This window comes from Sinohyriopsis cumingii, chromosome 4 (genome assembly GCF_028554795.1).
Source record: "Sinohyriopsis cumingii isolate HCF-2022 chromosome 4, ASM2855479v2, whole genome shotgun sequence".
NCBI classification, from domain to species: Eukaryota; Metazoa; Mollusca; class Bivalvia; order Unionida; family Unionidae; genus Sinohyriopsis; species Sinohyriopsis cumingii.
Window position 1 is genome coordinate 60,964,916 of NC_142964.1, and position 72,089 is coordinate 61,037,004.

The 72,089-nt window shown below is 36.0% G+C and overlaps 3 protein-coding genes and 1 long non-coding RNA gene across 4 annotated transcripts; all 4 read right to left on the bottom strand.

Moving 5' to 3' along the window:
* Window positions 1–263: 263 nt before the first annotated feature.
* LOC149801271 (uncharacterized) lies at window positions 264–2,821 on the bottom strand. Its single transcript, XR_016420625.1, has 2 exons — window positions 2,633–2,821; window positions 264–1,176 (listed from the first exon to the last, which is right to left on the bottom strand). It is a non-coding gene; the product is annotated as an uncharacterized LOC149801271 (long non-coding RNA).
* A 1,137-nt stretch (window positions 2,822–3,958) lies between these two features.
* LOC149801272 (carboxylesterase 1C-like) lies at window positions 3,959–19,969 on the bottom strand. The gene is made up of 2 exons (XM_089955331.1): window positions 18,147–19,969; window positions 3,959–9,284 (listed from the first exon to the last, which is right to left on the bottom strand). The coding sequence occupies exons 1-2, from the start codon at window positions 19,673–19,675 to the stop codon at window positions 8,879–8,881; spliced, it is 1,935 nt and encodes a 644-aa protein (XP_089811457.1). The 5' UTR covers window positions 19,676–19,969; the 3' UTR covers window positions 3,959–8,878.
* Window positions 19,970–27,373: 7,404 nt separating this feature from the next.
* Window positions 27,374–39,256, bottom strand: LOC149801273 (acetylcholinesterase-like). The gene is made up of 2 exons (XM_089955332.1): window positions 37,639–39,256; window positions 27,374–36,350 (listed from the first exon to the last, which is right to left on the bottom strand). The coding sequence occupies exons 1-2, from the start codon at window positions 39,189–39,191 to the stop codon at window positions 35,984–35,986; spliced, it is 1,920 nt and encodes a 639-aa protein (XP_089811458.1). The 5' UTR covers window positions 39,192–39,256; the 3' UTR covers window positions 27,374–35,983.
* An 11,168-nt stretch (window positions 39,257–50,424) lies between these two features.
* On the bottom strand, window positions 50,425–57,641 carry LOC149801274 (cystatin-A1-like). Its single transcript, XM_089955333.1, has 3 exons — window positions 57,459–57,641; window positions 54,475–54,576; window positions 50,425–52,142 (listed from the first exon to the last, which is right to left on the bottom strand). The coding sequence occupies exons 1-3, from the start codon at window positions 57,528–57,530 to the stop codon at window positions 52,014–52,016; spliced, it is 303 nt and encodes a 100-aa protein (XP_089811459.1). The 5' UTR covers window positions 57,531–57,641; the 3' UTR covers window positions 50,425–52,013.
* Window positions 57,642–72,089: the final 14,448 nt, after the last annotated feature.

Here is a 72,089-nt window from a genome sequence, read left to right on the forward strand (position 1 = left end):
AGTGGGAAACATGTTCCAAGGTCAGGATGGAAGCTACAGTAACTGAATCGATTTATGGTTTATTAATTCAAACGGATAATGGTATTATTCCTACCCCCTAACCAGCAAAAATAAAAATAAAACAAAACAAGAATGTTCAATCTATTTATCTAAATACTGCATATTTATTGCAATGGCATATTTTCTTTATTTCATTAAATGTTAACCTCATAACTTTATGCGCTTACTGATTATCACCACAAAAAAATCATAATATAATAACATTTACAGATGAAAATCTTTTATTCAAAGGACATCCTGCTTGAATATAAGTACCACTACTATGATTACTACTACTACTACTACTAATGTCAAAAATACTACTACTACTACTAACAATAATAATAATAATAATAATAATAATAATAATAATAATAATAACAGCATTATTAATAATAATAATACTTAAAGAATGTCCACCTATGGGGGGGGGGGAGTCGCACTAACGATAAAATATATCAAGCATACAATATATTCAGAACAAAACAATTCTGAAATTTAAAAAAAGTTTGGTATGTAACATGGCATAATGGATGACACAAGAATTTATGATATAAAACAAGAATTATGATAATTAATACACAATAAGCTGAGTTATTTCTTTTTAGATACTGTTCATAAAACCAGTTTCTGGCTCCATCCCTACAATAACTCATCAAATGGAAGTCGGAAGCCCTGTGTATCATTATAGACTAAATATTACAGCTTGAAAATGAATCAATTCCTGTAACGGAATAAGGTTTTAATCCTGGTTCAAGAAAACAACTTGCTCAACAAGCACAAATTGTACTTCAAGCTGGATGCATCTACTTGGAAACTGAATGAATTCCCTAGGTTAGCAGTTGATTACCTGCGTGACATCACTATGGGCATTTATCAAGTCAAACAGGCTCCGAAGTATACAAACGAGCATCTCACAGAGGGGCAATATGCGGTTATGGCATGCATGGATTTTCCAGGTCTGTTACATGTAAACATCCAGTCTCACCACTCCAAAAATAAAATCCATTCACTGTGGATCCAATATCAGCTGAAATATTCCATGGACTCCATCAAAGGATGGTATTGTACCTGCAAGGTTGGTGCTTGGGTTGTTGGGTGTTGTGCCCATGCATCTAGTTTCCTATGGTTTATTGGCTGAAAAAGATGGGTAACTGATGAGTTGACAAAGAAAGCATCACTAACTAGTCATCTTAAGGATGCATCATCTATTCCAGAATGTGAATACGACAATGGGGAATCAAATGAGTTGTTTTTCTACAGTGACCACTACTTCCGTCAGTAGTCATCTGGCTCCTTTTATGTTTATATGATCAATGATAATTTTGTATAATTTGAATTGTCATCTATATCATGATATTTCCATTAGTACGTCATCTTATATGTGTGATACTGATGAAGAGAGAATGATAATATATAATAATTGCCAGATTATCGCATTCCTGGGCCCTCATCACTGAAAATATAGTACCCCACCCCCACTCATAAATGTGAAAATTTTATATAAAAAATCGGAAGCTAAAAAAAGCTGGAAAATACCAGTGTTGCCACCATTCCAAATCAAAATACTCGTACATACAGCTCCAAATGGTCATAAATAATTCATTCAATTATATCATCAACAATCAAGTATAATATGTTTCTGGCGCCCCTGTCGGGCTGGCGCCATGAGCATGTTCTTGGTATGCTTAATGGGTACTCTGGCAATGTACATACCACGTTCAAATGAATACAAAAAGGTATATTTTAAGGCATACTCATTAATAATTTAACTTTTTATATCCATGTTGGCCTGAATAGTTTATTTTTAATGCTTTTTATTCTCTCTTTGACACTGTGCAGTCATTGCAAGTTTTGTCTTGTCAGCTCCCAGTGTCTCTAAGAGGGGTCGAAGGTTAAATACACAACAAATTGCAATTACAGTAACAAAAGGGCGCCGTAGCTGACGAAAGCTGGTCTAATGAGAACGTTGCAATTGAAATTTCGATGACGTATGTCGAGAAATCCAATATCACATGACCATGGATCAAATTGCATGTCCTTAAAATTCCATTTTCAAGATCGAGATTTTAGATTTCCTATGTCGACGTTTTACACGGATATTTTGAACTACGCAGCGGTGGTTGAAATTTCAACATCATATGTCGAGAATCCCTTATTCGAACACTGTATGTAACTGTTTTTGATGAAAGTTCTTTTTCACATGGCGAGTATTTAAATTTCATGTGTTGAATTTCACAGCAAAAAGAAGCAGCCTCCTTGTTTAAAAATAACACGGTCCGATGTATACAGTACTTAAAATATTTATGCACAAAATTTGCCTCCGAAACCTGTCAAATTATAGTAGTCAATGTCACTATGTGACTAGCTTTATTTTAATGGTATATATGACAATATTCATATAACGTTATTTTATTCATTCGAAGTTTTCTTTACGTTTTTGAATTTCTTCATTGCCCCCATCAAGGGCCCCAGTTGGTTTTGAGTCACTACAAAGAACTGAATATAGGCCTACATGTGCATAAGAGAGAGCGAGAGAGAGTATAGTAGAGTATAGTTACTTTAAACAATGATAAGGTAGAAGCATACTTACTTTGACTCGTTTGTCATCCAGGTATATGCGCCAACATGCTCCCAAAAATTCCATGGAAGTTGCATTCATTCTATAAATCCCCGAATCTTGCACGATGTAAATCACCATCTTTGCAGACTGAAAGTGCTGGTAAATAGCATTTGCAAAGCCAATAATGAAATGATTTGTCGCCATTTGTTCATTATAGTTATATGTTCTTTATAAATGTGTACATCCTCTCATTTCAGACAAGTGTATGCAGTCAATGTAATTCAGTATTCACGCGCTGGGATAAAAAATAGACCCAAAAGGTCTGGAGTACAATACCTATAGTCTGTTTCTTTTCTTTATTCTCCAATGCCATTACTTCTAAAACATATTTCACATTTTACAGAAGTTCATCAAAAGTGCTGAATCAATATTGTTTTCTTTCTTATTAATGTCCATATAATAGCTTTCATGAATGAATGTAATGTTTATAAATAGATTATAGTTTGACTATAGGCAACCTCAAGGATGTGAAAGACACTTTTTTTTCTTCTTCAAAAGATACAAACACAGGTGTGTGTGTGTGTGTGTGTGTGTGTGTGTGTGTGTGTGTTATAGCCATGAAAATGTAAGGACAAAAGTACATAAATACATAAAGAACACTTGTCGTTTCCACTGATGGTAACAAACCCATGTATTCTGCGAAGAAGCGAACTTAACTGGCCCCTGCTAACGCCTACTTTACAATCATATTCAACATTATCAAACAATCATTCCCATGTATTCTGCGAAGAAGCGAACTTACTGGCCCCTGTTAACGCCTACTTTACAATCATATTCAACATTATCAAACAATCATTCAAATAATTCAATAATATTAAACATCATTCAATAACATTAAACAATATTTTATTGAGGTACAGTTTTTGTATTTTATGATTAAGTACCTTTTCTGTCAACATATTTTAGACACAATTTTCAGTTGACGTATAAGTTCTGTATTTTATTTTTGTCTATGATGGACCATTTTGGAATAGTTTTAGAAACTAAACTTTATAAACAGAGCTTTATAACTCCTACAAATAATGAAAATGTATATTGCAAATTTGAAGCTGAGTGAATAGCTCATGGAAAAGCAGTATCTATGAGAAGTAAATCGGAAAAGATGACTACTTTTCATGTCTTTTTTATAGTGTTTTGACACCCTGTAAGCATACCAACGGACACGTGAACACAAACCTGATGTCAGAAATAAATGTTAACTACCTCATATGTACAGTATACATCATATAAGGACATTTGGAGAGGGGCAGAAAATTGCCTTTATTCAGTATAGTCCTTTAAACAACAAAGAACAAATTGACAACACATTTTAATTATCTTAAAAGACTATACGTTTCACAATGCGTTACGTCCCCATGGTAGGTGTGATTTGATGTGATGTGATTTGGATTTTTAACGAAGCTTTAACAGTTTTTCAGTCATATCGCTACGATGTCTGCAATGTGGCAGTTTACAGTGATGTCTAGCACTGGGGCATCATGCCGCAGACATGTAGCATGATGTCCCACCCAGTCACATTATCCTGACATCAGGCCGATCAGTCCTAACACTAACCTCTTAATGTTGAGCGCCAAGCGAGGCAGATGTTAGTACCATTTTTGAAAGTCTTTGGTATGACTCGGCCGGGGATCGAACCAACGACCTTCCGCCCATGGTAGATAACGGTTACATTCACAATGCTGCTGTAAAGTTTTGGTGGCAAGTATAACACATGGAGAATACTATACTCATTAATAACTTTATATCAGAGCTAAAAATAAAGCTTAGGACTTGTTATCAGTCGATGACATTATAAAGTAGCATGTATGCGGACGTAATAATATACCAGTGACATAATCATGCAACGTGCCTGAGCCGATACGATTAGTCCAACTTATATTCTCTCCTTGTAGATTGAATTTCAACGCATAACAGGGTAATGCTCGTAGGCCCAAATCGAGATTCTGATGTACTAATCCACGGTCTTGCGAACTTGGTCAGATGACCCGCTGTTCAAAACATCGTTATGGATGTTCGGAGTGTGCCGATAAATCTAAAAGAGTAAGCAGCGAGTAAATCACGTCTTGAGATGAACAGATCAAGTTTGATAAGTCATGCTATCTGACAAAGATCAAGTTATATAAGGCCTACTATCTGACAAAGATCGAGTTTTATAAGGCCTGCTATCTGATATAGATCAAATTTAATAAGGCCTGCCATCTGATACAGATCATATAATATAAGGCCTGCTATCTGATACCAATCAAGTTAGATAACACATGCTATTAGACAGATCAAATTGGATAAGGTCTGCTGACACAGATCAAGTTAGATGAGGCCTGCTATCTGACTCAATGCTGGTGAAAGCCAGGATAATTAGTCGGAATAAACGATAATATAATTTACTACACAGATTGCTTGCTTTCTACAGGCCTTTTCCCTTCTTTTAAACTTATTTTTCATTATCTTATTTCTTACAATGATACTTTAGTTATGAATTACATCATATACTCTGTAGTGTTTATCTTTACACGTTTATTCAAACATCAAGCATAATTCCTGGACCCACCAAGACATTAAACTAGTTAAGCACCAAAACCAATCAAAAGGATTCAGTTTCAATACATTGGTATGCGAGTGAGCAACATAGACAACGTACAATAATAACTAGGAAAATTTAATAATAATAATAATAATAATAATAATAATAATAATAATAATAATAATAATTATTATTATTATTATTATTATTATTATTATTATTATTATTATTATTATTATACCGATGTACTCGCTTAAAAGACGAGTTCAATAAGACGAGTCCAATTCAAACTGCACAGACCCAGATCTTCCTTCCCATAATGTATCCGCAGATCTGAATCTGTGCAGTTTGCTGGGAGTAATCAGTACAACAAACAACATTGACCCTGATGTGCAGGCGCATTATGCTACGGCAGATCAGTATCAACGTTGTTTGCAGCTTGACTCGACTTATAAGCGAGTATATAATAATAATAATAATAATAACAATAACAATAATAATAACAATAACAATAACAGGATATCATTATTGATAAATAATTAGTACCTCAGCAGCACGATTTTAATGTTTCATCTATCACAGAAAAAAATAACATCACTGTGCAGTATGATGTACGCTATCTAAATACAAATCTCATGATTAAATATATTATGTCAGATTTAATAACTTTACTTATGAGATGGATGTTGTTTGTAATCTAATAAAGGAGGTATTGAACATTTCGTAAAACAAACAGGGCGAAGGTAGACGACAATGAGTCGCAGAAGTTTTGCTGTTCATACAGTGTCTGTACATAGACGAACAGAGTGTGAGTTTGGTTTTAGGCCCTTATTTTCCACAATTTCCAAGGACGACAAGAAAACTGTCGTTCGTTAACGATTGAAGGTTGAAGGGATGCTAATACCACAAATAATTTTCCTACGACGAAGATACGAACCAAATAAGCACGTGATTCTTTAATCACGCGTATATTTTTTTTCTTTTCTTGTTTCACATATGTATGATTTACCAGTACATTGTAGATTAGCATTTTCTGTTGAGCATAACGAAACAGGTCCTAACGCCTAATACATAAGCTTAGTCATGTCTCGATTTACTAAAGACATATACGTGACAATATTCCAAGAATACTCGATTTTAAGAAATATGATGAGCCATTTAATTTACGTTGAGGGGTGGGGTGGCCGTAGGGTTGCGGAAATTTTTGGAAAATTTTCAGCTCTCCAATAGCTTGAATAAAGACATTCTTACCTAGATTTAAACAACGAAAAAACTAGTATAGCCATTATATTAGTTGAAACAATTAAATTGTCTTGAGGTGAAAGAAAAACAAAAATATAGCTCCAGAGGTCATTCATTTTTTAAACTAATCCGTGATATCATCAAGTCACGTGACCACGGTTCAGAGTAAATGGCGGTATCATTATTAGGTACACTTATAACTGGCTAATTACTTGGTTTGAAAAATATTTTCTCAACACCGATTTCCTTTAATCAAAGAAATCATCACTAAAATCTAACAATCAATAAATGGAAGAGCAAATTTAAAATAATAAAAAAAAACCATCACATTCCCCACGTTTGTTAAAGTTATATCTATTTTTGGATCTGCAGGGAATACGCAATTCGTTTTATGACGCATTCTTATACTTCGTCAGTAAATACATCACTTTAAAGATAGCTTGTTGTGTAATAAATTTTTAAAATGTGTCCAAACTGTAATTTATCTAATAACTTTCATCTTTATTATTGTCGTGACGTTCCATCGTAGGACGCAATGTTTTATAACAGTAGCAACGCCACATACACGGAATCCAAAATGTGTTATTCTCAATGGAATTCATAATACTTTTAATAGTACAAAATGCAGCTTGCTGAAAGCACCTCGTAGCAATGTTTAGAGAGAATGTTTAACGATTGTGTTTGTTTGATATCAAAACGGGTTGAACAGCATATGCTACTAGAGGCTTGCAGAAAGTTACATAATGAAGCATTCAAAGAGTTGTATAAATATTTATACCAAATGAAACTTGAGTTCGAGTTTGTATTTATGATATGATTTTAACGACTGCGCATTTCTTGATAATTTCGCTACGTAAAGTTGTCAAGTGTTACGCCACTGTGTGTCGTACCACGTATATGATATAAAGTCACATTATGTAATAAATATTATTATATTCGCTTGAAAAGAGATATCAAGTGTAATATACTTCTATTTGTACAATCTAGATGATAAACAATGCAATAATTGATTCGTAATTGGGACAGATAAACGATACTGAGTTTGATTTTTAATCACGAATTGCGAGTATTTAAAAAAAAACTGCATTTAGTTATGTCAGTACTGTAGCTAGATACAACTTATTAATATAGGTATTTATTGATTGATATCCAAAATAAGTTATTAATATAGGTATATATTGATTGATATCCAAAAATAATTATTGCTATATGTAGCTATTGATTGATATCCATAAATAAATTATTGCTACAGGTATCTATTAATTGATATCCAAATACAACTTATTACTATAGGTATCTATTGATTGATATCCAAATACAAATTATTACTATATGTATCTACTGATTGATATCCAAATACAACTTATTACTATATGTATCTATTGACTGATATCCAAATACAACTTATTAATATAGGTATCTATTGATTGATATCCAGATACAAATTATTACTATATGTATCTATTGATTGATATCCAAATACAACTTATTACTATAGGTATCTACTGATTGATATCCAGATACAAATTATTACTATATGTATCTATTGATTGATATCCAAATACAACTTATTAATATAGGTATCTATTGATTGATATCCAGATACAAATTATTACTATATGTATCTATTGATTGATATCCAAATACAACTTATTACTATAGGTATCTATTGATTGATATCCAGATACAAATTATTACTATATGTATCTTTTGATTGATATCCAAATACATCTTATTACTATAGGTACATATTGATTGATATCCAGATACAAATTATTAATATATGTATCTATTGATTGATATCCAAAAATAAATTATTGCTATATGTATATATTGATTGATATCCAAATATAACTTATCAATATAATTATCTATTGATTGCTATCCAAACGCAAATTATTGCTATATGTATATATTGATTGATATCCAAATAAAATGTATTACTGTTGGTATCTATTGACTGATATCCAAATACAACTTATTACTATTGGTGTCTACTGACTAATATCCAGATACAAATTACATGTGTTACTATTTCCAAATATACATGCAGTGTTTTCATAACTTCTTCAAAACAGATATAGTAGGATGTAAACGTTTATGGGGATCAAATATAGAAAATGTAATTTGCCATATAAAACAGTTATTATAAGTCAATGGGTAAAAAGTAAAATGCATATTAGTATTGAAGGGGGTGTAAGTGATCGTGAAGTGTGGAAGTGTGAATTATATAGGTGATTGTTTGTTGTTTTTATTCAGTGAGCACATCATTTGCATATTTTTGTAAAAATCACAGACTTTATTGTGAGATAAAATCACCATTTTGTGTATGTGTGCATGCATGCATGCATGCATGTATGTGTGCGTGCGTGCGTGCGTGCGTGTGTGTGTATGTATGTATGTATGTATGTATGTATGTATGCATGTATGTCTAAATATCCAATATGCAACAATCAAATCACGTCAAATCCATACCTTCGCCTATGGCACATATAAATACATGTAAATACGAGTCCAACAAGTAAAGCAGACGAAGCCACTATTAATGCTATAAGAATATTTTCCATGGCCATTAGGTCGACCGCAAATCTTTCGCCCAGAGTATTTTGTGTTGGACATGTTGTCGCTGTTGGGCAGGTCTGAATAGTTGGACATGGTGCAACGGACGTCATTGTCTCAATTCTTTTTGCGGTCTCTAGGAGAGGTGGAAGTACTTCAAAGTAGAATGACATCTGTGGTTCTCCGGGATACGTTCTGACAGATGACGACACCATTTCTTTGGTGAACTGTAAATAGTCACGTGTGATGGGTTGATATTGCTTCCACTCGAAATTCAGCATTTCTGTATGGTTAGGGTTTCTGAAAGTGCATTAAACAAAAACATATAAAATATATGCTGCTGAAACTATAAGTCGCTACGACCTGAAAAGCTAAATTTAAGTAAACGCAAGAAAATACTGGAAGACACGAGACAGTTTCCAAATAGTGTGATATTTGTAAAAGAGATTTTATTTGCATCAGGATGTATGTTTTGTTTACTAACCTACGACAAAATAGGGTCGAGAGACATGGCGAGAGAAAGAGAAACACAATCTTGCAGTAATAAGTGAAACGGCAGTTATGGAATCAATGGAATGATTCCCAGTCCCCGACCTCGCCTTATCTAATGTAGCCACCTTCGCAGACCTCAGATTATGCCAGGATTATTGTGTGCAAAGTTTGCTACTGAAAAAACTTGGTTCGGATACTTGGGAATCATTACGCTATTAGCCCAAATCAGCCTTCTTACCTACTGCCATTTAGAGTACAACATTTGCATTTACCTATATGTCAGATTCGACAAATCTCCGATTGGAGTTCTAACCAATTTCTATGTTTATATATCAGCTTTACACTAAACCTCTAACTGAATGCGACCCATCTTTATGCTACTGGATCTGAAGTCATCTTAGAGTCAATTGTGAAAGCGCACAAAATCATCGGATTGGTATGGAGTTAGGCCAATCATCAATTAACGAAAAGAACTGTTGTATAATGGAGTGGATAAAGCATCCAACATTGGATAAATATGAGGCAAAAGAGAACAGACATGCGAGGCATATTAGAAGACAATATATCCTTGCCCATCGGCCAAACAACAACGGCTATTTTTTATTAATGTTTCAAGGACTAGCGTTTCAAAGGAGACAATCAGCACGAATATGTTTGAGATTAAATGCAACTGCGTAATTATTCTAGAATGTCTAGTCATATACCATCTTAATTACAACAAAACCGACAATAGAATCGCTAGCCTAGGAATTGTCGCCCATAAGCAAAACATGAGGCTTGGTGGCGGTGGTGTCGTAAATTTTGGTCAGCTCTCACAGTCATTGCAACTAACGTTATAACAGCTATACATGAAACATTCCCATCGATAAAGCATGGAAAGTTCTGGGCATCAATCTGACATTAATACATTACTGTTACATTGGACAACTACAAAAAAGGCCAGCTTTTCAAATGTTTACGATATAATATTTTCAAATGTTTACGATATGGTATTTTCGTTTTGCTTTGCTTAGGTCAGATCCAACTCTGCATAAATACCCGCTTTATTTGTTCGCTTCTAAAATGATCGTACGCCAAGGTTTTTGTGCCACAATCCAAAACAAAGCGTTTATCATCGTACACAGTAAGCCCTATTTTGTTTAGCGCAACTTATCCAGAACATGACCGCTTGTCTTGATTGTGATCATTGTTGCATAACTTTCTCCACCAATTTTTCATCAAATATTTTTTTTCACTGAAAACGTTGCTGCAGCGACCAGCTTGTCTCTGCGCTCTCGTTTGTTGAATCGATATCTAATATTTTCCATTGTTTCTAAAATCAGACTTGTTCAACAACTTGTACAAATCTTTATCAAAGTCATTTGTTGCTGCAGCTCGCTTTGCTGTTTTAAAGTCAATGTTGCTTTTCGACCTGAGCTTTAATATGTGATGAATTATAATCAACTTCAAGCCCAAGTCAAGACATTATTTCAGATATTTATAGTGAATCACATACCGCGTCTTATCCACCAGAACTGGGACTCGCGTAGGAGCTTTGATGATGCCAACACCCAGTTTTTCCGTGAGCGTATGAACATGCAGAACAAGCAAGACGTTTTTCACTATAATATTTTCTGGTGCTAATAGACAGCTATTATGAAAATCACGAATTTCAGTAGGATACTCATGGCCAGCTTCTAAAATGTAACCAATATTGTCTTTACTCTACCAAAATATTTATGTAAACTGTTCTGGCTGTATCCAGGAGAAATTGCCAACAGGTAGCTTTTGTGACATGAACTAGCCATAAAGATTATTGCAGATAAGTAAACAGTATGCGCAGGATCGTAATCTTGCAAGTACTTGTTGTTGGTAACATAACACCTGTTTGTGATAACAGAAACTCCGCCGCGAAGTCTTTCCTCTACAAAATTAATATCAATCAGTAATTCCAGCTACTCCCCACTTGCATAATACCAGTCTAGGTCCAACTTAAAATAGGCCATGTAATAATTCTGAAGTTCTCAAACGCTTCAGCAAGTATCAGTACATATGTTTGCAGATACAAATAAAAAAAATGCGATAAAGATTTGATGCCAAACCTGTTTGAGGCATTGCTGCATGGTCATAGTCGGCTCCATATACATTTTTGTTATTAAGCCGACTAAAATAAAATCTTCATTTTGCCAGACTTATTTCATCAAATTTTTCTTCAATGATATGTAATGATACGCAAAGGTCTTTTGCAGGTGACTTAGTCAAACTTAGTTTCAAATTATTTGCAATATGTTTGAATACATTTATGTTTTAACTAGTTCTTTTAACGACGCGTTCATAATCTGAATGTTATGAAACGTAATTTGCCAAGTGAAAATGGCATGTAGCGCTCCAATCTTTTGAAATGCAAGTGCTGTCTTATTAAACTTGCTTAAGGTTCTAGTATCAGTTGTGAATTGTATCCGCGTAAATTATGTAGCACCACAGGATTAAAATATGGCATCTTTAGATGAAGACTGCATTAGTCATGAGCCGCACCGCGAAATTTTACTGTATAAGGACAACGATCATGTACTCTATCATATCCGAGTGGTTACTCGTATAAACAAAACAGGTCAGACTTGTCATATAATGTTCACTGATTGCTGCAATAATAATCATCTTTGCTGGAACATTTATCATACGTATCCAGCTTCTTCAAGTAGGCTTTGTATGAACTGGAGTTGTCGCCCGGGTACAATTTTGTTCACTTGCTTAGCGCATCGTTGACACGGACCAGCTTGTACAATAAACCGCAAGGAACATGCTCCGGATACCCTCTGGTAAAAGAAGAATCTGGATTATTATTGGTGCCAGCAATGGGAACAGTGCTTTAAAGTCGGCTTAAATTACAAATGGAACTCCTGTCAGAGGGTAAACCTTTTCGAAAACATACGATATTACTTTTTTCAGGCATAGCAGCTTTCACAACATTAATGCACTCTGGTCGTGTTGCAAAAGCAGGTCCTCACGAATAAAACCAAGGGGACATTTTCTGCAGTAAATTAGTTAGCCTTTATGTTTGTTGTACTAATTCTTCGTGAATTCGTTAAAGTTTTTTATCCAATAATAAAAAACATGCCGATATGAATACAGAGCAAATCAACATCACTTTTGCTGGTCATATATGACAGGTACAACTTATAAATGTTACCGTCTTCCAAACCATCTACTTCGTCTTCCGAACCTTGGCACGGAATGGATCTGAAAAGTCAGAATCTCCAATTTTAGTTATGGTATGATGCATGATTGCTTACTGAGTTGCATTTTTAGTTGGCGCAGGAAACAACGGAGGTAACACCGCCCACATCAAGCATGTGTTGTCGTTACGTTAACACAACCTAGACCATTTTTAATTTTTACCGGCAATTCTAATAAGACCGTCCACGAACACGACTATACTTGGCGGTGTTTATGAGACATCTTGAAACGTCAAGCACAGTCCAACCAGAACCCTCACATAAAAACCTGTCTACGTCGTATCCAAATGACTCAAAAACGCTTTTGTTGTCTACTTGTTTGATGTCAAATATGTAGACTGGCTTGCTAACAAAATGTACTTCTATATCTGCCGCAGTTGTTTTTGTAAACATCACGCTAATGCCAACAGAAAATGCTAAGGCGAGATGTGAACGCGGCTCTTTTGAGAAAAAAAATATAGTGTTATTTCTGGCTCCGCTGTGATATAATATGCCCGCCACTTGTCAAATTTTGCCACGAATGTCATCAAGTAACCAACAAAGGCCTACCTGCGTTGAGTAAAACTCAGATTTTTGGTCATGGTTTCATATTCAACGCATCTTTAAATGTTTGTTTAGCATCGCCATGCGAGTATGCCGCTTAATGAAGAGACGTTTCGACGCATCCACATGTCATCATTGTAACAGATATTAATTAGGCCAAGTAAATTAATAGCTTTCGATGCTTGTCCGTACACAAAACGTGCGTCTTTAAATTATTTAACGGCTTGGTCACAGCCTGGTTTAACTCAAGATTTGCAAGAGGAAATCTTTATAGGACCGAAATGGCGTCAAGTTTCGTTTCGGGCTACTCCAAGTAGACTTCTGTAATATAGACAACTGTATGCAACATATATAACCTGACTGGATAAAACGATATGTTAAGCAAGTTGTATAAGTATGTCCTGCTCAGATCCTAACGAAGGCGCACAATTACGACAAATAAAATCAAACGAAAAATGTGCACTTGCATTACAATCAGGGGCGTAGTTACCATATAGAAAGATTATGCAACGCGTATTGGCCCACGAATACAGGTGGCCCACAAGCCTATCTAAACAGATTATTTGTTTTCACTATAGAACGAAACTAGAATAAGACAGTATACAACTCATCAAATGCTGTAATGTTGAACCCGTCCAATTGATATTAACATTGCAGGGACCCATCAGCAAACTTTGCATAAGGGCTCAACTATCTTAGCTATTAACATTGCAGAGACCTATCGGTAAACTTCGCATAGGGGCCCAAACATCCTTGCTATACCACTGACTAAAATACGAGGCAGCAGAAATATACCAGAATATATCACATCAGTATCAAGCTGGCGCGATTTAATCTGTCGTACGAATTCAACGAAATCTTTGACAAGTTTATCATGCTAGACCTGCCATGAAGACAAAACTTCATTTAGTTCGATGTTCAATTGCGCATTCAAAGGAAAACTTCTTGTACGTTTTCATGAGAAAAGCTGCCGTGTGCAAAGCCATATCAAACAAATGTATATTAGCATAGTTCGACTTAATTATTTGCTCTCTACTTGCTGTTGGAGCACATAAATTAAAAGCATCAGGGCGTTGCCCAATTTTACAAATGACTTGTGACCGCGCGTTTTGATCACACGCCCTATTACAAAAACGTTGTGCCATGATTTTGTAACTCTTGCTCGTAAAATTATATTGAAACGGTTTCTCGACGATGGTCTGCGATTCGATACGTTACAGAATCGTTTTCAACACTTCTAATACGGTAAACAATTTATAAGTCCAGCTTGGGGTATAAACCTTTTCAAGTATTTTTTAATCTTATAAACTGGAGCTTATTTCTCAAAGCTAACTTGTTCGCAATGCTAACATGATTCTGCTTGTGCTACCCTGCGCTGCCATGATTTCAATGGCCACTTTCTAAGTGTTTTTGTACTTGTTCACTAACTAGTACAAAACATCTACTTACAACCTCGTTCGACTTTTTTGCAAAATCCTTCATCTTAGCATTTTTAGCATGTGACTGAATCCTTTTCAACGACAACGGCTTTGTCTTCATTGAACGTGAAAATCGTATCATTTTATTTTGTTCCAGACTACTCAGTCATCAAATCTATGTTTAGTAATCATGTCATCCAATCACTGTAGCAGAGTATCAGACTATTCTGCCATCAAATATATGTTAGTAGTATTGTTATCCAATCACTGGTGCAGAGTACCAGACTACTCTGCCATCAAATATATGTTAGTAGTCATGTTATCCAATCACTGTTGCAGAGTATCAGACTACTCTGCCATTAAATATATGTTAGTAGTCATGTTATCCAATTACTGTTGCAGAGTATCAGACTACTCTGTCATCCAATCTATGTTAGTAGTCATGTTACCCAATCACTGTTGCAGAGTATCAGACTATTCTGCCATCAAATATATGTTAGTAGTCATGTTACCCAATCACTGTTGCAGAGTATCAGACTACTCTGCCATCAAATATATGTTAGTAGTCATGTTATCCAATCATGTTGCAGAGTATCAGACTACTCTGCCATCAAATATATGTTAGTAACCATGTTATCCAATCACTGTTGCAGAGTATCAGACTACTCTGCCATCAAATATATGTTAGTAGTCATGTTATCCAATCATGTTGCAGAGTATCAGACTACTCTGCCATCAAATATATGTTAGTAACCATGTTATCCAATCACTGTTGCAGAGTATCAGACTACTCTGCCATCAAATATATGTTAGTAGTCATGTTATCCAATCATGTTGCAGAGTATCAGACTACTCTGCCATCAAATATATGTTAGTAACCATGTTATCCAATCACTGTTGCAGAGTATCAGACTACTCTGCCATCAAATATATGTTAGTAGTCATGTTATCCAATCACTGTTGCAGAGTATCAGGCTACTCAGTCATCAAATCTGTGTTCAGTAATCATGTAATCCAATCACTGTTGCAGAGTATCAGACTACTCTGCCATCAAATCCAGATTTTACAAAATCGTAGAACGATCACTTGTGACCAAGTTTCTTATTTTTCTGCTCCTATCAAGGGGCGGCTTCGTTCTAAGTCTATAGCAATATCGGCATAACAAATGAAGCGCTCTTAATTTTCTTTTGACATCTGGTAAATGATTTTGAGAGCACTCTTGACAAATCTGTATGCGGCACTAACACTAAGGATAGATGTTATCATTTCGAAAACGTCTTCTATACAGCAGTTCTTTGGACGCTTTACCAGAACGGTATCGGCATTTCGATATGCAGTTACTGTTCATTTTGAGTATTAAATAAATTGTACATGATTATAACGTATTGTTTAGTTTAAATGGTAGCGCAAGTTGTCGTATGATAGAGCTTCATGAACTTTGTTGCCGTAGCCCGGTTCGCGAGCGAAATAATTGTATGTATCTGGACATAGCTGGTGATGGTATTGATGGAGTCGGAAATATCTTTTGGGTGGTCTGATATGTCATTGATAATGTTTTCTCTATGCAGGTCTTTCTTTAAAAGCGCGATCAAATCTGCTTCATTGGATTCGCTCAGGTGAACGAAATCGTTGTAAGCACCAACGAATCTTCTGATGCCAAAGTGCGATTGGATCTTTCACGTATCTGTGGTAACCTATATTGTGAAATTTTCTGTCGTAATATGGGCAAAATCCCGATTGTTCTATCAAGCACTTGCGAAACATTGTGTCAATAAGTAATCCACATGAAGTTACCAGTTGGACCTCTAGCCCTGATAATATTTGCGAAATATAATATTCTGGCAACATGTCTATATCTCTGGCAAAAGGCCATTTTCATTCCCAAAGAATAAGTTTATTGCTGTCAATCACGTGGCAATCTGGGCTATATCTGAAACCATCTATGACTTATATGCAACATCGTTGTCAATGTCTTTTTCGTGAGTGGTGATTTAAGTATTTTCCGATGACTGGCTCAATTAGTGCTTCCCACAAACAAGGCAGAGTTATTGCAGCAGATTTTTCACTGAGCTTTCTTTGTCTATGTCTCAAGTTGTACCAAACGGACGGGCTCGTAAACATTTAGCTAACTCCGAGCCGCCAACATTAATTTGCATGATTTGATACCATTGGGAGCGACTTTTGCTTTATCTGATGCGCTTTTACAAATGACTCCAAGACGACTTCCGAATGCATTATTACACAAATATACTGCATTCAATTAGAGGTTTTCTGTAACGCTGATAAAAAGATGCAAATAATGACTTGCACTCCAATTAAATATCCCAAGTAAAATCCTTCCAATAGAGGCTCAGTACATTTGAGCGAAAATTTAAATTTCCAAATGTTCAACTGAGCGATCGTGTAACAACAGGATAAAAGCAACACACATTCACGTGTCCTCAGTTTCCCGAACGACTCGAAGTTTTCTACCTTAAATTCAGGTGATAAAATACCTTTTCCTTTTTAAATGATTGGCAATTTTTCGAATGTTAATAACCCTTTAGCATGTTAACTTAATTGAAAATTATTCATAAACCTCATATGCTCTTAAAACGAATGCTAGATTATCTCCGAGGAAAATCTGAAACTATTTTTTCTGCAACTTCAGTTTAGGAATAAAGATGCACCAACTGAAAGCAGATATCTAATGTTTTACTGTGATGTATCATAAGGAATATAATGCACTTTCTTACCCTAAGAAGCAAGCAAGAAAAAAGGGAAAAATTTATTAAAATCGAGGACTCGCCATTCTCTGAAGTTTTTGCACATGTGAATAAATTCCTATTCGGGCAGTAAGTCGGTTCATGTATGTGCTACAGTAAATAAATAAAATAAATAAATAAATAAATAAATAAATAAAATCATGGAACACATGCAAATAACGATATAGACATAAACGCAAAACCTAAACAAGGTGCCTACCACTGGGGTAGATGGTTAACAAACTCTAATAAAAAAGATAGTGATAACAGAATTAAACGTCTGTACCAAACATAACACAAAAAACATGATATACGTTGTAAATTTCTTTACCCATTAAATGCTTTCCAAAGTTGGAGGGCATAACATGGAGATGTGTCAACACTATTCAGCAGGAAATGCAAAGGAACAGCTGACGGAGTAAATGTATTCTACTTGTAAACAAATATTAAACCAGGAAGCACGTGTTTACTTGTGCAGGTGTTATAACTCCCTCGATTTAGTTAAATTTTGACGATCACAAGGTCTTTATTTTCAAATGGGTACATATGTCTCGCCCCTGTCAATCGAGAGAAGCCTGGATAATAACAAAAACCGGTAATAAATTTTAAAGCATGCCATTTTTATCTGAAAGCGCTTTCTCCTGCAAATAAGCTGGCAAAACTTCGACAACAGAGAATTTAAAACAAAAACGAAAGTAGCTTTATAATTGGCGTGTCCATTTTAAAAGAGACAGACAGATTTAGACTTACCCTTTCTTGGCGAAATTAGTCCATTGGGTCATCACGATTTTGGAAATCTCTATATCACTTGAAGCATTCGATTGAAACGGTAAGTAGTTCCTCATTCTTGAAGATAAGCCGAATACTATAGGGATCTCAGTAGCATGACTTGCTCCAGCTAGCCAGTCGGGACTAAGTATATCATAGACTGGTCTATATGCAAATTCGTATAAATATGTGCTGGAGCCTGTGCTAGCTTTGGAATGCACATCCGCTAGGAAAATAGCCGGATACATGAAGTGAATGTCAGTCAAGAAATCGAGCAGACTGGCTCTTCGTTTATAATCATTGTTAGGGTCATTCCAGTCCGTGTATTGTTGGACCAAAGCTTTGCTCAGAAAACTACTGTTCAGCCCATACATTAAAGATAAAGTAAGCGGAATTACGACGTTTTCAAAAGCGTATCTGTACACGGAATAATTTGAGACACTCGAACTATTGGTAACAATACTCTTCCAAAGTTCAACGAAGACCGTTCCATCTTTATCGTTGTAACCGATCATGAAGTCCAGACTGACAAAATGACGCGCTTGCTCGGACGATAAATTTTTCAGAACGTCATATACCAACGAAGCCGTAACTATTTCACCATCAACAACCGGTCCAACCGTAATTTTATCTCGATTGTCTGTCATTATCTTCAATATTTGTTGTTGTGATAAATTTCTCAAGCAAAGGATGATATCTAAAGATGATGTTTGATTGCAACCAGCAAATTGTCCAAATTCTCCAATATTTGGTGTCAGCATCACGGATCCGGAGTACTGAGGACCGCTTTGAGAAATTACGCGCTGAAACAATCCCTTGTTCGCTGGATAAAGTGCATGGAAAAAGCAACTTAAAGCACCAGCTGATTCTCCGAATACAGTTACGGAGTTACTGTCTCCACCAAAAGCACCAATGTTGTCATGGACCCATCGCAGCGCCATCTGTTGGTCGTAAAGGCCATAATTTCCAATCGATGCACTGTCTCCAGTGCTGAGAAATCCGAACACAGACAGACGGTAATTCATCGTGACAACGATGACGTCATTAAAGGCGCTAAGGATATCACCCTGATACAAATGCATCGATCCTTCCATGAAACTACCCCCATGTATCCATACCATGACGGAATAGTTTTTTGAAAGGTTTGTAAGACGTTCTCCGGGAACAAAAATATTTAAATAGAGACAATCTTCAGACAATTCCGTGATATCTCCGAATAGAGGTCCCCGTATTTGCATGCATGCAGGACGTTCATATGTCGCATTGTAAGTTGTGTTCGTATGTCGTTTCATCTCTGGTTTATTGAAACGTAGATCCCCTATAGGAGGCTGTGCGTACGGAATGCCAAGGTAAATCAAAGCGTTTCTACTTACTCCATTGAACGTGGCATTACTAGTAAAACCAATATACGTCACGTTGTTAGTGCTGACATTGTGGTACGCTCCTCCTACCATAGTTCCCTGGGCGAGTAACATTGTCAATAGTGTACAGAAGTTGATGCAATGCCGCATGTTGAGTGATCTCCAAATAAGTTCCAGACTAAACGTAAGGGCAAACAAATATTTTGTGCTTGTAATTACACAGACGGTTGTTCCTGTAATAAATAAGATTGCCAGATAAGCGTTACTCAGACGTCCATTATTGTAATAAACATAAATGCAAAATTAGCATTCGTTGTACAGTGAATGTAATCTACCCATAAAATTGACTCAAACCGGTTTTGTCACAAGAGACACACCCCATTCGTATGCATAACCACAAAGTCGTTCATGTGACACGCTGATATTGCCCTGTGTGGAAGTACCTTTTACCTTGTGTGTTTACCGTCCATTCACGATGTAACGCTCCAGTTGAATCAGTCCATGAGGGCCTAAAAGGTGTACACAGAAACTATTTACAAATATGTACGAGCCACAACATGTCTGTATACAGTGCGACCTTTTCCTTTTCTCGTTCTCTTTGTAAATCCCTCCAGTTATTGGTGAACCACATCTTGAGTGAATATGAATGTACAAGAATTGTTAGTTGTTATTTAGTAACAAGAGCTTCCTTGGAATTCCGGGAATGCTTTCTGTTGTTTGTCATTAATATTATATTCTGTGTTCCTGACATTGTAGTTGGTTACTATTTCATTAAACGTTGAGGTTTCTTTATTGTATGGGGTAGATGTGTCATTATACGCAATGGTTATACGCAATGGTTATACGCAGAGGTCTTGCTATTTTGTGGAGTGGTTTCGTCCTTATATGCTTTACTTCAGTCTTTATATAAGGTCCTTTCGACAAATTTTAGTATAGGCCTTCATGAGTGAAGTTTATTACATAAATCCAATTCGACTATGGCAAGGACATAATAAACATTATAATATAAATATTGATGGTGACGCAGAACTCGATACATATACACTGGGTGCAGGGCCGTATAGTGCTATCACGAGCCCTGAGATAATAATAAAAAAAAAAACCCAGAGCTTCTCCTAGTTCTTGTTCAAACCCATTTTTTCTTTTATAAAATTAAAAAGTGTTGTTCGGCCCGCACCGCGGGAATATATCCCCTGTTCCCACCCTCCACCCCCCCCCCCCCATTATCGGCCCTGACTGGGTGACATGCATCATATATATTCATTCTAAATTCAGCATTATTCAATAGAGAGAATACTTGAGGTGCAAAATATATATATATATATATATATATATATATATATATATATATATATATATATATATATATATATATATATATATATATATATTTCGAATGTTAATAACCCTTCAGCATGTTAACTTAATTGAAAATTATTCATATATATATACATATATGTACACATATATATAGATATACATATATATAAATATACAGATATATATATATATACACATATATATAGATATACATACATATATATATATATATATATATATATATATATATATATAGAGAGAGAGAGAGAGAGAGAGAGAGAGAGAGAGAGATATACATACATATAGATATACATATAGATATACATATACGTATATATATATATATATATATATATATATATATATATATATATATATATATATATATATATATATATATATACACATATATGTATATATATATATACACATATATATATATACACACACACATATATATATATATATATATATATATATATATATATATATATATATATATATATATATAAAACATTCACTCAGATTTCCTTTTTGCCGTTAAACTTTAAAGTCGATTAGGAATAATTTAAGTAGCTTGAAATATTTACACATTATCATTAGAATGTGTGTCACAAAAGGGTTCGAGGTGGTCACTATAAACGATTGGTCATGAGTCATCGTATTAAGTTTTCTGTCTCACTTTCCATTGTATATGACTTTCAAGCCGTTTGAGACTGAGGGTTACAACATAATATAAATAGATACACTTTTAACAAAATGACCAGGTTACCAGACCGAGGGTCCAATCTTCAAGACCAAGATCATACGTCGACGTTTTAGATTTCCTAAACATTTCTTTATTACTCTACAAAGTTTGTTAAGATAAATGGACCAAACCTGATTTAGTAATAAACCGTCACTAGCTGGTTTGTTGCATTCCACATAATGAGTATACGAAAGGTCAAGATCACCTGCAATATTTTCATGATTCTGTCGCTCTGCTTTATTATGGTTATAGTTCACTGAACCAAAGTCCACTTACGTTCATCGATTCAACGGCAAATCAGGTATCACAGTCAGGATTATATCATTAAAGTCTATGTTGTTTTCCTGGCTACAACGATTACAATCCGATTTCATTATGTTAACTTTTGGTGACCTGACTGCTGTAAGCGGGGGACACGTATCTACCGGAACTGCTTTACTTTTTTTCCGTTGTAATATAGTGTCTATAGAGTTAGATCTGACGCTAAAAATGCACGGGTCAAGGGAAAATTGCTCGCACTCTCTTATCTGTCAGTTACTAAAAGCGGCCTAAATTCTAGTTTTGACAATAGGCGGTCAGGAGCGTCTGCTGGAATGGAAGTTTTAGATATATATATAGATTTAGTTTCGTGATTTAGATGCAGTATTGTGTTATTGTATTTATGTGTAATAACGAAAGGGGTATTTTCTTCGTTTGTGGACTGCTACGGTGGCCTAAATGTTTAGAGCGTCCGTCTTGGATGCGGGAGGTTGTGGGTTCGATCCCCGGCCTAATCATACGAAAGACTTATAAAAAAAATAGTATTAATAGCTTCCTCTGGCATGGTTCCAAACGTCTGAGGCGTGATGCCTCAGTGCTAGGCATCACTATAAACTGCCACACTGCATATTTCATAGCGATATGACTAAATGTTTTAGTAAAGCTACGTTAAAAATTCAAATTACACACACACACACACACACACACACACACACATTCTTCGTTTCTGCAAGTAAATTAAGACCAGAAGATGTTGTTGTCTCTGAATCTAATAACCATCCTGAATTTATATTGTCTTCTGCTGAATCAGTTGGAGGAAGAGAACGATCGCTTAATGAATGACCTATTCTATCAAAAAAGATCCAAATTGACTTGTTTACATTACGATTTAGATTAAATATGTGCCGCATAATTACACCTCCCTGAGAGAGACTATTCGTCCAACCTGTGTAATTAACAGATAATGAAAATGAAATCGTCAGTCACACGATAAATGTTTCTCTATGTACAATCTTTTATTGTTTGTCAACTTGTTAATTATTTTTTTCTCTGAAAATGTGACATGTGTTACAGCGACTGTCATTGCAGGGTTTAGGAATGTATTTCAGAAATGGATGGATGATTAAGTAAACGACATCACAGTGTAGTGCTTGAGCCCTAACAAAATATGTTTATTTTCTATTGCACTTGTTTTAAAATTAGGGCTGGTAGGGATTTTAATTTTTTTAAATACATTTTATTATAATTAGTATATATAATGTACAAAGCGCTTCAAATAATGGGCTAAAGCTGATCAATTAGATCAATTTCAGGATTTTTAAAAAATTTGTTGATTATTTTAATTGGTTTGCTTTGTTTTCTTTTGCTTGTTTGTTTGGTTGGCTTTTTGTTGGTTTTTGGTTGGGGTGGGGGTTGTATTTATTTTACCCTGGGGGTAAAAAAATGCTAGGATCGGCAACGAAAAACTGGGATGATCGGCCGACAGGAAACACTATTATTTTGGCCTTACCGAACACCAAACTGCCGATTGTAGGAACAATTGGCGAAAACGACCGAAGTTGACTTTTTTCCTGAGGGCACACGAACTCCATAAATCAACGTAAATAGCGCGGCATTATGCATAATTAGTATTAGGTTTCTAAGAAAAAAGGAAATGAGACTTGAACATAAACAAATACTCAGTTTAAATATTGCAGCATATTTCTCGATAAATCTTCTAATAGAATTCCATAAATCTCTAAGCGAGAGATTTTAAAGCTATTTCTTCGCGAGCGCATTATAGTGTTGTCTTTTAGCAATTCCCTTTAAATGGAGCTATACTGCGAAGTTTCGTACTAAACCTCTTTGAGGTTTTCGTATCAAGTTCTGTTCTGAGGGGTGGATGGCCAGATATGATGTACACATTACTGTCTGTAGTTCTTTGCGGGAGATGCTTTTTGGAACGTACTCAATTTCTTTAAATCCACAGGGGAAGGGTTAGGAATATTCATTTCATATGTAAGACGTTGCAGCACACGCGCATTCCTTGTGGAAAAATAAACTTTGCTATTGTTTTCATGACTTTCTTTATGCCCTGCACCCAGGAGAGAGTTTTTAAAGCGTCTATCGGTTTCCATTTTGTTCTCAGTTATAATAGAGTTGTGATATCCGGAGTATGAGATTCAATGTAAACCGAGATGTACATATACTTCAGTGACTTTTATGGGCCCGTCCTTAAAAGATTTGTATATATCTAGTTTCAGACTTTAGTCCCCCGGATTTCACCTCTAAACGTGGTGTGGTTTACAACTGTAAAACTTAATAGCTGACCACTACATGTTTGCTTTACCCCAACCAAAAAAAAAAGAAAATTCTGCGGGAGTCTCCATTCAGTATCAAATGATTTTCAGTTTTAAAAAAACAAGAGAAATTTAGTTTCCGAGTCACTGTTTTATATCGTTCTTTTCTTAAGTAACATTCTTGAACAAGGAGCATTTCTTGTAGCTGTTCTCCACTTTTGCCGAGTAGAACGTCATCTCGCTCAATCATTAGCTGAGCACTTACATGATGACGTTGGAATGTCACGTCATAGAGAACGTCAGGCGGAACGTCCTCAGTTTTTCCACTTCATGCCTAAAGTTATTCCACTCGCACTGGAAAGAGGCAGGGGGTTACTGTTGGCGACAAGTGCATGCCTCCTATAGAGGTGTTTATTGTAAACGCGTCTCTTTTTTCCATGTATTACAAAAAAAAAAAAAAGACGGAATGGGTTCAGGTTACAGTTAACAACTGTATCAACGTTTTCCCTGCATATACATAGATAACGGGCGGTCACAACGTTTAAAAATATATCAGACGTGTACAAAATATTTTATGTTTGTGCTACTGTTTTACTAGATTAATGTCATTTTTTTTTTAAGTACTCTGTAAGATACGTGGGATTTGTTAGAATTGAGACTAAGACTATAGGATAATGTAAAGACAAACAGAGAACACGCGTTAAAGACTTGTATTAAAATGAGACTCATGCTTGAATGCTTTTGAGAATAATGATGGCGCGGGAATTGCGAACTCGCTTTCCATATGTATGTGTGTCGTATGTGTGTCTACATCCAATCTCATATTCAAGATGTCACAGGTGTTGTCGTGATCCGTGTACACTGTACATAGCTTCTTTGAAACAAGGCTAATATGATAAAATACGTGTTTTTTTCATAATAACAATTCAAATGACTCAACTAGCGTAACCAACATGATAAGATATTTATTTCCAGTGCTGTAGTGATAAATGGAGGAATAGAGAAGTGAGATAACGCAATAAAAAAGTAAGGGAACGCATACTACTCAGATGCTGGGGGGGGGGGGAATGGCGAGCGCCATAGTATGTAAGGGAACGCGCAATAAAAAAATAAGGGAACACCGTTCCCACATCACTACACTCCTGTTTATTTCCTTTGGACATTATTTATGGTGTGAAAATCTTTAAACTTGGTGCACTAAACGCCAATGTCCAATAGGGTACCAACACGCTTTTTCAGATGTGAGTGGTCCAGAAACATTCTAGTAGAAGGATACGAGATTTTAAATTGCAACAATTGATGACTGGATTAAATTGTTTTTAACAGACCTAGTGGTCCAACTTCGTCAATCGTATACTACTTTTTGTATAATTCGTTTGCTTGCATGTTTGTTTCGTGTTGAATGGACAATTTCACTGAGAGGCTACATAGTGCCGAGTGTGTAGGTGAAAAAGCTTGCCAGTACCTTCCCCTGGGTAAGTCGTTCTTCTGGGGTTTTCCCGGGTTCCTCCTCCACCAGTTATACTGGTCGCCGTGCATAGCCTATCTGGTGCTGAAATATGGCGTTAATAAAAAACAACAACAAAATTGTGCCGATGCAATAAGAGGGACGTGTCTTGTCCAGATATGCATCGATGCAGCTGATCCATGATAATCTGGGCAGGATTGGAACACGAGACATTTGGATTCTGAGTACGCCATGCCAACCACTGAGATACCGCGGCTCCCAGATGTGACATTATTGTTAGAAAATGCATAGTAAGGAGTTATATTTTAGCGAAGCTTTTAAATGAAAATGAATGAATGTATACACGTTTATAATGAGAAATAATTGGAAGACAGATCTGAACGAAGCCCAACGCATTTCCATGCTAATTCTAGGAACATGGCCCGTCAAGTCGTTAATTAAGAAACAGCAACACGGCTTCATTCATATAAATTATTTGCCCGACCTTCTCTGAGGCATAAAACCATCCCATACGATAAACAAGAATATTTACTGTTCACGCTGATATATATATATATATATATATATATATATATATATATATATATATATATATATATATATATATATATAATCTTTGCAAACATTCATCTTTTTTGCCGACAAAACTTGAAGTTGTACATAAAAATCACTCAACGGATACACATGATAAAGACTAAAATCGAGAATATCAACTTTGTTATGATTAAAAGCAGATCTTTATATATTTAGCAGAATGTATTCACATAAAAATAAAAATAAACGAAAATCAGGTCTCTGTTGGCCTGGCATTACTCACATAGTTAATGAATGTTTTCAAGTCCAACGTGATTCTGGTCATCTTGAAAGTAATGGAAAATTTTAAGATATTTTAAGTACAACCTCAGCTTTATCTACAAAACAAATATTTTAATTGTTAGATTATTTTCTTACCTTTCATTAAACTGTTAATGTCCACTTGAACTTCAACAGTAGAAACAAAATGCGACGGTTTATGATCTCATGCATGGATTTCGTTCATTATCAATGCGTACTGATTATAAATCAAGAAAATGACAGCAACATTATATTAATAAAATGAAGTGGGGAAAAAAATCACTGTTAGAAATATAGTTTCTATGATTGTAAGAAACTCGTTACATCGTGTGCAAGACCAATTCATGTTTGTGCAATGATGTTATTATCAAACAACGTTGAAAACAAATTATGAATTTAGTTTAAGAAGGGGAGGGTTTTAATCTCTCTCTCTCTCTCTCTCTCTCTCTCTCTCTCTCTCTCTCAGCCACGAACGTCTGCATTGATTTGTTTAATGCAATAAACTACGAAGCACTCTTGTTCTCAATCGGACTACATTTTATTTTTTCTGCCTACATAATATAAGATGTCAGTGTGCAGTGATACATAATATGGTCAATCATAAATGACTTAAATGAACAATCCATTATGCAATGTATATATCTGAATACTTTTCAACAATTTAAATTCAATTATATATGAAGTTTTACAAGATAGGAATTTGAACAATTTGTAATAGTTCATAGGTTAGTAAAGTAGTGGTAATTTTACAAATTACAATTAATACATGCCATGTAGCATTAAGCTGCACATATTACGATCTTGTATACAGGTTTATAATATTAGACACAATTTTTTGTTTCAAATAGCTTGAATAAACTAGTCTCTGGAATACATACGATCCAGAGAAAACCATAACCAATTTTAAGCGACCACTCAAGAAAATAAACTAATTCTTGCAAATTGTTGTTTTTATTATTATTATTATTATTACTAATCTGGCCAATGAAATTCGCTTGGGGCTATCACAATAAGGAACATTCCGCACTGGCGAGAGCTGTGTAATGGGGCGTGGCTATCTACATGTTTACCTAATGGTCAATAACTTGAGGCAATCGAAATCGAAGGCTAACATGCTTACCTCCTTTTCATTGGGAGCGGAAGTTGAAAAGTGTTGAATATATCGAGAGCTGAATGAAAAATGGCTGCGACAGCATGGTTAAATAACAAGTTAGGACTGGTTTAAACCTATTTGACCCGTCCGACCGACACTGACTGAGAGTTTATTATTCCGACCTTCTACTCACTCACTTTGAATTGACTTTCTTCTAAAGTTCGCAGTAATTAACCTTTAGATTCCTCTCAGTATAAAGTGTCACACGTCAATGCTTGGCGATGATATCCAACTTTGAAGACCATAAGCAACTGGTGTGGGCCCCAATAAGACATGGTAAGGTCGTTGGGGGAGTCGTTTGTTGTGGGCACATACCAAATAAGGCCAAAAAGGTGTTCAATATAGGTTTTTAGGAGCTGAAAATTCGAAGCTTGCACCTGCCAGAATATCAGCATAAACTAGAATATAATGAAATTTACAGCATATTTAAGCTCGATTAGCAGGCACACAAACAATACATTTTGTCGTACAAATGTTTCGGGCGCATGATGATGCTATAATTGTGATGGCCGGTTGCTGACTTATTGATAAAAAATGTGGCGAAAGTCAAAGTCATTAGCGATTGGTTGGTTACAAGCATTGAGCAACAAACGTCTAATATCACTCACTTAAACATTCTGCTAGGGGGAGGGCTCATAATTCCCTTGATTGACAAGGGACATGATGACGCGCCCGACGCACCATTGACGAGTAAGGCTCGCAGCGGCGATCAAAGTTTTCAGTGTCGCAAGCAAATCTGTGTTCACCCTGGAGCTGCCACTATTTAGTCGAGCAATCAACGTGCTCATTTGATGGGTATAGATCCGACAGAACAGCCCACTCCACATTACGATTGTCTATGCTTCTCATATTGATAACAGATCGCTGTATCGCACGCTTAGGGCTGATTGCGTGCATTCAGTGAGCCGAACCTCAGCTGGTTCACCAAACGGCGCTAATAGTTGCTGAACCTGCTCTCTTGAACGCATAGATCATCAGGGGCCAGTGGGTAGTCGATATACGCGTCATGGAGCTCTTCGGTGTAATTGAGATTACAGAATGTAACCATTTGGTGAGTCGGATTCAGTGAAGTGTGCGATACAAGGAGATATGCGTGGTCATTACCAAAACAACCTCCAGCTCTGCAACACAATCGGGACTCTTGTCACCAAGGTCAATCGGACATTGGTGTTTGGCCAGAAACCGTGTATGCAGCGCAAATCCAGCTCAACAGGGGACTTCTACCGTGAAAGACTTCATTAAGTCAATAGGTCCGTCAAGGAAAACCATGGAAAATCTCAGAAATCCAGCTGGCTATACGGGTATGCCAATTTTTTGTTGTTGCCATAAATAGTTTTAAAAGGGCCTGATTCAAGGATAAGGTTGAGCAGGTTATTTTCGGTACGTACCAACCCGTTTCAGCCGTCCTTTCTCTTAGTGCCCATGACAGAGAGGAATACCTGAATGAGGACTTTGTCATCGACCACGAATGCCCTTATGTGGTAGATGAGTACCTTATGGATAAATCTGTAGTTCCTCGCGAACGAAGCTCCTACGTGAAAAATAAATTCCAGAGAAAAAAGAATATAGATGGCTGGCCTGGGATGTCAAACCTGGCTGTCGAACGACGCATCTGTTGCAAAGGCTCCTGATGTGATAGGTGAAATGGAACAGGCTATACGTGGTTGCGCCCACCGCGTATGATAATAAATGCTACATCATGCAACGACTCAAGAACTCTGCCATTTTTGCAGAGGTCATGGGTAATAAACCGAGTGACAAAATACATGTCGCTATTGTAGATCCCGTGACGTATATCTCCAACTTCAAAGACTCCCCAGGTACTGATGACGTACACCGCGACCAAGACAAGATCATCGTTTATGACGAGGTGATGCTGGGGGAGTGGTTGAAAATCCCCCATGAGCCTCTTTTGCCGATGTGTTGTACTTGGCTCAGTGCCATAGCCAAGTACCGAAGGAGATTCGCAACAACGCTAATATTGTCGTCCTATTCCACGGGACTGACATCCATAGCCTGCGAAACGTGCATACCAAGTGGTGTGTCGCGACATAAATTTGCGCGAGTTTCGCCAGTTCTTTGACAATGCAACGCAAATAGCCCACAGCTTCGCCACCATAGATCCTATCAGCACAGGTCCAGTCAAGTTTCGGACGAGCCTTGATAGGGCGTCGATTAAATCAAGCTTATCAAAAATATGCAAATACTTTTAAAGATGTATCTTAATTCCGTTGACAAAATGTGCATGTACGAGACACAAGATGGGCATACTAATGGAGTATATACCGAACACAAGTAGCTGGGCGACACGTAAACACCCGTCAGCTTGCACAGACTGATGCCACTTAAGAGTTCAAGAAAAGCTTGTCGCCTCTCATGGAGCCCGCCAACGCCAAGGCCGAATAAACTGCCCACACCGCAGAGGAGACCCGTGAGTAGGTTAAAGATGCAAGGCAGGTCGTCTACAAAAAGGCTGGAATTGTGTAAAGGCTAAGGAAAGAGCTTAATTCTGCTCCGAGAAGATCTCAGTTCTGCTCTAACCCATCCAGAGCCAGAGTTAACATCAACTATTATCGTAGTGTCCACAGTTTGAGCAGCTTATGTGGAAAGCGTGCGTCTCTATGGAATTAAAGGCCAAAAGGGCAAAGCATTGCGACTCATAAATGAGAGAATATCTCAGCTAAATGTGGAAGAGTGAATACATGCGCCATGAAGAAACACAAGCGCAATATTAACACAAGCCGAAACGGCGGCAAAAACACTTGCTGCCCAAGAGCAACTGTAAGAAATGTCATGGCATATCATAGCAAAGCCTTACAACTTGCTCAGCATCTATGTTTGTAGCTAGAGACTCCATTCTATATAAGTGCCTTAACGTCAAATCACATGATTTAGAATTCTCGTCCACTCTGACCATATTTGGTTACGATAATTTAAACCTGCGTTATACGTAGCTCTAAACGAAAAGAACAAACAAACAACAGCAACAACAACAAAAAACATCAAAATGACGGGCGATAAACCAGCCGTAAGCAAGGAACACGAGTAATTCATGCCTACTGCCAATTCTGATATGGACGAGCTAGTATTGACGGAACTAGTAAAGCATGTTCCTGGCATCGACAAGGAATACAAAGCGCTGGTTCGGAAGTATTGTGACAACTTGTTGTTGGCATGCAATGGTTCAGATTGGGGTGTAAAGAGGATGCAAAGCAGATAGACACTGAGAACTAGAGCTACCGACAGCATGCTAGGCTAAACTGGTGTCAGCTGGGGGTAATTGAACTTTAGCTGTCGGAACAACAGCCAAAATTATTTCCCCCGATGCATCTTGGATACGATTGTTACTAAATTTCAGAGGTGGAATTTAGCGATACGACCTCAACGATAATATCTCCTTCGGGGAAGTATGAGTCTCTATCACTCGTCTCACAAACAGAAAAAAAACCAGTTATATTCGAAATGACGCTGTCTTTCGCATTACAGTAATCGGTCAAAAAACAAACAATACCTGAAACTTTTGACAGAAGGCAAGGTAGCTCTTGGAGAGAGTGTTGGCAGGCGAGTTGACGACGTGTTATTTCCAGATCTAAAGCGATAAAGTCAACTGACTTGACTGCACTGCGGTCTTAGCAGTAATCCATGGTGAGAGGTTTGAGGTGCGTATCGGAAAGGGAGCTAACCTCTCTATCCACCCTGTTCAATTTAACTTTCATAGTACTCTCCTCATAATTATAATAATGTCGCTATATCCAAAGTGCAAGACAGACACGATGTTCGTATCAAATAGATCTGGGATGGTGGAACTTCCTTACGGGCAGAGGCTGAACAGCGACGCACTCTACACACAATAGTATTATCGCCTATTAAATATAGTCGACAGTGCTGACATCACGCTGACGTCTGTGTCTCTGGGCACCGGTGCAGCGTGGATTGGATTATCGTCAATAATCACGGCAGCCCTTGATATACCGCTTTTGGCGATGACCTGATTTCCCTTGTAGGCAAGTTTATTAGACAAGGAATCTCCCTGTAAGCCAAAGTGTAAGATGAAATCTGTGTCTTGGACGAAACAAAGCTCAGCACAATCTCGGGTAACATATCTATGGCCATCTCTTAGCAAGAGTGAATTCTTATTCAGGATGAAGTCGACAAACATACGGCCATGAAGAAGCTGGCGAGGAAATGATGAAAAATCTCTCCTGAAATTCATATATAGCTGTTTGGTAGCCGTCGAAACAACAGGAGTCATGAAAGCAATACAACTGTTAGAACAACAGTCTTCATACTTGAAGCCTATCTCAAGCGCACCTCCGCCATATGATGCTTATTTTAATAACAGACAAGCAAACATTGCGATGCCAAAGCGACTGCCTCTCCGTGCAATCCAGCTTTTCATATACTGCCTCCAATGTCTGCACATGGCTTGATGGGTCTAGGCCGAACTCTCTCACTTCACTACAATTTCATCTGAAACTAATTCAATAGTAAACATTCCTATCATACTTAGGTGAGAAATCATCCAGCTGGTGAAACCATTCGGATTAGACCAATCTGCATAGTATACAGTACTGTTTCGCCTTCCACTTTGTGTGCGAGTATTGACGAAAACAATCGAAAGTTTAGCTAATACTACGTAAGTTATTTTGAAGTGTGTGAGTGGCAGGTCTGTGTTATTAACTCCCAGTCTGATATGACGACGGGGTAAAAGCTTTTAGGACGAACATATGTGTCTCAAGCCACACCGTTACGGAATTATTTATCACCGTTGAAAGAACACGAGTACAAAACACCTATATAAAAATATTTTAATAAAAGACACGTATCTCAAGCGTATTGCTGTCACAATTTTCTATTTAACTAAAAGCACTACCTAGTTATGTGAAGATGAAACCTGAATCGATATTGCCAATGAGTATCGCTAAGAATTGTGCCCACGGCAAGGCCCGATATTGTCCCTGTTCATGAATAGAAGATATGCATAGGATAAATACAACTTGGATTGGACAGTAATGTCTACCATGATGCATACTGGGTGTCTAGAACATATCATTATCTTAGAAACTATATTTTAAAAACTTCGCGATTCGCTGTCATCTTCGCTAGCTAAGGTTCCGATATATTAACCCTATCGGCACCTTGGCGGATCGAGCTGATATTTTATTTTTTTGTCATAGTGACATCTAATGGATTTCATGAGTTGCCTCCCTTACTATGTAATGCCAACTAACCAATAACGTGTGACAGCGGCGCATTGTATATTGGCGACAAATGGTGGAGGCAATTGACTTCAAAAAGGATACTTTGTAAGTCTAAATTCGAAAGTATGATTAAGTACCAAAGAGAAGTCATTGCAGGTGCATTTGCTGTTTTATGAGTAAATTCAAGGTATGTGCTCCCCTTTTCTCACCCATGCGACAGAGAAATCTAGCTGTATTGCTAAACCTTACTTTTCCTATCTCAGTCTAGTCATCTCAGACCAGTCGTCTCAGTCAAGGTGTCCACGCGCTCAGAACGACTTTTATAACACGAAACCCTTGTTGTATTCCGCTGTGCCTAACGTAGTTGTTCTAAAATCAAGCAACAACAACAACAAATATATAACAAAAACATAGTAAATTATGGTCAATCCATCTTTGAAAACACGTCATACAAAAACATTTTTCGAGAGACAGACACACGCATACGATGTCGAGCTTTCTTGTATATGCTAGTTCGTTCCACGCAGCATGGTCAATGTTATCTTATATGCAGGCCTAGCTCAGTACATTTACAGGTCAGTGTCATTAAAAGTAGCTAAAGCTACCTAACTAGTTTTAAATACTTCATGTGAAACAAATTATATACTGTTAGCTACACTTAATGACGCTGACCTGAAAAATGACTGTGTTACAGATAGAATAAAATTCTCAATGCTGTGTGAAATGAACTTTAACAGAAAACACTGATCCATGCACATAGAATGTAGACCTATACACTTCATAGCCTATTAACTCTCTTAACAACTACGGAAACTTAGTAACAACCAGAAATATGTTATGTCAAACATGCTTTATTCTAATTTTGTTAAGCATCTCCACTGTGCCCCAGTAGAATAAAAAATATACGTACAATATTTAATGACAAATAATGCACTTACCAGCCAGAAGGAATCGTTTATCCGTCGGCACAGTAATCCATAAGCAAATTTCACTGTAGCACTTGCCATATTTCCAAGACAGAAAAATAAGTTTTCAAAGAATCCGCTCGGGTCCGTATTTTGAGGGTCTTTTATACACGTGGGTAATTTTACAAAATAATATTAAGGATAACACAAGCATGTCACAAACAGTTTCACCTCCTCCAAAGAAAAGGAGAGTTATATACGATAGTAACATAAATCACTAATTACCCGTGAATAACCCAAGCACGGACACTCATGATATATGTAACTTTTCGTTATAATAATAGCCTATACACTACAACAGAGGTGTGAGCCTAGTATCGTTTCATTATTTACAATATAATTTTCTAAAATGGAACTGATGAAAATGAAACATTTTCTTGTAACGAATATTAATTATTTACTGTTAATTTCATATAACATGCATATATTAAATGTGAGAATACCTCAATACCATGCAACGTTTTATGCTGTTATTTTTTGTGTTCACGCATAAAAACTGTACTTCGGATGACATGGTCACCCCACAGTCCATATTAACATATTTGTATTAATGCACCACATGTAAACGCTTGCGCGTGAACTATATTGCACAAGGGAGAAGTTCTTTATTACTTTAAAGGAAGTGATTGGGCGAGAAAAAGAATCTACGTAGGGGTTTGCACCGAGACAAGGAAATCCCAGTCGCGGGGTTACATTAAATGGCTGCCCCCCCCCCCTTCGGCAAGCCTCGAGGGGAAACAAATAATGTAACCCCTTGACTGGGACTTCCTTGTCTCGGTGCAAACCCCAAAATAGATTCTATTTGTCTCGATCGTGTATGAACAGTGTTCAAGTTTGAACAATTTAATTTGATTGGATGTGGTAGCTTGACGTTGCATCCAATGAAATGCACAGAGCCTTATCAAATAAATATCTGCTCGATACGCCAAGGTGTAGCTAGTGTTAACATATCGGAAACTTGGCTATCGAAGATGGCTAATTGTATGTATATGTCTTTCATTGCATATTCAACATTTCCACGGAGAGGTAGCCAGGCGTTTCACGGGGTGTTGATATATTTTAAATAAATAAATAAATAAACAGGAAAGCAAGAAACCCAAATGGGCCAAAGAACGATCATTTGGTTGACGTCTTCTTAATAGCCAAAATGCAAGGGTAGTTGGCCAAGAAATATTGGTTAGTATGATTCTTTCTACTGAAACTATTTTCCATGGTGTAGATTGCGTGCGTTATGAAAACAACTGTCTCAACGGACCTTCCTAATTGTTGTATCTTCATCCCCATTTGATGGCACAATATGCCTGATATCAGTATGAGTGAAATTGTGTTCAGCGGGCGAATGTGTCTGTGTGTGTGTGTGAGAGGCAGGCCCGACTAGGGCAAGGCGAACGAGGCAAACGCCTTGGGCCCCACGCTTTCAGGAAATCAACTCCGCAATGCAAATTTATTGCTTGGGGCCACATACTCATCGCTTGCTGCCTTGGTCTCCACATGCTGCCTTGGGTCCCGCACATTCTAGGGCCAGACCTCTGTCTGTGTGTGTGTGTGTGTGTGTGTGTGTTAAAATAGATTAATTTGTGTAAATATTTCATATGTTTAGTAGCGGCATCAACATTTAATGGCAAAACAGCATCATTTGCTTAAATTTGAAAGGCGATAAAACTTTCTGTTTGACTTGGTCAAATTATGTTAAGAGATTATTTTAAAAAACGTTATACGTATTTCTATTATATTCCTTTACAAAATTTCGTTTTTAGTAACGGCATCAATATTTGACAGCGAATCTCCATTATATGCATAATTATGGAACCCGTTAATACCATAATGTTTTTTGGTCAAATTTGGTAAGAGTTTTGTAACAGCAGCCATATTAGTTGGTAGATTCGCATCATTTGTAGAAACATGTAGCATTTTATGCGAGAATGTAAAGATTGGTTAAATTATATTAAGCATTGTTCAAAAGAAGTCGCTTAAGTATTTTTTCTTTTTTGTAATGTGGGGAATATATGAGAGTGTATCGACAATATTTGTAAGATTCTAAAGCTACCCGCATTAGGATTCATTTTGTCAAATATAGTCATCTTCCGTTAAGGTAGGGGTTTCTGTTGACTTTGATTTTTTTTTTAAACCACTGACATTTCAATTTCTGTCTATCTTTAGTTACGGCAGCAAAATATGACGCTAAATTGGAATCGACATGCTGTGAAAATAAAAGAAAACTGAACAAACTGGCTACTTTTGATGCCATCTTGAAAATAATATATAAGCAATAAGAAGTACTACAACAAATAAAATGATAACACTAAAAATAATTAGAGCTATTAACACGTCCTCAGCTGTAGTTAGTTCCATATCAAATCGTTTGAGACGTGGTTGGTCTGATGGACACTGCTTTTCCTTGCACTGGCTAACAGCGGAATATTTTGACAAGTAGTGGGGTATAGATAATGTCAGCCTATCCCAGAACGCCATGCGAATCTCTTCTGGACGTTGCTTAATACTGGATGGTGTAAGGTTGGTATTCAACAGAAAATAGTCACGTGTTCCTTTCTTGTATTCTGGCCAATGAATTGGTAATTGAACAGGTTCATTTGGATTTCTGAAACATAAATAAATACATATATACATACATACGTACGTACGTACATACATACACACATACATACATACGTACGTAAGTACGTATATACATACATACAGACAGACAGACATACAGACATACGCACGCAAGTACGCAGGCATGTATACATACATACATAAATACATACATACATCATGCACGCATGCATGCATGCTTACGTACGTACACACACACACACACACACACACACACACACACACATACATACATACATACATACATACATACATATGGAGTATGTACATTTGGTTATAGCGCCCCGTTTTAAAGAATTCTTGGATTTGTGTGATTACTTGTGTGATTATTGGAATTCGGCGCAATGGAAATATTCCTAGCCAGAAATAATTAACCAATTATTAGGAGCAAACGTCACGGAGTGAAGTGTTAGTGAGTTTCCATGATGCTATGGTTCACTAGTAGTGAATTCAAGCCAAAACCGAAGGAATGTCCCTGTCGTAAGATAGTCCATAATAAAATCTAGTGGTGTACATTGGTGGTGTGACTGCAGTGGCAGTATTTACGGTAGGAAACCGGTAAATTGCACAAAGGAATAAGTAAGAAGGGACTTGGCCCATAACGTTTACGTCGCTATGGGGGCAAATGTGATGTAGTTATATTGGCGAAATGTGCCTGGAAGGCATACATTGACTGTCATAAGGTGGCGGAGTTAAAATAGTTCCCAGTGTTAGGGGATACTCGTATATTTTCTAAGACGTGAACGGTTGGCGGTACGGAAACATGATGAAGATAAACCATCCAGATGTGCGGTTGATATATAATTGGCAGGTTGTTTTATCTGTGGTCTTGCATTAATTAGAGTAAAATTTAGGTATAGAATGAACACGTCGGGCTTTCTAATTTACAATTGAAGTTTTATGGAAGTCTTTGGAAAGTCGGGGTAAACTTATGACTTCTAGCGAGAATCGCGCCAGGGTTTGACAACCGCTCGGTCAAGTAAATACCCCTGTGCGTATAACAATACATACATACATATAGGGCCTTCATACGTACATACATACATACGCACGCACGCAAGTAGGCACGCATAAATACATATATACATACGTGCGTGCATGCATGCATATACAAACATACATACGTACAGACATACATACATATATACAGAAAGCCAGACAGACAGACGCACGCAAGTACACATCCATCCATCCATCCATACATACATACGTACGTACGTACGTGCGTGCGTGCGTGCACATACATACATACATACATACATAAAACTTACCCCGTTTTTGCAAAATTAGTCCACTTCGTTATAATGTATTTGCCTAAGAGATACTCATCAGCAGATAATGTGGTCTCTTTTGGTATGCTTAAAAAAGGCTTAAGTCGATCAGAAAGGGCGAATACAAAAGGGATCTCCATACCATGGTTTGCCCCTTTTACCCACTTCGGTGTCACTTTATCTAGGATGGGACGATGAGAGAATAGATAAAAATAAGTTCCTGCGGATGTATTATATCCCGCATGAATATCAGCTAAATGAAGAGAGGGGTGTAAAAATGCATAATCAGTAGATAGATCTGCTAGCATGTCTCTTGTATTGTACGGACTTTCAGGATTCTTCCAGTCAGTGTACTGAAATATTATTGCATCCTCTATTAATTTTGATGAAGTTCCGTAAACTTGGTTCGCAATGATTGGAACTAGTGCTTTCTCGAACTTGTCTCTATGAACTGGAAAGTCAGAAGTTGCCCACACATTTGAAAGACCCAACATTGGTGCCCATAAATACTTCAGGATGAAAACTCCATCTTTATCTGTTACACCGGATAAAAAATCAAGACTGGAGAAAAATTGTGCTTCCTCTGTCTCTGGATTTGATAGTGTTTTAAGAACCAAAGTGGAAGTTTCTTTGATGAAATCACCGTCGACTACTGGTTGAAACTGAAGACTGCGCAATGGTGAACTCATAAAAATCTCTCTGATTTCATCTTCTCTTTTGTTCTGGAGACACTTTATTACCTGTTTAATCTCCTTGTGGTTACAATTAAGAGCTACTGCAAAAGTCCCAAGATTATTCCTTTTGGTAGATGTTACACCGAGCGTTGGAACTCCGCTCTGCGCAATAACTCGTTTAAAAAGTCCTTTATTTGGGGGATATACTGCATGTAGTGAGGCACTTATCGCACCTGCTGATTGGCCAAATACAGTCACTAAATTCGGATTTCCACCAAAAGCTACAATGTTGTTATGAACCCATTGCATGGCTAATCGTTGGTCCCAAAATGCACAATTTCCAGCGGCGTTTTCATCTCCCGTATCGAGAAAACCATAGACAGAAAGGCGGTAATTTATGGTAACCACTATCACCTCACCTACGGCACTTAGTACGTCTCCAACGTAGAGATCGGAAAACCCCTGTACAAATGTACCACCATGGATCCAAATCATCACGGCATATTTATCATTCGTTTCTTTCAACGCTTTACCCGGTACATAAATATTTAAATACAGACAATCTTCTGAAAATTCAGGAAGTTTTCCCATTGACTCTGTTGGAAGCTGGGGGCATGCTGGTCGGTGAAAAGTAGCATTATAAGCTCTCGTAAAGGGCGCCTTCATAACAGGCCTGCTGAATCGTAGTTCCCCTATTGGAGCCTGAGCATACGGAATTCCAAGATACATCAATACTTCCCGTTTTTCACTGTCAAACACAACCACATCTTTCAAACCAATTACATCTCCAATTTTTGAAGTCACAGTATGGTGCTCTACTCCGTAGGTTAGAAAGAAATTTATCATACTTATAATACACACCAGTATGCATCCCTCCATAGCTGCAGGACGTTACTCCTCAGTCTCATTAGTTATATTATTGATGGAGATCAGTATATCCCCCATGTCATGCGCATCACCGGCCTAATTATGCACTGCAGTGAGTTCTGTCTGCTGCATGAGAGGTGGGCCAGCCACTTCCATATGAGAGATACGCCTTTGTGAAATAGTTTACCGTACAAAGCAAAATACAGTTTCTCAAACTAAGGAGTGATTTCTCTTAATATTCGAAAATGACTCGTGGTGAGATATCTCTATTTAAATTTTTTCAGGCATGTCTAATTTTATATTTGTTTCAATTGTTACGTGATGGCCAAAACATGCACTATTCAGGTGATGGTGGTGGTTTAATTTCATAATATTTGAGATAGGAATGTGCCACCCGATGCCACCCATTCCACCCTTCATAATAATATATCCAAATATGTAAGTTGAACAAAAGATCGCACCCATCGTCACTTCAATGAGTGTTCCCTCAATCTCAAGGAATGTTTCTAAGCGAAGACATTCTTGCCACAGGGTTATATCACAACTAAAGGGTGGGAAACCCGAAGCGGTTATTTTTTTATAATTTTTAGAGCCATTTACGTATCGAGTAAGTACGGAAAAAAGAATAAAAACTATACTATTGTGCAAGTTTGAACCCAGTTTAAAGAAAAAGAATCATGTATTGACCACCTTGAAAAACCAGACCAAACATGGCGGCTCATTTTTACATGCCTCATACGAGAAGTTATCCATCGGGAAAACTAAATACTGGTATTATAATGAAAGATTAAGTTAGATGAACCACAAATGTACTATACCGGCAATACATGTAAATCTATTGCAGCTTTTTAAAAAAAGGGCACATAAATATCCGTCATTGATCAATTGAGGTAATCGCGATTACCTGCATACTTTGGAAACAAAACAACACCTAAGATCAAAAGCGACGGAATCTTCGATCACCAAGCTTAAATTAATGCACACTGCACAAAGACTGCTTCTTGGGAACTGACCACTCTACGGCAGGAAAATTGGTTGTTTTACAGCAATAGTTTTGTTCAATATGCCAGAATAAAATACTACAAGATTGTTAAGTTTATTATGCAAATATATGAAACGTGCCGATAACGTCTTACAAAGAAGACAAAATACATATGACAGTTGATCAAAATATTTGTACATGTTTTGTAATTACGATCATAGTTTCTGCAATGCCTATTTGTAATTACAATGCATAGTTTCTGCTACGCCTATTTGAAGTCATATGGTCAAAATACACGGTGTAATGACCAAAACAGGCACATACATCTTAAATGATATCTTTTTGAAGACTATGCAGTGTTCTTTTTAAAACAAAATATAAACAGATGATCATATATGTGTGTTTATTTCATACGAAATGTACTAAATAAGTTTAATAATTTTTATCCATAGTGAATCTTTTCGAGCAACATCATAAAGTGTTTCTTTATCCCCCGCCTTCGGTTTTCAAAACCATACGTATCATTTAGGCAAAATCTGAACATTTCAAAGCATGTATGATTCCATGATTCCAATATATATATATATATATATATATATATATATATATATATATATATATATATATATATATATATATATATAAGTTTAAATAATGTTAGTCATGTTAATGTCATCATCAAAAGATTCGAACATTGTACAAATGGAAGTGCTGAAGTACCTAAACAATGATACATTTATATATGAAATCTAAGGAAATGTAAAGAACAGAAGCAATAGAAACTGATTCAAAATTAAACGCACCGGAGGGGTGTTAGATAAAATGGTGATGAAGAACTTGCTTCGCACATCTGGTAACTATGTTTCCACTCATATTCTACTAATGTCGGAGACTCGTTACTTGCCAGTCCATAAATACTGTACTTTTGTTCATAACATGTATTTCATAGGAATTACAGCAAACGGCAATTTAGTGCGAACAATCGATGTAGTGTGCAGTTATAGTATTGCTAGCTGTTGGCCGAGACCCATTCACTAAATTTAGTCCTCGTATAATCAGTTTTCAACAATAGTAAGCGATTGCCAAGCTCAAAAAGGGCTAGATCTAATTCTGTTTATTTTTTAAAGTTTGAGTGGTTCAATTAAAAAGGAGTTTGCTTTTATTGCTATCATTTCCACTCCTATGTATCTGCAGGAATGCGATTCAAAAATACATTTTTACATATCACAACTTAGTCACTGGTGCATTTCCAAGCAGACAACTTTGTTTGTAGGCGAGGAAATATCAGAGTTGTAACATTAATACTGTGCAAGGCAGGGCATATTCTAGTAAATCGTCGTTCGTAGTAGTTACTGCTGGTTATCTATTGCTGAGAATTACATATTGTTTTTCCAAATATGTCAGTAAATTTAGCCAGCCATGATAATGCTGAACAATTTCTGGAGAAAAAAAAGTTCTCCATAATGTAATGCATTAGGATTAGCACAATAATAAGACGATATGACTTTACATATTTCTCCGTATAAAAGGGACAGACGAACTCGGACTGAAATTCTTCATCACCTGGGGCATATTTATCGCATACAGTGTATTTTCTGTCTTGTCTTGGTGTTATTCCAACGCATAAAGTTTGTCTTCGTAGGATGTTTCAGCTATACGTAAGACGTACATTATACCTGCTAATTATTCGTACGTAAAGAATGCAGAATTGACTTAATGATGTAGAAGGCAGCCGTAGTAGTCCACATCGGCTGGTTTGGCATGTACCTGAATCAAAAGCACTTAGCTCCCATTTTCTCTGCATGATAAAACCAGGAATGTCCTCAACGCGCCGTTATAAAAACAATAGTGCAATATTTCATCCATATTTTTGTTTCCATATATTTTTAATTATCTACCTACAGGACATACACTACATTCCGGTATTTAAATATAAACTTGGCAGAAAAGGAAGGACGTCTGGAGGAATAGTAGCTGTGATGGAAACAAAAGACGGAGAATAACGCATAGCTTTACACTTTAATATTACACAAAGCTGCTATAAAAAAAAAACATTATCTATTAATGTGATATGCAAACATCAGGGAACTGGTAAAAATCAGGAATTCATATCAGTCGGAGATAAACAAGCTGTTCTTACATTTCTTAACATTACTTGTTGCATTTGCCACGGTAAGGGAGGTGATTAATTAATATTTTAAAAATATATGGTGTTAGAATCTAGCACGTGCATTAGTCAATAGAAGATAATATAGCTGTTTACGTCGTTGTTTTTATTATTATCATTATTATCATCATCATTTTGCATTTTGTTTTTATTTATACTGTTGTGGGTTTTTTGTTTTTGACGGTGTGTGTGGATTTTTTTGGGAGGGGGATGGATTGTTGGTTGGTTGGAGTTTCACGTCACATCAAAACATAAAAGGCTACGTCGTGCCGAGGCAGTGGGAGAGGGAGTAAAGTGTTGTACACTGAGGCAAACCGCAGCAACTGACCCAGCCTGTTCTGAGTAGGATTCAAACTTGCTCCCATATGATCGCGAGTCTGGATGCACACTGACCACTGAGTCACCGCCGGGAAAGATTTAGATAACTATAGTGTGCATGGAGATCCACCCCTTGTTATGTGGATAGACCAATTTGAGTGAGATCCGGTTGTTCACGTATTGAAAGGAACTCTTTACGTATTTTATATACCTTTGACAAAACTATATAAAGTTGTGGTCTTTATCTTTATTACAAACTTATAAACAGACTGTACCAAAGTTCTAGAACGTAGATGATATTGAAAATTTAACCAGATTCTACTCCGATTTGTGACACATGTGTTTGTTGTGCCACTAAAACACATGTGTGTTCCTTAGTACTTCAAGACTGGACTATTGTAACTCAATTCTGTCTGGTTCTTCTCAATATCTACTCCAGAAACTTCAAATAGTTAACACAGCTGCTCCGATCATACTTAAGAGTATCACGATCAGTGCACACCTCCCCGCTGCTCTGTACCCTACACTGGCTATCCATTATATCCAGAATCAAACACAAAATTTGTTCTCAAAATGTGTTATCTGTGCTACGTTTCACTGACGGGCTCCAGTCCAACATGCCTATCCGGCCTCACCCATGCGTTTACACCAGCAAGATACTTATGCTCTTCTTCTGACACTCGTATACTCATTATTCCCACTATGAAAATGATGTCATAAGTACAACGTTCTTTTGCATACCAGGGCCCAGCAACTTGCAGTGAATTGCCCACTGCACTTAGACACAAAGACAGAGTAATCTCATTCAAGAGCGCTCTTAAAACTCACCTATTTCGACTGCAAGAACAGACTTAATTTTTTAACCATATCATTATGTTTTTTCGTTAGATGTTGTCTAATCATGTAAAGCGCTTAGAGCTTCTAAAGATGAGGCGCTATACAAAGTCACCATTATTATTATTATTATTATTATTACTGTGCGTGCGTAGTTGCTAATGACTGTTTCGGAGAACATAATATTCTTTAAATTTAGGTTTGATGTAAAGAATATTGAAACTTAAGAATTTTTTTTAAAGTTTTTGTCAAAACTGTAACAAATTTATCGCAAAATAGGTACTAGCTATCTAATTCCATATGCATCAATAAGACACGCAAAATGAAAAGAGCTGGACAGCTATAAAATGGGGTACCTTATATACTCGCTATAAATCTGGTCAAACTGCAAGCAACGCAGATCCTGATCTGCCAAGGTATAATGCGCCCGCATATCGGGGTCTATTTTTTTGTTCCACTGATTACCCTAACAGACTGCACAGGCCCAGATCTGGCGGAGCATTATGCAACGGTAGATCTGGGTCTGTGCAGTTAGCAGTTTGAATTGTCTTATAAGCGAGTTAGGACGGTACGTAAATCCTGCAAATACATACTAAATAAGGAATACATAGATTGAACTAGACATACTTCCATAGACTCGTGGTAATGATAACTCACTGAAGCAAGAGATGCACGAACAGCAAAACGGGCGGGAAAAAAAACAACAATCTACTAACTCACACAAATGCTAGAAGTATTACACGTGGAATGAAGTTATAGCTTGTAGGAATTTCAGTGTTTCTGTTTTCTCCATCAGTAAAAGGAGGTTCTGATGGAAAAGGGGTTAAACAAGAAATGGAAATGTGGAGTTCAAAGACGAGAATTACACGACAATAACGATATTGCTTTAACGTCAACTTTCAACTAAATATCAGACCTTTGCTAACATTTTTAATCTCTACAATCAATATTTTCAGATATTATAGTCGCACTTTAACGTCAAAAGTGGTTTTTTGCGAACCGTGTGCAACCAAATTTCTGAGAATGTGTAACATTAGACGTTTACAGCATGTTGCCTATCAAGTAACTTCGCTCATACCGTTAAATGAAGCCAAGGTTTCTTCAGCATGCATAACTGTGTCCAAATGAGAAAGAAAGACCCCAACATTAGTTCTTTAAGCTAAAAGATGTGAGCGCCTCGTAAGAAATGAAAATTATGATCATGTGCGAATCATATGTATATCATCGGATTTTTGACGTGCTCACAACTAAATGATTAATAAAAAGCGGATTGCTCTTATTACAAATATAAACAAAATCCTACTTTATTATTTTTAAATTAGGTACAAGGGGACAAGTGAGGAACAACTTTCGGTGGAAGAAAGCGAACTACACTTAGGAAATCAAAGATTCGGAATGTGCAGCTACTCTTTATTGCATACAATTGAGCTCCCCGAGACCCATTTAATACAAATACGAAACAACAACAATATAACGACAAATCATCTATCAGACGCTCCAGTCTCAGCCGACAGCTATGACCATTCTGTAATCAGCCCAGTGCAATTTAATGTAGCTTCCTGGTATTATTGACTAAATCAATATTTATATAGAAGTAACACCACGCTGAGAACATCTGTCGTATCAATACTAGGCATTCGGGAGCGAACCTGGCGATCGATGTGGACACATTTTTTTTCTTGAACACGATAAAATATATACAAGCCTGCGGGTGTCCAGCCAGTGATACTGACAGAACATCGCCTGTCTCCAGGTCATTATGCAACTAGTCTGGTTGCCTGCTTCGTATGCTCCCTGCGCTGCACCCCGCTATAAAGAGTGCAACGTAGGGAGTAAAAGAAGCAGGGAACCAGACTATTATGCAACACACCTTTCCTGTTGATTTCGGAAAGATCACATACGAACTAACAGTAGAGAGCTACTACACGACTTCGGACAGAGTAAAATTGTTAAACGGTTTAATTTTATACTCAAGTCATAATTTCACCTCCACCCACCTTCACCTAATACCAGGAACATCAACTAATCGTGACTCAAGAGATCTTTAAAATTTAAATATTTTTCTTTCGGAAATGAGACCAACTGCTCAGTATCTCAGAGTACGATGTAAAAGATCATTCAATATTTCCTTAGAAATGAAGCAGTGGGATTAACACAATCATATTGCGAAACAAATCGACCCCACCTCCACCCAAAAGAAGAATAAAAATTGCAAAACTATTCCAATTATGATGAAAATTATGATTTATACAGTACCATAGTATGAACCTAAATGTGTGCTATTTATCGTCTAGTTGACCTCTAATTTATCGTCTAGTTGACCTCTAATTGTACTTCTTATCTCACAATCCCACGTCCACTCCCGTAATTATAGTTTGTTTCCAATCTTTGTATTAGGATAGTGAACTATTTAAAGTCTTTGGTTACTTAGCATATTTCATTTAATCATTTGATGTGTCTTAAAAGAATCAAGAATGAGACTAATATAATTTTGTTCACAGGGGCTCAATAAGAATTGAAAGATACCATTTAAATACCATTCCATACCCAACTTTTACTTCATAATCTCTTGCGAAACTTATTTTTGTGAATATTGTAACTGGATACAGATTTCCAAATTTGTTTTTTTAATAATCGTCGTTGTAAACAATGACTGAGAACGACGTATGTTGTAATTTTAATTGCCCAATTTAGATGCTTTATCATTCGTATCTCAAGATTGTTGTATTAAAATTAAGTGATTTTTTGAAAGGTAAATTTCAGCCCATAAAGCTACATTAAATTTTGATGAAATTGCTGTACATGCTTTACCGTCAGGTCTATTTCAAAAACTCTGACACTAACACATCTGATATGACAGCCTGGTAGTATTTAGCGTCCACATCCAATGAACGGCGTGGCCGAGTGATCTAAAGCGCTCTCCGTTACGGATCACTGCCATCTCACCTCGGATTCAGCCAGTGTGGGTATATGAGAAAGCTTGCCAGTAGCTTCTCGTGGGACGGTGGTTCTTTCCGGGGGTTTCCCGGGTTCTTCCTTCGCCATTAATACTGGCCGCCATGTATAGCCTTTCGTGTGCTGAAAAATGGCGTTAAACCCTACAACAACAACAACAACCAATGAACGGCACACAGTTACACCGTCATACCAGCCAATGATACTGAACTGAACTGAGGTGTTAAGTACCCAACATAGGTTTGAAGCCAGGACTTGATACCAGTAAGCTAAACATTAGTCACTTCTCATTTATTGTTACTTGTAAAATTTACTTGCATAAATGCTATTTTATTCATTTAACTTTACTTATTCAAAAATGGAGAAATACAGCGATTTGTTGTGAGGAATTATTATAAACAAAATACACGTCACACCTAAATAGAACAGTAGAAAATACACCATAATCCACCAAAATATCAAAGTGATTTCACATGAAAATTTCAAAATAACACCTTAAAAAAACCCCACACAGATTTCTGCCTGTAACACACGTTGGCATACCTAAAAACTATATATATATTAAAAAATAAAAAGCAGAAATAAGCAGATCACCTGCATATAAATAAGAATACTTGTATACCTAAGAAATTTCATTTACCTGTTAAATGTTACTGTACTGGCAGCGGTGTGAGAAATATAACACAAAAACCGTATTCTTGGAAATGGCGCCTGACAAGCAGGTCTCATTGTCCTAACGTTTGTAAAGTATTCTTTTTTAAGCAGAATGTTTCAACATACCAAGGAACATACTGCCTGCAAATGAACCCTAAATAAGGACTATATACATGCCACAATTTTAGAGAAACGTAAACGTAACGACACTCTGAATTAATTGGACTTTGTAGTATGATATAAAGAATTCTTTTCTTCTTATCTTATTTTAATTGTAAGATTTTACTGCACATGTTTAAAGGGAATTGCTTACATTCTTCACAGACTGACGTTGAGCAAATTAAATGATAATCCTCAAGTTATGTAGAAGTTAATTTTCTCTGGCGAAGAGTCGTCGATTCACTTCATTCCTCATAAACCCTTCAGTCCTATGATAAAGGTATCATCCCAAACTGAGCAGACTGCTTCAGGTTATGTTATCGTCGTCTTGTCAATTAGATGACACAGTTCTGAAATTCTAAGTATTTTTGTCAAACAGTATTGTAACAGATACATCCACAAATGAGGATACAAAAGTATGCGCTTGACAAACATTGTTTAGGTAGGCAAAAACAGAGAGAGAATTTATAATGATGACGGTATTGTCGTCCTCATAAGATATAACAAAATGTCAAAATTTTTAATAACAGTTAATTGATTTGATTGCCGATTAATACTAGGTCCAATAAGAAACTTACCGGCATTGCTAATTAAATGATGTTCATCGATGTATGAAGAAAATTCATAGATATGTGAAGTACAAGAACTTTGATGGGGTATACACACTTAAAAAGGATATTCAATTTTCTTATTTGAGTGAAAAAGGAGAGACACCGAAAATACAGAAGCTGAATTAAAAATCTTAATCTATAATTTGTTATAGTTTTAATGTACATAAAGTTGCGATCGTTAGAATAAAGTTGAAAATTCAACAAATGTTGTCATATACAGACACACGATGAGAAATAATACAAGCGCAATTACTATGAAACAATAATGGACATGACGTTTCTAAGTTTACATGGGTACCGAACAATTTAAATATCACTTCTATAAAGACCTAAACTAATAAACTACACTAACATCTGACTTAATTATGAACTCGCTAATTTTTATTTATTTACAGCTTTTAGATACTTAATTGTATAGCGTTTTCCTATTTCAGTAACATATTAACAACGATAAAGTAAAATTCATTATTTTTGTGAGGCATACGATTCACATTTTCTTTCAGATATATCCAAATTGTGGTACCTTCCAGTTTCAACAGGTAACCCATGATTCACTTTACGAAACCTCATTAAAATTATTCTGTACTTTTTGTGATGAGTGTAATAATTGTTCAAAATTAAAAGACTTTAAATATCCGATTAATTCTGTTTTTTGAGGAATCAGAAATACAATGCTGCCATGTCCGTACATATTTTATCTTTCTGCCAATTACCAGAAGGGAATGACTAAGATAACCGTAAATTACTCCGTCCTAAGTCACAAGAAATTTGTCTGATAAAGGAAAGCCATTTTCAATTGTGTACAACAGCAGCTGCAAAGTAACACTATCATATAATACCCGTGCAATTTTGCTCATTTTTCCAGTAGCAATTCTATTCACAAACAGCTCCAATTTTAAAAAAATATAAAACTGCTTGTAGGAAATATACTGGTCTATCCACATAACATATACAGTGGGGTACATTTCTTGAATATAAAACTTTTGTACAAATCAATGTTGATGAGTGATGTTGCCATATACATATATAGTGTAGTACCAAACAATATCCCAATGATCTTAAAAGCTGTTTCACCTAAATTGCCAGATATATTCAACAAAAGCCATTCTTACAAAATTGACTATATCATTTTTCAAAATAGTTACACAGTCTATTCAATGTCCTTATTATGGTCACATAAAGGCTGTTAACAGTCTAGCAAAGAGAATTGATTTCATTTGTATCCAGACCATAAACGTATATTCTGACACTTAATTGTATGAAAGGATTTCTGCAAAACCACATGGCTTTCTTTCAAGCACATAATAAAAACACAAGAATCGAATCTGATAGGCTCCTCTTTTCTTCTATTTTTGCGTTTGTACTCTCATTAATATATTTAATAATATAGCAAGTATTTTGCACTTGCACTGCAGTTCATAGCACATTGTCAAAAGATCAATGCAACTTAATCGATATTCTTAATAATATATGTTGAAACAAATTCAATCCAATCCTTTTTGTAAGGATATTGAATGGTTAGGGTAAGTGATCCTATCTGGTGAGCTATCATGTAAGTTTAAACTATTTTCACATGCAAAGGCAAATACAATTCTGAATAAAACATGACCTACTCAAAGGTCCAAGCTGAAGGATGGTTATTCTCTGAAAAGGAAAATGTGTTCATTGAATGTATGCATCTTCTAAGCCATTTGTAATTTAAATATCTCAATGTTTGAGTCTCTTCTGATGCAAATATATACAAGTCCACCCATCTTATAAGAACATTCTTTTGCTCGCAGATGGGACTATTTTCAAGACAAACTGTGCTATGTATGTATGTATGTATGTATGTATGTATGTATGTATGTATCCTTTAAATGGGGGGGATATTATCAAGTTGATGGTAAACCTTTCAAAGGTTTATGCAATTGTTTTGACAGCTTCTACTACAGTTTAATTGTTCTTTCTTTCTTTATTTCACTTACAATAACATGTATGCTGACTTAATTGTCAACATGTAAAAACTAGACAGATACAATTTGTTTTAGTTGTACAGAGTAGTCAATGGCTTCCATATAAATAGTTATCAGCTGTAAGGCAATCATGCTGATTGGAGATATGGCTGAGTTTCAAATTTATTCAATTAAACAACACTGTTTTGGCCTTTGCAGAGCCATTTAGAATTTGTTAAAATTTTGCGGATTTAGTATTTTCAATATGTATGGAAACAAAAATATGAACTGATATCATCTTTCTCTATTTTTATACCCCCTAAAAATTTATATATAAAGATAATGTTATACTGAGGTATATTGCATGAGAAAGTAGAATTTAACCGGTGTAATGGGATTCATGATCATACACATTGTATCAAGGACAGTGATACTGAAGTACAATAAATGGAAAAATATAATTCAATACAATTGGATCTATTATCATATTATTATTATATCAGAAACTGTGTATACTGGGAAGCTTTATCATGAAGGATTGCTTTAGTTGTAACGACAACAGAAGACCTTAAGTAAAGAATGTGCTTTATTTTGTTAGGTAATTCAAATAACGACAACAGAAGACCTTAAGTAAAGAATGTGCTTTATTTTGTTAGGTAATTCAAATATTCAGGTGTTTCTGTGACTTCTTAAACATCTTAAATTAGGCATATGTATACAAAAAAATCTCTTTCTTTACATCTCTTACAAAAAAAAGTAAAAAACAATTTTTTTTAAAAAAAGGACAAAATTATGTTCATTACCGATTATACAAGAGCAAAATATATAAAAACAAGTGACAAAAATTCATGTCAATCTTCTATACTGCCAGCTATGCATCTCAGATATTTTACAGCACCAAGTAAATAAAATATTGGTGGTAATAAAAGATAAATCCCAAGATGGTGGTGACTTCTTGCCACTAATATAAATTTTAACAGGAATATGAAACAATTAAACAAAACACAAATGATGCATAAGAGTTCAAACATGACAAAAACCTAAATAAGGCAAAATCTCCTTAATTCTGATACTTTATTTATTTTGATGAATAAACACTGAATCTGTATTACTTAATTGTATTCAAGAAGAATAGGGGAAATATATTCTCAGAAACTGTTACCATAAATATTCCAATAAATGTCAGCTCCAACTGCAAACTGTACAAACCCAGATCTGCCATCACACACTGCACTGGCAAATCTGGTTGCTCTGTGCAGCTTTTTTAGGAATAATCAGTAGAACAAACAACACAGAGCCTGAACTGCATGCATAGTATGTGATGTGATAATGAAAAATTGTGGTAAGTATAGGCACGTTAAGACAAGACATAAAAGTGGTTAAATGTATAAATTTAAAGTTACCAAGAATCCATGTGCTCACAAGTAACAAATTCTTCAGCCTAAACACGACACTTTGCAGATTTTAGACCAAAAATATGGTACTTTAAAAAAAAAAACACAAAAATTTGAAATTAAATGATGCAAATTAACTAGGTTTAACTGTAATTAATGATATCACAAGAAATAACTATGCCAAATGAAAAAAATGAAGCAAATCAAAAGACAAACATCACAATAGTTCTTCTATTTCTATGGCAAAAAAAGGCGTTAAATGTACAAATTATTCTTCAAAAATGTAAGTGTCCTTGAGATTTGTAAGCAACAAGGCATTATACAAAAATTTTAATTACCACATCTTTCATACAGTCTCAAACACAAGCAAAATAATCTCAAGTGAAAACTGTTTAACATTCTTTACTGCAGACTTGATTCCTTATCCCACCCTCCCTCTTCAAGGAGCCATTAGCTGTGACACTGCTGTCAACCTTTCTAAAAGAATGTATCAAGATCAGAAGGCAAGCCAAAAGATACCAACAAGGTGATGTACTTAGACAGAAAGTATGGAATATCCTGTAATATGGATCCAGAAAAAATTGTATTTTGGGTTTACATTAAACTTGCCATCTGAAACTAGTAGTAATTACTTCAACCCCCTTCCTCCATTTTTTGTAACATATAAATTTAAACTGTATGAACAGCACTTTACTAATGTGATTTATTTTGTAAGAATAAACAGTAATACACAATATTATTGTGAACAAAGTCCCATGTCGACTAGAATCATAGGAAACATAATGATATCTTTTTTACATGGTAAACTTGACTGCAGATATCATTACTAGAAATATTCTATTGTATCCTCGGCTGTCTTTCCTTCCACAACAGCACTCAGCTCCACTGGTTTATGTGTGTGGGGCAGTGGTTCATACAGGCGTACATGGATGCACTCACTTGGACCAACCTTGATCTAGGTGAACAAGATAATTTCATGTCAAATTGATGTGAATGATACATGTAAAACGTTTTCTCCAAGACAAGTGATTGTGCAAATCCCCACCCCCAATTTAATGAATCTCTCCTTAAAAATGAGCAAGCATGTGAAAACCATACACAGTAAATCTGCCATAAGCTTAAATGTAACATCAAAATAAACAGCTTATATAAAAACTGCTAACCCCCATTTTATAAACTGAATATCCCCTTACAAAAATGTTAGATGGGGAATTTCTTTCCTGTGAGAATATCCAGGAGAAATCACTATACAAAATCTCAAGAATCCTTAGGCAGCGTGTACATAAATATGACCTAGATACAATAAAATGTCCATTTAAAGCCAAAATTGATATTTTTCATTTACATGTACAGTTTCTCAGTGTATCCCCCAGGGGTGTAAAATTGAGGGTAAGAAAAAAACCTTAGAGTCAGAACTGGGGTCAAATAAAAAATGTGGGGGTCAAAATCGTACTGACAAATTCTCATCTCACCTGTACTTTTCAGCTTGAATTAGGATATTGCAACTTGCACAACATACTCTCTCTCTCTAATAATACAAATAAACCAACATGCACAATTAACAAACAAATGCACTGTCCATTCAAAGAATACTTTTAATAGTTCATTTTTCTTTTTAGTTTAAAGTCATACTTTTAACAGTCTCCTTATAATCTTTATGTAGCAGTATTATGGACCAACACATTACATAAAAGCCAATACAAAAGCAAATTAAATCTTTTTAAGCAAATGGCAGTTAATTTACTGCCTGTCAAAAAATGTGTACTATCATCGGTTTCACTGTACTTCGTCCTAGAACACATTTATCCAAAAATCAAAAAGGTTCATGATTAATCTTCTTTCTTATAAGTTACACTTGAACTTTAAGATCTTTCTTTTATTCCAGCAAGTTATAAACCAACAAAATCTGCAATGACCCCCTGACTTTGTAATCCAAATAACACATTTGTCTCAGCACGTTTACTGATTTCTTTGTTGTGAAAGAATGTCTTGGGTGATAGTGTTCTCCAGATATCTTGCGGCAAACAAGGGCAGATTTTTTTAAATTCTTAAACCCAGTCATGAAAGGATTATTCACTTTTGAAGTTTTCGTAATCATGTGATCAGAAGTCACACCGGTAATCTTAATGGATGTGCCGTATTCCAGTCATGGGAATTATTTTCTCCATTTTTCATTAAAGTTAGATCCACAATTACTCTTTTGTGTCTGCTTCTTTCACTTTCTTTGCTAATGATTCTTAGTCCAAGCCATTTAAATCTGGTGATCATTTTCTAGTGCAACAATTATTGATGTTAAACATATGGACAACATATTGATGAGCTCAATGGAAATCGTGAGACAGCTCGCAAGATTAAGAGAAGATACTTAGTCAGTATAATGCCTACGCTAGTCTGGCCCCCGGTTTCGTATGCTTCCTGTGTTGCACTCCGCTATACAAACATAAATAGCAGAGTGAAATGCAGGGAGCATACAAAGCAGGGAACCAGATTATGCCTATGCTTGAAGTCTTCACGATGCCATCCCTCATCCAAAGCATTGGATATTAAATAAATCCTGATCGATTTATGCGAATCCTTTGTGTCCAAAAATCACAGGGCAACAAAACGTGTGCATCAATTTTCTTCAGCATGCATCCCTGATGCACAAATGTGTGTAAAGGGAAACACTGGTTGCTACTGCTTGCAATTTGGCATCCATAAGTATATATGAACAAATAGAGTATAAACCCTGCTTGATAATGTTTGTTGTGAATCCTAAACATGTAGAACAAACCATTAGTGAGAATCTCTATCTTAGAGGCTTAAATGGAAGCATAGTAGCTAAACTAAATATACTGCAGTTTATTTCAAGCAAATACAACAATTCATATGAAAAGATACACAACCTTTTGAAAACGTTTATGTAATGGCTTTACAGTTTCTTTCATGATGTCATTTGTTTTACCATGATGTTAAATTGTCTGCTGCGACATTTTCTTGCATTATGCACAGACAGATCAGATCAGATTCTACGTTGTTTGTTCTACTGATTTCTCCTAACAAGGTGCAAAAAACATAGATATGATGCTGCACTACAAGATGACAGATCTAGGTCTGTGCAGTTTGCAGTTAGACTTGACTATTAAGTGAGAATAAATAGGACAGTTTTAAAAACAATCCTCCATCTACTCAACTGAATCTAAACTGGTTATATAACTATGATAGATATCCAAACGAGTCTAAAACAAAGTAGGTCATGCATTACACAACCCGTCATGTGTTGATAATTCTCTAAGGGAGCCACTCACCTTAATAAAATAATTGGTCCCTGCTACCAGCTGTGTTGCATACTTCAGGGCTTCAAACTCAGCATAGTTTTTCCCCGTTTTCTGCTCAATTTCATCTCGCAACTGTAAGAAAATCAAGGAATAAGTCAACTTCAAGCTCATGAAACAATAAATGATAATATCAAGAAGCTTGTGACAAAGCAGCATCACTTATTCACCCATCCCCCCCTCCATTACACATATATGCGTAAGCGTACTTCCCCCACCTCTACTGCCCCAATTATATATGAATGAGAGATGCTAGATGCATGTACAAGAACATTAGTTATTATATATCACTGTCTTGAATGGGACTGATTATTATGTATTATATTTTTGACAAGTTTGTGAACAGTGGCAACATTTGTTTGAGGTAGGATTTTACTGCATATATAGAATGCAATGCATGATCATTTCAGTTGTCAGAATACTCATATGTGTAGTCATTTTTGAGCTGATTTAAGAAGCAATTAACTATCAGCAAAGCCAAACAAATATAAATTTCAGATCGTTTGGTTGATGGAGTTTTACTTTGAAAAGCACGCTAGCTAAAAAACAAATAGATAAGGTGTGTGTGTGTGATTAGGATTTTTCACTCACATCACTACGATGACTGCATTGGGGCAGTTTATAGTGATGTCTAGCACTGGGGCATCATGCTACAGACATGTAGTAGTCACATTATCCTGACGCCAGGCCGACCAGTCCTAACACTAACCTCTTAATACTGAGCACCTAGCGAGGCAGCTGTTAGTACCATTTTTTAAGTCTTTGGTATGACTTGGCCAGGATTCGAACCCACAACCTCCCATATCCGAGGCAGACACCGTAGTCACCAGGCCACTGGAGCAGTCCTAGATAAGACAGATAAGGGGGAGGGCTATTAATTCTATGCACATACTGCAAATAACACATCAACATACATCAACTCTGATCAGGATTCACTTAGAGAATCTAACAGAGAAGTTTGAGCACTAGGTCCATCCTGTCCCTAGTTGAGTGTAGTGATGAACACTAATGACTAATGACACTTGCATTACCTTCAAGTCCCTTTGAACCCTATTGAATTTATATTCAAACTGTAAATATTGCAACGAGGTGTGATAATACACTGTATTTAAAAAAGGGGAAATTTTGGGCATGTGGAAATTCAGTCAAAGTTTGTGAGTTTTTTAAATTTACCAGCCCTTGGCCTGTCTAAAAATTGTTTTCTTTGAGCGCTGTCACTGAGCCATTAGTTAGGCTGATGTGAAACTAAGACATGTACCTCTACAATTCTGTTTGCTTTATGAGTGACTGATTCATATGGAAAATGACACTATTACTGATTTATTCCATTTACTAACTAGAATTTTGCATGGCAAGTCCAGAGTTTATTTTTTCTTTTGTTACTCTCTTGCTGACCTGATAAAGTTAAGAATGTATACTGATTATCTCACTGATAATACTGATTGATACCAGTTCATCTGTATCCTGATAATATCGATCAATACTAGTCCTACAGTGTAAGACCTCACCAATGATATTTATGTTTTGGGCCTCAACGCTCAAAACGTAAATATCAGTGGCAAGTTCTTACATTGTAGGACTATGATCGATACCATTTCATCTGTATCCTGATAATCTATTTCTTTTGTCAATTTTTTTATTTATCATCATTAAGTCTGGGTACACTAAGAATGGCCTCATCATTAAGTCTGCGTACACTAAGAATGGCTTCAAAATGCCCATCATAAAGTCTGGGTACACTAAGAATGGCTTCAAAATGCCCATCATTAAGACTGGATACACTAAGAATGGCTTCAAAAATGCCCATCATAATGTCTGGGATACCTAAGCATAGCTTCAAAATGCCCAGCATTAAGTCTGTGTAAACTAAGAATGGCTTCAAAATGTCCATCATTAAGTCTGGGTACACTAAGAATGGCTTCATAATTAAGTCTGGGTACACTAAGAATGGCCTCATCATTAAGTCTGGGTACACTAAGAATGGCTTCATAATTAAGTCTGGGTACACTAAGCATGGCCTCATCATTAAGTCTGGGTACACTAAGCATGGCCTCATCATTAAGTCTGGGTACACTAAGAATTGCTTCAAAATGACTGTCATTAAGTCTGGGTACACTAAGCATGGCTTCAAAATGCCCATCATAAAGTCTGGGTACACTAAGAATGGCTTCAAAATGCCAATCACTAAGTTTGGGTACACTAAGAATGGCTTTATCATTAAGTCTGGGTACACTAAGAATGGCCTCATCATTAAGTCTGAGTACACTAAGAATGGCTTCATAATTAAGTCTGGGTACACAAGGAATGGCTTCTTCATTAAGTCTGGGTACACTAAGAATGGCCTCATCATTATGTCTGGGTACACTAAGAATGGCTTCATAATTAAGTTTGGGTACATTAAGAATGGCCTCATCATTAAGTCTGGGTACACTAAGAATGGCTCCAAAATGCCCATCATTAAGTCTGGGTACACTAAGCATGGCTTCAAAATGCCCATCATTAAGTCTGGGTACACTAAGAATGGCTTCATCATTAAGTTTGGGTACACTACGAATGGCCTCAAAATGCTCGTTTAAACATGAATTTATTGCTAACTGAAATTTACATACATGTCACAAACTTTTACATTTAAAAAATGAAAGAAAACAAAGACATTTGTTATGCATTAAGGTAACTCAAAAGGAACAACAAAAAGGTCCTTATGCCACTGCTAAAAATAAAACGTATCTACTGTCTGAAATACGTTCTTTTCATTTAAAATTATAACGTACACTTTTAATGTCTCTAGCATATTATTCTTGTATTTACTGAGCAGGATGAACTTGTGTGCTACCCAGTCCAGCAGATAAATGTAAGCCGTATCACATGTTATTTATGTTTTAGTGCTACAGATTCCCAAAACATAAATATTAGCGTCGAGGTCTTCCATGTAGGACTATACTTCACTGCACTTTTACCTCAGCAATCATGCTGTGCACTTTTTCAATGGGTTTCATCTCTTCCCCAATTCCTCCAACCATCCCGGCCATTTTAAAAATCTAAATTAAGAAGAAAAACGTTGACAAAATGCTGCAACAATTATTAAACATTTTTTTTCTAACTCAGATCATGTGCCAAAGACGCTTCCGCGTTAGAGTTGCTTAGACGCATTATTTTTCGTGCTAGTAACATAAGCGTCTTCGTTTTAAGCACAAATATGGCATTTTCACGAGAAAAAAAAGGGACTGTATCACGACCGCTGTATGGAAATTCTCGGGAAGCTAACTTTGATAAGAAACAGGAGAATATTTTGCACTACCCCCTCCACATTTCTTTTTAAGGCTGACCATATGTAGATGACTGTACATGTACTTATTTAGATAGTACTAAACAGTACAGCGTTATCGTGTTTTTATCAGGGACTTCACTTAACCGACCAGTGTTCGTAAGTGACATTACAGTGGGTAATAATATTGATTAGAAATAACTGAGGAGAAAGTATCAATCAAACGAAATCAATAACTATGCGGTACATCTTTTCTTAAACGCAGTTAAGTGCATAACTTTAAATTGTGTAAATAACACCCTCCCCAAAAATAAACATAAATGAATTAAACTCTTTAAGCGAAATTGATAACTATGTTGTACATCTTTTCTTAAACGCAGATAAGTGCAAAAAAAAAAGCTTCCTACGAAAAATAAAAACTACACGGTCACTAACGTCAAACCGAGGTCTCTAACCGAACAAGATTTTCTCTAATTGGGTTAGCTCATTTTGTTACTTTATCTTTGTCGCTTGTGCTTTCAAATCAGTATACGTGTTCGTTTACCCGTCGGACACTCATTGTTGGCCGCCACTCTCCCAGCTGCTGCTTCTTAACCAAAGATTTTATCAAGACCTACGCGATATCTCGACCGATGATCATGTAAGTTTATCGTGATAAATCCACGAGGAATAGCTTGATGTTGTGAAAAGAAATGTTTAAATTTGATCATATCCATGTCCCCTAGCAGCAGGGAGCGTAAACATACCAATTTTGGAGCAAGTCTTCTTTGAAAAAAAAGCTTTATACGAAAAAAAAAAATAATAATGAAACTACAAGGTCAATAACGGCAGTCTGAGGCCTCTAACCGACCGAGATTATCTCTAATTGGGTTCGCTCATTTTTTTTACTTTCTTTGTCGTTCGTGTTTTCAAATTTATATCCTTCTTTGTTTACCCGTCGGACACTCATTTTTGGTCGCACCCTTCCATTTTATATATCAAGACCTGCACGATATCGTGATCGAGGATCATGCAAACTTGTGATAAATCCGTGTGGGGTAGATTGCGCTTTTGAAGAAATAAAATTATAAACTTAATCATGTCCATATTCCCTGAACACAAAGTCTGATGAATATTTCTCAGAGTATGTGTATCAACTCCATTAAACACAACTAAAATATTGCAGTTATCTCTGATCACTTTAGGTATTTGTGTATATCGATGAGTAACATAAATCACGTCTGTGTTTTCGTGTCTGCCTCGAGAAAATATCCGAGCTGGATTTGATTGTTTGTCCAGCACCACATCATCGTATACTACGATATTATTTATAAATCCGTCGAGGTCATCTGCAGATGGGGCTTTATCAATATCGATGATAAAATCAATAATATCATTACCATCATCGTCCAACAATTTTGCGTTTTCATTAAAATCTTTAAGCACATTGTAGCATCTTTGATCATCTACATATGGTGCCACTAAATATACCTTATCCCACTTGAGCGATCTCATTATCAGATTAAGCAACAATTGCGTCTTACCAGACCCAGATGGCCTATGATAATTGCTCTGATAGAATTTGGTAGTGCTGGATGATACTTGACTGGTTCTTGCTTTCGGGTCGCTAAGAGATCAATGATATCAGTGTTGTACAAATATAATAAATAGTATGAATTTATTTTGTGTTCGATGCAGAGCATCCACCCCTACAAGTGGATTAACAACAATAAAAACAAAAAATAAAAGCGTGCACTTACAAGTAAATGTATGAAATGTGGTACAAAAGATATAAATTTATCTCCGGACACAAAGTGCCTGGTGGTGATATCGCTGCTTCATTCGGAAAATTACCAGGAGCTCCATGAGCTAAATACCCATGAGAAAAACAACTTCCTGGATATAATTATTGTGGACCTGGAACCCGACTTGATATTCGACTTGACTAGCGAGATCAACCAGGACCTGGAGAGTATCCAATAAATTCAACTGATTAAGCATATTATGTTCATGATGTAGCATATAAAAATCAAGATATTCAACAACGATATATTGCAAATGTGAAGTTGATTCACTCGTTAAATTCCATAAAAAATAAATCTCTCAGAGAAAAATTTGCTTGCTTCCAAGTAAAATCCGCCATGACAGGTAAACTGGTATTGAGGCCGGTAATTAATCAACCGATTATTTAAATAATGGAATCGATTTATTATAGCTCAAGAGGATACTGGAAGGTAAAGCAGCAATTAGTAAACTAGCTGATGCAGCAAGTGTCACGCTTTCTGTTGCTGCAAATTGCTTAGCACGAAAGGCAATATGTCAATTTGCTACCACCACCTAAACAAATTTATTACGCACATTTTGATGTAAGCGCCCCCAATGAGGTTCATCAAGCAGATATTTTATTTTTACCACACGATACCGTTAAAATTGGTAGACGTCCATCGCGCACATACAAATACGCGTTGACTGTCGATGACGTTGCAAGTAGGTATAAAGAAGCAGAACCACTATCAACTAAAACAGCAACTGAAGTTTCATCTGCTTTTGAACGAATTTATCAGCAAGGATCAGGACCACAAGGTGGTCTACGATGGCCACAATTGCTACAGGTTGATCGTGGCAAGGCATTTCTTAGTGCAGTGTCATCTGTGATGAAAAAACAACGTCAAAATCAGACGAGGACATACCGCAATTCATCGTGATCAGGCAATTGTCAAACGATTTAATCGAACACTTGCTGAGACATTACTCGTGCAATTTATATGAAACCCATCAATGTAATCATTAAAAAACATATACCAATACAACTATATGACTCCTTCTCAAAACAATCAGTACTAGGTAATGTGACTGTACGATATTTATTTGAACCTAGTGAACTTAATGGTGGCAAAGAAAAAGAGAAACTGATCCTATCTGGAGTGTGACCACGTATACAGTTTCCAGCGCGGTAAGATCCACGGGTAGACCTGCAATCTACAGTTCGTCGTTTACATTTAAGACAGGTCAGCATCACATTTTCGAGTGTACGACCAAGACTACTATTAATTCTAGCCTCTGTAACCTGTCTTGGATTATTATTTGAATATTGCAACAAGATTACTATGATACAGCTTCCACAATGATTATTCTGTCGTTGTTTCAGCGTCATGATAAATTCAGGATCGAGATCAAAGTCGTGTTCATTATTTTTTTTTTTTTTGGGGGGGGTTACATTGTTTATAACCAGTTAAGTTTTTTCTTACTATATTATCGCCATCCCTAGCAGTTTGATTATTATTTTATGTGAAGTCTACGATAACTATCCGCAGCTGATAATATTCTTCTGACTCGAGACACTGGAAGATAAACTAAATTTGACCATTCAATACGATCATCAACAATCCACATATTAGTGTCCGAAATAGTTATTCCTTGTGACGTGACTAATGAATCGTTATAGCATATCCTAGAGTCCATGGAGTTTTGTTCATTGTCAACGCGCTCTCAACAACGCTGACAGGAACTAAAATAATATCATTTAACATGATTTTGTTTCCTTGACTCTGTCCAGGAGCCTGGAATTTCAACGTCGGTATTTTGCCGTCGATTATCTGCTGGTCGATAACACAATTGTACGGGTAGATTTGACAATTTTTCTTTATGTAACTGAAATAATTGTTGTTTAAGTTTATCACGAACTATCTTTCTACTTGCCACTAGCAAATCATCTGGTCTCCATAAATGCCAAAAATTGTTCATAGGAGTTTCTGAAATTATCTCACGCATGATTTCACACTGAATTTTATTTGGGTGTAGTCTGATTAATTTCTTAAGTTGTCTTAATTCTGGATCAAGCGCTCTATGATCATCATTTATCTCCTTATAATAATCAAAGAACGTTTTTAGCCATTCATGCGGAGACAATCCAACAAAAGGTGGCGGTTGACCATGATCACTACACATTATCAGAGCAGTATTTTTTGTCAAAAACTAATCAAGAAATATGTTAATGTTTCCAGCGACACTGTAGATATTTCATCCCAGTTATATTCTTTGGAATATATTTTCACCCATTCGTTCAGAGTCCATGTATCTCCTTTCCAGCGAAAGAAGCTGTGATAAGTATAAGATTTAACTCCTCGTTCGTTCATTTCTCTGGCGAGTCTTTGTGTAAGGGTTAACACAATTATATCAAGTCCACGAAATAATTCAACTGCTTGTGTTGTCTTTTCTGACCTCCTGGTCCGTTTAAGTTAACTGTTTTATGTCTGGCGACAGGATCATATACCGATGGTGCAGATGATAGTTCTGATATTTGATTATTTTTGTAATATATATCTTTGATTTCAACGTCAGCAGATTCAGAATAACTAAGTATCTTTTCTTGTTTTATTCTCCATTCGTTTCATGGTGCATCAGCGCCGATATGTTGTTGTTCTAGCAATCCTGTATTTTTATTGATATAAAATGGATATGTGGCGACTCTAACCGCGGCATCAGGATATATATTTATCATCGATAATAAATTTATCGAAACGTACGCGAGCATTGATGATCTAAAATGAGTCCATCAGTGTAACTCACAACTGTACCTAATTTAGTTCCGGCCGATAAAATTACTTCGACTTCTAAATGTGTTTTTCTTCGTTGTATCAGTAATTATAAAATCAAGTGCAGCATCGTCTATAATTAATCTTGTACAATGTCGTTTATGATCATATGATCCTCCTTGCGTAAATTTACCAATTATTTTTCTGCCAAGATATTTTGCGATTTTTTTCTCAAAATCAATTAAATCAGGATTTTCATCACCAAAATATTTCTTTTGCTGTGATAACCAAACTTGTTTCTGCAGACTATATGATATAATTGTTTCACTTACAACAAACGATATGAATAGTTTTTCCATCAAGCATATAATGTAATAAAATTATTAGTGCCCACATTTTCTTTGAAAAGTGTTTGCCAAACCAGGCATTATAAATTATATGGAGATCTTCAGCAAACTTAAATGACTTGATAAAAGCGAATCCAGTAAATTCAAAATCTTGCTATGGTCTGTTTATCGCAACTCTGGTCATCTCGTATATTGTATGTCCAAATCGCTCAAAATGTTTTGAACACTCTCCCATTCCAAGAACACTTCCAGGATAATATGCAACCATATAAACCGAAATAACATCCGTATAATCGTATCTAGTATTCCATAATCCTCCGTGTCCTTATTCAACACAACTGCGTTGTACTTCTTCAAGAAATTTCAACCGTGTTGGGTTCCATGAATTTTCCTTCTGAGCAAAATGATCAGAGACTGACGGGACGATAAAACAAGTACTCAGTAATTGTCAGGCATCGTCATGGTTATATATCAATGCAGGAGTTTTCATTCCTTTATGGAGAGATTATATACGATAAATAATAATAATAATAATAATAATAATAATGAGGACTTTGTATAGCACCAAATCCTTAGAAGCTCTAAGCGCTTTACAACATTAGACAACACCTATAAGATAAAAAACATATATAATGATATGATTACAAACACAAACACCATGAAATTAGAAAACATAGAAAAAAACATGCTGAGAATATTTAAGGTAGGAAACATTATTAGGTCTTTCAGTTTGATCTTGCAGTCAAAATAAGTGAGTTTTGAGACCACTCTTGAATGTGATCATTGTGTCTTTGTGTCTAAGTTCAGTAGGCGATTCATTCCACGTTGCTGGGCCATGGTATGCAAAAGAATGCTGTCCATATGATTTTGTTTCATAGTGGGAATAATGAGTATACGATTGTTAGAATATGAGCGTAAGTATCTTGCTGGTGTGTACACATGGGTGAGGTCGGATAGGTATGTTGGACTAGAGTCTGTCAGTGAAACGTAGCACATATAACAAATTTTGAGTTTGATTCTGGATCTAATGGATAGCTAGTGTAAGGTACAGAGCAGGGACGAGGTGTGCTCTAATTGTGGTACTGTAAGCAGCTGTGTTTTGAACTTTTTGAAGTTTTTGGAGTAGATATTGAGAAGAACCAGACATAATTGCGTTACAATAGTCCAGCCTTGAAAGTACTAATGAACACACAAGTGTTATAGTGGCATCAACTGAAAGATATTTGCGAATTGAACTTATGCGTCTCAGCTCAAGTTATGCAGCCTTGCATATGCTCATGACATGTTGGTGCAATGTGAGAGTACTGTCCAGAGTAACACCTAGGTTTCGTACTGATTGTGTGAATGTAATGTAGGTGGTGCTGATATTTATTGTTTGAGGTAAAGGATGTGAATGAAAAAGTCTTTGTGTTGTGATCAGAATAGCCTCAGTTTATCATCATTCATCTGCAGCTTGTTACATGTCATCCATGATTTCACATCAGAAATGCAGGTCTCTACACCTTGGATGGTAGCATCAAGTTCAGCTGGTGGCTAAATTTGTATATTTGGGTGTCATCAGCGTACAATTGGTGAGACACTGGGTTATGATCTATGACACTTGAGAGCGGCTGAGTTTATAGAATGAACAGAACAGGTCCAAGAACAGACCGTTGTGGAACACCACAACATAGATCAACTGGGCTGGAGTGTATTCCATTTGCAGACACAATTTGTGTCCTGTTGAGCAAGTAGGACTTGAACCACAGTAAGGCTGTATCATAAATGCCAAATACATGCTCGAGAAGGTGAAGTAATATATCATGGTCTATTGTGTCAAATGCTGCAGACGAATCAAGGAGGGTGAGGATTGTAATCTTTCCGTTATCCAAAGCAAAGAGAACATCATTATCTACTTTTAGAAGAGTAGTTTCAGTACTGTGGCAAGGGCGATATGCAGATTGTACATCGCTAAAAAGACTGTTTGAATTCAGATGAGATCCAAGCTGGGATAGAACAACCTATTCTAAGACTTTTGATATGAATGGGAGATTAGAAACTGGGCGGTGGTTCTTTAAGTCGTTATGGTCTAGTGTTGGTTTCTTCAGCAGAGGTTTTACAATGGCAGTTTTGAAAAATGATGGGAATTCCCCGGATGAGAGAGAGGTATTAATAACATCAGTTAGTGAAGGCAATACTGGATCTAAGCACTCAAGCAGCAGTGATGTTGGAATTGGATCAAGTTCACATGACTTTTGCTGCACTCTTCATCAGGAATGTACGTACGAAATCCATAGAGACAGGTTCAAATGCTGCTAATGGTTGCCGCTCAAATTCTGCATTCCAACTGTATGGTGACGACGAGTCAATTGAAATTGTGGTATCAAGCTTATCTCTAATGGTTTGTATTTTGTCACGGAATACATTTGCAAACGATGTGTGGTCGAAATTGAATGTTGTGATGTGGTTAAGACGTTTGGTCATGGAGTTCTTTCAAATATCTTCATTAGGCCGGAGGAACTGATCGTAGTTTCCGTCATTGGAAGTTTGAAACAACGACACGGATACGTGATCGCTTTTTCTGATATTTCTGATAAAATCAAACATTTCACCGTTATAGAACTTAAAAGTTCGATATCGTTGAAATTTTGTTATAGCTGAAGTCCACACATGCGCATTATGATCAATAATATTTATCGGAGCTCCAGTCGATTTATATTTCGATTCGTACAAAAGCTCTCTGGTTATTGCTTTTACAATTATTGGAAATTTTAGTATCTTTCCCAGTTCAGCAGCATCTTTGATAGACGCTCCAGTATCTTTAAGTGTTTCTGGCCATTTGTTTATTTTTTTCACGTCGTAGATCTTTCAGTTTATTTCCATGTATCGGGTTTGTGAAGTGTTCCGTAACTCGTTCGGCTAATTTATTTTCGAAAATGTCATTATTTTGAGATCATGAACGCTAGGTTTATTATTCAGAGGATATATTGCATAAATAACTGCAGTCACAGTATACGCTCGTTCATAATACGGTCTGTCAATACCAGTCAACATTTCTGCTTTGGAATTTTTGTTTAACGTAGCAATATTTCCAGTGTGAAGACGGACAGAGTCAAGACTGTCACGGATAATCCAAGTATCGTCTCCTTTCGCAATACATATTTTTGGTTGTCGAGATTATTGATAATCGTCTCTGCTCGTTGGTCATTCATTGTAGCATCAACAACACCTGTCGGTGTCGCATGCATAATTCTGAATGTTGACCACACATGAGCTGCACCATCATCGCGAAATTCTTTCAGGATGTCATGAATTCTTTTAATCAGAGTTTTATTCGTCGGATCATCCAGAGCTTTCTTGGCAAATCAGGGGTTCTTCTGCCAAGATCGAATCTAGCATTAGAAGGTTCGATTGTAAATAATCTATCAAACTCTTCCATGTTATAATTAAGGCAAAGGTTATGTGTGTAAATATTTATTTCATTTTAAATATATATTTATTTTAAACAAATATTTATTATATAATGAAGTTCGAAAATATTAATGCTATTAATAATGAAATTTAAAAATTACATAATAATGATATACAAATTTCTGATCCTGAGAAAATTATTTGTGATTTTGAATCATTACAACAACGAAAATTTGAAGATAGATGTACACTACCAGCATAATACAGATTCATTAGGCTGATTCAACAATCTATGTTACAATCCTTGGCGACAGTGAAAGATACAGAAGTTGAGCAATTCGTATCTCTCGCACGAGCAAATGAAAAACTTAGATCAGAATTAGCTCACGAATACGAAACAAAAATGAATGTGAATAGGCTCGTAAGTAATGGAAAAAGATTATGTCTGTAAGTGACTCTGTTACTGGTGAAAATGAAAACGCTGTCACCAGTGACCGTAATGATTGTGAAAGTGAAAGTAGTTAAAGAAAATTGTGAAAGTAGTGAAAACGTCGCTGATGAAAATGAAAGTTATGGCAACAGCGAGTGTTTCAGCTTTGTCTGGGGTGACGAATTGTGAAAGTAAAAACAATGGCAAAGTCACTATTGACCATGTAACAGCTAAACAGACAATTCATTTCTGAGTATAGTAAAAAAAATATTTATTCAGATTATAATATTTTTTTCAGATAATAATATTTATTCAGATTATAATATTTATTCTGATAATAATATTTGTTCTGATAATAATATTTATTCAGACTATAATATTTATTCTGATAATAATTTTTGTTTTGATAATAATATTTATTCAGACTATAATATTTGTTCTGATAATACTATTAATTCAGATTATAATATTTATTCAGATTATAATATTTATTCAGATTATAATAATTATTCAAATTATAATTTTATTCAGATTTAATTATTTATTCAGATTGTAAAATTTATTCAGATCATAATTTTTATTCTGATGACAATATTTATTCTGACAATAATATTTATTCTGATAATATAATTTGTTCAGACTATAATATTTATTCAGATTATAATTTTTATTCTGATTATAACATTATAATATTAAATATTAATTCAGATTATAATATTTATTCAGATTATAATTTTTATTCCGATAATATTAATTCAGATTATAATTTTTACTCCGATAATATTAATTCAGATTATAATATTTATTCAGACTATAATATTTATATTCAAATTATGATATTTATCAGAATCAGATATTTTAAGCTGATAAATTTCAATACAAGAATGTGCATATTTCAGAATCTGATCTCTATCACAATGTAATTGTAATAATATGTTCTTGCTGCGGTTCATTTAACTGTTCGTGCGTTAATCGCCGTATTCATCAATAATTATATTGGCACTAAATGTTTCTGTGTGTGAAATCGTCAGTATTGTTCTGACGGTACTTTCGAGCATCTCTTTGTTGTATACAAAAACTCTCACGTATTAATACATTATATAATACCCCTTAATTAAATCAAGGAATATTTATTTGTAAAACACAAACGTCGACTCAGAAACAGCTTTTACAAAATCCTCTTGGAATATGAAGATCTATGAGCTTACATACAGATTTAAATTCAAAACTTCATGTCTCAAATCAATAAGAAGGCGTCCGGTTTGGTCAGGAGGCTTGAAATGTATCCTTGATAATAGCTGACATCGCAGATAAACCGGATTAATGGGTTCTTGTACGATCAAATATTCAGGAGGTACTTGAGGTGTAAAATGTATATAAAAGATATCCCTGTTGAGCCTGACTGGATTTTTCTAGCTCTACTTGATAGCTACCATCAATTGCATCACATACAAGATTGACTGCGATCTTTGATGCTATATTAATAATACCTGGCAAAATATGCCTGCCACAGCCATATGGATCATTGTTATACCTGAGAATACCTGCTTGGAGGGGGGATACTTTTCTCCATGACTCGAAGTTTTAGGATAATATTCACTGATGACGTCGTTGAGTGATTTTTGTATAATTCGTCGGTATTAAATCCTGGTACTATTAAATTTGGTATTTGTTCTTCTGTGATCGCGTTTTTACGATTGGGTATGGAGGAATTTGATACATTACATGATCACTCCTTTCGATCACAAATGCAACGATCTGTTTATTGATAAACTCGAGGTCTGATGCAACCTGGTTGAGATGCTGTATTGACTCAATGATTTGTTGCGAATATATCATCGTTGTAATGTTGTGCGACACTGGAAAATAAAGTTCGTAGTTTATTACTTACTTGTTTATGCTCAAACTTAATAACGTCAGAAAATGATTTGATATTTGTTTCGTCGATGAAACATTTATTTTCCTCGTCCATATGTTGTAAATCGTTTGTATTTAATAACATCGGATATCTTGTGCCATCAGAATCAGTGACATAATCGGATATATTTGTTTGGTTCTATGGATGAGTTTTTCGATACTCTGGAAGTTTTATAAATATTTTCTTATCCGTGAGGAAATCATCTCCTGTTGATTCTAACGGTCTTTGATAAACAGGTGGTATCTCCGGCCATCATAATACTGTTCGGATTGACGATTGATATATGTCTAAAGCATAATCTAGAGAGTTTATTAAGATCGCGGCTGATAATGTTGGTTCGTTAACAGTGATAGATATTTTAGAGTCTTTTTTCGTGAGAGATTTAATTCTGTGCTGAAATTCATCTTTGATTTGTTCAATTTGATAATTGCTTGTGGGAATACTAACAACTTGCGAATCGGGGATTCCGTCTGGTTTATTTTTATGTGCAAACACGAGTGAATTATTTGCTTGCAATCCACCGAATAAATTTGATCTAATATTTGGCCAAGTATGATATATTCTTAATTGTGCTAGTGACATTTCCCTTGCTGAAATTGCAGTTGGAAAGTTGACGCTAAATTCAGGATTGGTTGAGCATGCTGATATCATGGTGGTTTGTGATGGAGTTGTATTAGCGACGATCTGTTACAGTAATTCTTGCGATGATGACATTATTGTTAAATCTTGATTCTAAATCGGACACAGAAACTGATACAGTCATTGCCTCGTTGTAAATCTTAATCATTTCTGTAAACTCAGTCTCTGATATTATTCTATCGTTAAGGCCTAATGATATCAACGAAGATAATTTGGAGTATGCTAGCGTCGCTGTATGCAACTTTATTGTATACTCATTGTATGTGCAATTTTGTATTTGTACATGCAGATATTTTGCGATGATATTAAGAACACCAGCAGTTGTTGTTCCAGCTGAAACACAAATTGTTATAATTAATTCGAGGATAACAGCGGAAGCCTAATACATAATTATGTCAACGACAACTACACGTCTGCGATATTTGTTATTTTTACTGTATACCCATCAACATTATTTTTCAGTTTGGTTTGACACTTACATACCTGATTGTATATTTAATGTTGAACGTCGTTTGGGGAGTTTATTATATTTTAAGTAGGTAGCAGTTTAACGACTAATTCAAGGCACCAGTAATACAACACGAGGTTGCCTTTTTCTTCAGGTGCCTCCACCAATGTTCCCTCGTCGTTTGATCAGACATAACAAACACACATCCAGTAAACTCGTTAATTAGATAACGCCGTGGTATTGTAGTGTATATTGTAAATGTCGTAGTATCGAGAACTGAGAACCTGTAAATACCGGCAACCTCAGCTCGATGTTTAAATAGATGTATTGAGTGGTGGCCATAATGTTGATACAGATGCTACCATATATACTATACTACACTGTCGGTAAAAGCAATTTATGTCAGAGAGCTTAATGTCAATGACTGATGGACTCCCCAATAATTCATTAATGGTTATATTTATCTTTTTACGAAAATTCGAAAACGTTCGTACATGATTAGAGTATTCAGATATAAATGTGGTCATTCCATCATTGATTGTCATTAACGATGTCATCATCGGAATGTTGTTGTTGTCCACGTATATGTTCTTTGTAGCTTCATCGTGTATTATTGGTTCTCTCAAATAAGCAATGGTAGTACGAGACATAGTGAGATTGCCATTCATTATATCACCAGCTTTAGCAACATATTTACTGATCTCAGTTCTGATCGTGTTGTTGTTGCTGTCTACGCATCTTTTGTTACATCATCGTCTGATTTTGGTTCTCTCACATTAATAATTGTATATTTACTCATATTGAGATCGCCAAACATAATATCTCCAATTCTTCTGATGCGTCCAGAAATCCCCCCCCCCCCCCCGAGTGTTGAGACTGATTCCTCCGATTTTTTAAAATTTCACCGCTTTTAGCAAACATCACTAAGTTATCTTCGGTCGCACCTCGAACCCGCAGAATTATATTTGTCAACGGGATATTGCTCGTCTTTAATCGTCCTTGTTCATCCTGAAAAACAACGACTTCATTTTGGTCCACATTTGCGAGGCTCAAAAGATTAGCTAGTTCATCCTTGACCTCGTCATGGGTTGCATCTTTAGATAAGTCGCCTTGATGTTTGCCCCGAGTTTTACTCAGAGTAGATCTTCCGTAAATATCTACCATTATACCTTAAGATGTTTAAAACGACGGTGGACGGTTATACCGTCTACTTGTATACTCGTGCACGACTTTATGAGGTGGTGTCAGCGACCTTGACACAGTGTCGAGTACAGCAATTACTTCACGGCCTCTTATTGGCGGATCGGTTATTGTCTGTGTTGGTAATATTGAATGCCAGACGGGAGAGTTTTGAAGATGAGTGCTTTGCACTCTGCCGACATATTCTAAAACTTCTTTTGGTGACGCCAATCCATACGAATCAAAATAAATAATTCCATGTGAATCAATCTAGTATGCAACCCACTGAGTACCTGGACTAGAACTCATATCGAGATTAATGATACCGGTTTCAACACGGTTTGGTTGTTTTGGTAATTAGTCACGCATAAAAACACCTCTGAATTTTTTTAATATTTAATCGCTTAGCAGACATCGATTATGTCATCATCTACAACGACACCTGGAAAGAATATTTAGCAACAATTAGGAAATTCTTTGATAGACTCACTGATGCAAGTTTGATATTTTTTATCAAAAAGTTAGTTCTGCCGTACTTGTAATAATTTAATAGTATGTGTGCTTTCCTCCTTATAGAAACGTATTATTTCATGTACACTTTGTATAATTCATAAGATTTCTTATTATGTTATATTTTTTCAATCTCATATATAATTCATCTATGGTTGTTGTTGTTGTTGTTGTAGGGTTTAACGCCATTTTCAGCACAAGATAGGCTATGCATGGCGGCCAGTATAATTGGTGGAGGAAGAACCCTGGAAAACCCAGGGAAGAACCACCGACCTACGAGAAGCTACTGGCAGGCTTTCTCACGTACCAACGTTAGCCGAGGCTGGACTCGAACTCACGCAGACAGAGGTGAGATGGCAGCGATCCGTAACGGCGAGCGCTTTAGACCACTCGGCCACTCGGGGCCCCTCATCTATGGTAAAAAGAAAGCTTCATTATATCAATATTTCTTTTTCCTTATGGGGGAGTATTATATATATTTGATTTAATTTACATTTGATTTAATTTAATTGTTCGCTTGTTATTTTTAAATGTTTATTTATTCCATTACATGCTATTGCAATGTAACTTTATTTACTGGCTTTGACATAGTCTAGAAATTCAGTTAAGTTTTATTTGACCTGGGTTTTGTTTTTGTTGTAAACAACTAATATAAATTTTTTATCCAGTGCTGGCATAGTTCCTGATGTTGATTCAGAACAAATAAGAGTTGAAGTAGGCTACATTTTTTAATTTTTTATCAGAGTAAGATTCATAAGTGAAATCGAGGCCATACTTGGAGTACGTGAAAAAAAGCATGTATCAATTAGGTTTTAGCAGAGGATTGACCCACATCCGGATATCTGTTTTGCGTCGTAGATAGATTTATGATTGATATTTTGAGAGAGAATAGTCATTACATGCCTTAACATTTTAGAAGTTAAAGTGTTTTATGTTGTGACCTGTTTT

Excerpts from the sequence above, each read along its gene's own strand:
- LOC149801272 (XM_089955331.1), bottom strand. The coding sequence starts at position 19,675 with ATGCGGCATTGCATCAACTTCTGTACACTATTGACAATGTTACTCGCC. Across the intron at positions 9,285-18,146 it reads ACTAATTTCGCCAAGAAAGG|AAACCCTAACCATACAGAAA; the intron begins GTAAGTCTAAAT and ends ATGCACTTTCAG.
- LOC149801273 (XM_089955332.1), bottom strand. The coding sequence starts at position 39,191 with ATGGAGGGATGCATACTGGTGTGTATTATAAGTATGATAAATTTCTTT. Across the intron at positions 36,351-37,638 it reads ACTAATTTTGCAAAAACGGG|AAATCCAAATGAACCTGTTC; the intron begins GTAAGTTTTATG and ends TTTATGTTTCAG.
- LOC149801274 (XM_089955333.1), bottom strand. The coding sequence starts at position 57,530 with ATGGCCGGGATGGTTGGAGGAATTGGGGAAGAGATGAAACCCATTGAA. Across the intron at positions 54,577-57,458 it reads TGCACAGCATGATTGCTGAG|TTGCGAGATGAAATTGAGCA; the intron begins GTAAAAGTGCAG and ends ATTTTCTTACAG. Across the intron at positions 52,143-54,474 it reads GGACCAATTATTTTATTAAG|ATCAAGGTTGGTCCAAGTGA; the intron begins GTGAGTGGCTCC and ends TTGTTCACCTAG.